Raw genomic sequence first — 72,089 nt, 5'->3', positions numbered from 1 at the left:
CTCTTCCTCGATATTACCCTGGTTACATAAAATACTTAATCTTTCATTTCTTGCGTTTTGAGTAAATCTACCATATTCAACATTTAATTGGTGTGAACACAGTCTAGACTAAGTCAAAAATCTAATACATTGTGGACTTACTTTTTTTGTCAATTAAACTGCAATTGAAAATTAGTGACAAGATGTTCATATTATATAGTACATTAAGATGATGAATCGACAAACATATTTCTTTCCTGAAGAATATCGTCAATAAGCTTTTGTTTGAATAAAATTAAAAATACTTCTTTGCATACAAATTATGTGCATACCAAAAATGCCAAAAACCTAAGCTAAGCAACATACAATTAACACTATTAACTCATGATGATTTATTTCCTGATTCACACTCATCATACATATCATTATATACAGCACTAAGAATACAATTTCTCGCTCGTAATAGACGAATCCAATATTTTAATATTCCTACTTTACGAGATATCAATAAAGAAATATTCCCAACTCAGAGTAAACCATTGTAATATCGGCAAGTTCGTCCTTTTAGCGTTATAGATGCATGATTGCTTTTTACTGATAAATAGTATTGATAGTAGGGTTTAAATGGTCGAATTACAAGAATTAACATGACCCTTATCGAGGGAAGTATGTTCTTACTATGTAACAATTTGTTTTCATGTATTATATTAGCAAATGTTGTTGTGTTGGCAAATGTGTGTGTGTTCTACATTATTGTACTGTTTTTTACTATTCCATTATTACATTTTTACCGTATATTGTTTAGTAATTTTAATAATCCACACTTCCTTAAAAGGATCGTTACAATGCATCTGTTTCTGAAGGTTTTACGCATCCATATCACCATTGTGTCGACATAATCAATGATATATAGCATATTTCGATGTTTTAGGGGTTTTTGTTGATGAAATATTTACACTTACCTTCCTCTGTAACTACTTGCATTTTACTTCTGTCTTGCAAGAACAGTCGTCGAGTTTTTATAGAAGTATATATCATAAAGTAATTATTTTATTTCTAGAGACTATAGAAAAGATTTCCCCAGAGGGATGGAGGCCGGATGAGGCAAATAATGTTAATGTGTCATGAACAACTTATTGTCAGTTTCGGATTTGTATTTACACGAGCATCACATCGGATGTCAAATGTTGAAAAAGTTCTACATACCCTTCTGGATCACCTTATATCACTCCCTGTTTTTTTGGGGGGTTCGTGTAGCTCGGTCTTTAGTTTTCTATGTTGTGTTCTGTATACTATTTATCTTTTGGTATTTATTTTTTGCAATAGGGTTGTTAATTGGGCCCTAATATCCCTTTTGTTATTTTTCTCGTCTCTTTTTTAATCTATAAGTCAGGTTATGAGGCAGAGATAAATGTTTCAGTGGTATTCATAACTATGTAAATGATGCGTTCAACAAACATGACAAAGTAACTCGAATTAAATTATTTAGTGAAAGAGAATAATGTTGTTAAGAAAAAAAAATGAAAATTATCATGATGTCAGTTTAAGAAAATTGTTTGTTCAAATCAAAGGATTGTGAATACACTATTCGAAAAATGATGTTTACGTTCTCTTGTTGACTTATTACAGGGGTCAATATTGATTTATTATATACTGTATTTTGTTCAACTTTCGGGAACTATATTTTCATTTCCTGTTTATAACAAGCAAATTAGTATGGCAGTTGTCTATTGCTTTCATTGTATATGCTATCAAGGATTACTTTGTGGGAATACAGTTTAGGTGAATCTTTACTTGAATGGTTTGGTTAACTTAAACTCTAGTGTTTTGTTTAATTAAGTAGTTAAGTTTCTATGTTATAAGGATCGAATGAACATCGATGCAAATATTTTCTCTTTTGTAAGATTAAGTGGTTGAGTTTATATGAAACCGACAGGTTTTTTTGTAATTTTCAGTCAAAAGAAAACAAATGTGTATGTCTGAGGTACTCGATACAAAATGTTGGCCCAAGTCAATGTGAAAGTCCAAATTCCTTTCACGTATATAAAGGTATGTTATTTGTGTTGTGTGATAAAATGCTTTAAATTATACTATATTAATGATTATGCCTTCGAGGTTTCAACTAAATTGATTGATTGATTTTGCTTGTTTTTATTCAGTTGCAAGTATTGCATTCATATTCTTGAGAGAGAAAAAAAAAGACGGATGACTAAAAAAAATCGGCAAAATCGTAACAACACAATTCTTCATGCATTAATAAATGAACGGTGTTATTTCAGCCGTGAATACCAAAAAAAAAAAGACAAGTATGGCAAGTATACCTCGTTCGCGTCAGCTAAAAAAAAATACGACATAAATTGTCTTTAATATTCTAAAATCGATGTTTAGAAGTTGCGGACACAATTCTGATATGTATCAAGCATACACATTATGGATATACAAACGCGTTTCACCTTCAGGGGAAAAAAAACCAAACACATTATATATCATATCAGTATAAGGCATTCGTAAGAGCTCCATTCTTAATTAAGATCGTTGTTTTCATAATGAATTACATTCGCTAATCATTAATGAAATTGATTGTTGTCAAAATTCGAACTTTATACAAATAAAGTAACATAATCTAAAAATAAATCACGTTAATATCAATATTTGTTTACCTTTATATATATGCCTTAAACATGCTATGTTAATTTCTAGAACAAATCAAAGTCTATAAAAAATATTAAGCATGTCGCAATTTTCAGAATATCACTTTCCAAAATATTTATCTGTTTAAGTGTTTGCAGTTTTCTATGTTAGTCGTATCTTTTTGTCATAAAATCGTCAGTCAATCAAGTTCACGTTATGTACCTCTAAATACACTACAGTAAGCGTAACGTGTACTTTTTTCATTCATATAAACTTATACATAGTGGACATTAATCCTACCCAGTTAAACATTTAATTAGAAAAAAGATCAGAAAAGGCCGATATTGGTTGAATTAATTTATAATAATAAATCTTCGATTTATCTTTTCTTAATTGATTATTGATTATTGGATGTAGATGATATGCATTCACAATTGAGCTTTTCAACTGGAATGATACATTACCATTTTGGTTATCCTGTACTTGTAATGGACAGACGAGATTGCAATAATCCTTTAGATTGGTATCTCTGTAAGAGCAGTACGTATGTATGAATGAAAAGCATATGAAATAACGTGATCAGTAATCAATATTACAAACACCTTTTTATATTTCATCATAATGATAGTACGTTTAACAAATTACACGTATGGAGGTCTAACTTTTCAATTCTAGGGCTTATTATTGTTTACTTTTTCTTCTGTCACTTTCATGGCATTTATGTTTCACAAGATGTAGACAGTTTAAGATATTCGATATTTCATTTCGAAGACTATGAAACTAAAATAATTTAACCGTACAGTTTTCTATGTTAAACCTATCTCCTCGAACACAATTTTCTTGTAATCATTTATCCTTTGCATCCGTGTAAGAAATAGATATATTCAAATATTTGTCAAAACTGCAGGATTATAAAATTGAGAATGGAAATGGGGAATGTGTCAAAGAGACAACAACCCGACCAAATAAAAAACAACAACAGAGGGTCACCAACAGGTCTTCAATGTAGCGAGAAATTCCCGCACCCGGAGGCGTTATCTCCATTTATAAAGAAACCCATCAAAACTGTGTCTTTTTCAATCAGTGTAAAGTAAAGTGTTTTGTTTAACTCTGTAAAACACACAAAACATAAACTGTGCAATTTACAAGTCAAATTCATTGTTAATTCTGCCTTATTTGCCCCGTAAAATGTCTTTTAACACAATTTGAAACAGGTGTTGAAATTCATATAGGTCAAACATATGGGAGGGACATGTGTATGTAGCTATATGATACCAGATAGTGATCCGTAGAAGTTGCGAACTATTATGTACTTTTTCTATGTTTGTTTTGTCATTTCGATTTGTTTTCCTTTGTTTTGTTCTTTTATAGGCGGATAAAAATTCGTGAGTCGATATTAAAGGTGTTCAAGAAAAGTTTATGGTTCTCTTCAGTATCAGTCTTTTTTATTGGAGTTTTGACTTATTTATTATTTACATGCAATAGCATAAGAACCAATAGTTATTGAAAACAAAAATTGTCGCAAACAACAGCTGTAAAATTACTAATTTTAGATATATAATTAAAATGAAGGACACAACAAACGATATAAAAAAGAGCACATAGTCAATTGAAAAAAAAATCCTTTTTAATAAAGATAAACGTATGTTTCTAGAAATTATTAGCTTTTGTGATATTTTGCAAACACTGATCAAATCTGTGATAATTTTTCAAAAACATTAATAATTAGTCAAATAATGTAAATTTTATATGCTTTGATCCCAGAAATAAAATTTGAAAAAAGAATAACCTGTTTGAGTTCTTTCGGGAAATGACAGTTATTTATTATTGAAGGTGATAAACTAGTATCTTCCACCAATGCAAATAGAATGAGTTTCAGTGAACACGTGTTAACTACCAAAAGTCAGAATGGATCATCGAACATACCGCACCATAACTCATTAGGTATATAGACGTTAACATGTGTCTCTCTAATAGTCCATCAAATTATGAATTGAAGAAAAATGCATGAACACTTAGAACAAATAAAGTGTTATTTCAATAATTAATGCTCTTGTTTCATTATCAATTAATACCTATAATGACTAAATGGTAGGATAAGGGTTATGGTTATGTGTAATTTGTAATTGGGAATGTGATGTTAATTTGAATAAGTTATGTCTTTATTTGTTACAAATCCATTCTATCAGTTTTGTCATTTCATTTGATGTTTTTAATTCTGTTTCCGAAACAACTGCGGTTACTCATACTGAAACAACAAAGAAGAACGAAGAAAAAGTACACCATGAACTGAACAGATTTCCTTTTGGTATATGCGTAATACAATATATTCCCCTTATCGGTTACTTTTTGTCTGCCAGTAAATCTGTACATTTTCTATATGCAACTCTCCTTGTTACATGTATGTATTCAGACATATGATTTGTGTTTTAAATAATAATGAAACATGTTTCATGTATATAATCAACTGGTTTGATGGGTCTTCTGTAATTGAAACGTGAGTTCATAATTTACATCCTGGTAGCTATGATAAGTTTACTATGAATATTAAATATTTAATTGTTTTTACATTTTAAAACAATTTAGTAATGACAATAGTTGACATAAAACCAAAATATCGTTTTCAGTGTCATTGTTATCATATCTATTTTAAATTTATTTGATCCTGTCTTACATACTCAAACAGTTTTTTTAATAGGTAATATTCAAGAGCATCAACATTTAGTTATTGTTTGGCACAGCAACATATTGAACAATATAATTAAACTAACGTTGGGGGAAAAAGAGGCTTGGTTTCCTTGAAGTCCTTGTTTATGCCTTGTTTATACATTATATGGGGTATGGTCATAACGACAAGTAAAAACCTCATAAAAATCAAACTCATTAAATATACAATTGTGGACAAATAAAGACTTCAAAAATAGGCATCAATACTTAATTGAGATGACAAAAAACTCGTATATATATATATGGATCTTTAAAAAACAAAAACAAGTGCTTTAAGGTGCGATATGTTCTGAAATAAATTACCGATTTATCGCAAAAAATTACTGATATATCGCAATATATGATGATAACGTTTATTATTATGCCATTGTATACGTCGATCATTAATGTGTGTCATTGATGACGTTCTTTGTGGACGACGTTTCATTGTTCCTATGTGATACTGTGATTGTTTAGTGTTGCATCCCTAGGCTTCTTATACACAACACGGAGTGTTTTTCCTTTGAATTCAAATTAATTTTTTTTCAAGGATACATCTATTACCTTTCATTATGAGTTTTGTAGATATTTAAGACGATAATATTCCTAACAATTGTTTAGCCATTTTGGTATTGCTTGTATTTTTATAGATTTAATGATCCATGTATGTAAACAAAAATCTCATCAAAGAAGGGTTATAATTTTGAATTTTAAAATTTGAATTACCATTTGTTACATTCAATAAGATAATTGATGTTTCCGATGAATAACATTGTGAGGGCTCGACTAATAAGCAGTTTCTACTCACAGATATTATTATATGGCCAACTCAGTACGTGTCTATTTATGGTCAATATGCAGGTAAAAGATGTAAAAAACATGCATTTGCCATATATAAATATCCAAAGATGTGGAGGATTGCATATGAGACAATTAACCACCAGATATAACATTAGGATGATGTAAGCAAATATATTGTACGGCCTATAAAAATGACCAACGCCCATACTGTATAGTGAGCTTTCCGCATAAAAGTTATACACGACCCCGAGGTAATAAAAAATCAAACAATTCAAATCCATCAAAAGAAACAAACAAACACACACATAAAAAGCAAATACGGTCTGATGTATGTTTCAAACAATGAACGAAATTATTCTTTTATTTTTATCTTTTAAAATCATCATTTATTCCAGTTCCTTCTTCATTTGAATGTTAAACCTATATTACAGGTGCATTAGTTGGCGGAGGATTAAGTTTGGTTGTTGCAATTGCGTTAGTTTTATCCGTTTGCAAAAAAAGGTAATACTGTTATAACTATCTAAATATGGATTTTCGATCACAGAAAAATCTAACATAAGCTGTATTGGGGAAAACTTTTCGGAATCAAAGGTCCTCAATGCTCTTCATATTCGTACTTTTTTTTGACCTTTTATATTTTTTGATTCGAGCATCACTGATAAATCTATTGTAGACAAAACGCGTGTCAGTCATACAAAATGTAATTCGTGGTATCTATGATACATGAGTTTATTGATGCTGGTGATGAAATAAAATCCGATTCATACAATATGAAGAATCTACCAAATACAAAATGTTAGCCTAATAAAGAAATTTGCAAATCAAATTTAGGATCTATAAGTTGTCATGCATAGGCACTGATTGGTATCGTCGACGATTACTATTAGCATCAACACAAACCAGTTAAAGTCTAAAATGTACTATATTTTTCGATCTGAACCATACTCGACTATACTGATTTTTACTCGAACAGTCCGATTTGGTCTAAATTTTACTCGACATTACTCGACCCAAGACTTGACAATACATGGCTATACTGGTTTGTACTTGACAGACAACAGCCGAAGGCCACCAATGGGTCTTCAATGTTGCGAGAAACTCCCGCTCCCGGAGGCGTCCTTCAATCCATTCTCGACGTTTTCTCAATCTAATTTTGCGATCTGACTATACTGATTTGAACTTGACCCTCATCGCTGACATTGAAAACAGTGAGAACTTTTAATTGACCAGTCTGAAACTGTAATAACCACTTCCCGACATGTACTCGACTTATAATTTTTAGTTTAAACTATAATCGACCAAAGGTTTGAACAATACTAGTTTCAACCATACTTGACTTGACCAAAGGTTTGAACAATACTCGACCAGTCTCAATTATAATTGACTAATTTAGCTGATGTAGAAAATTAAATACCGTGATTGTGCATATAACGTTCATCAGAGAACACAAACTGGCGAAATATATTTTACCCGAATGCTCGCTTGGTTGAATTTTACAATTAAAACTTTACAAAATCGTAGATTATATATCTACGTGTGTACTATGAAATATTTACATTATAAATCCGATGAAGCCTAATGTTTTAATATCGTGATTCCGAAACGGTTTTTGATACTTAAAATGCATACAATTAAAGGCCAGGATGTGTAAATACGTAGAAATATAAAATAGAAGCTCTTACTTTGGAATTGGAACCTTAGTTTCCACGTAATTTCGAAATGTACCCACGAGGAATTGAAAGATTAGATACTATATAAATAATGTCAATATTGAAGAAAAAATCATTGAAATATGAGTTTGTTCTCATTTAATAAAAATGATCAGAACTCTAGGCCTGTTGAAAAATAAAATGCTCAAAGCGGGCTTGTTGCAAGAAATAACAACTGCAAATACGAACTTGAAGTATGATTTATAAATAAATTAACTTCAATTTTGACTCGCATATATGGTAATTCTAAAGCTTTTCAACAAATGTTACGAAGATATGTAAGCGTAATTAATTGAAAGACAACGCGTATAAAACACTGCAAAGGACAAGCATATCCCAAATTATTTATTAGTAAATTAGGCCGTGTTCACACCAAACGCAATGTGAACGTAATTGTGTTTAGTTTACGCGTCAGTTACACTAACACAACACCGAGTTTAGGTCAATGTAAACACGGCCTTATTCTTTCTCCATTAATGGCACATCTTGATTAGTTATAAGTGAAATACCATTCTCTCTTAAGAAGTTAAAATAGTTGATTAAGTAACAAAGAAAGAAGGGAGATTCGGTGAATTTTTATTCAGACAAGTATATATAAAATATATAATTCCAAACATTTGTTTGCAGATCATGTGGTATATTTAAAGCTCTTAAGAAAGAACAGCATGATGTTTTCTCCTCAAATGTTACAAATGACGATTCCGGTATACCAGCAGATATCAATTCAGTAATAACTTCAAACCAAACTTATGGCATTGCAAATTCTTGTGAAAGCAATTCAAATACATATGCCACGGTGAATAAACTTAAGAAGATATGTTCAAGTTCAAATGCTAATGATGAAATTTACACTGATTCATCCTATGGCGAGTATAATCGGCTAAATGAAGTTCAGAAGCGAAAAATTCTGAACAAAGAGAATTTATACGACAGCAATGAAGGAACACGAAATGAAAATGATCCAACTTACAATAATGCAGACTTTTGTGAAAGGAAGACAAATAACCATGATAGTGATATAGATATGTATTCTATAATGTCTGCAAATAGCGGAGAGTACACGTTAAACTTAACATGAGAAAAAATACAACAGGATATAGATATACAACAAGACAGAAGAGCCAAAATATTTTTTTTCTATATTCCTTAATATGTCGAATTATTAATGGGTGTGTGTGTGTGTGTGTGCACTGTTTGTTTATTTCCTAAATCAGCAATCAAGATACATTTTATTTTGTTTAAGGGATAAATTCTCAATCAATCAATAAAATAAAATTTGTTTAAAAACTCTAAACATAATCTGATAAACAAACAGAATAATGTGAGAGTAAAAATATGTCTTGCACCTTACATTTTACACAGTGCTGGCAACTGAAAAACATACTTCACAGGGAGGGATATTGTGTGAGTAAACCTGAGTTTTGTATAATCTTCATTTATTTTATTTGTTGGAAATAAGTAAAACGCACTTTGCGTGCTAATACAAAGGGAGACGTACATTATCCGACGACGATTATTTACTTGTAATTTCGATATAGCATTCTTAGCGCAGCTTATAGTCGATTGCAAGCAACAGTTAATAAAAACAAAGGGGAAAAGAGTATTCATATGCTCATTTTTGTATTGATTGTCGAAATGCGCATCTGGTGCAGGAAAATTGGTACCGTTAATGTTGTTGTAGTAAGAAATAAAATATCTTAATAACTGGCAATCCCATGTTCCTTTCTCGGTTATTGATTGGGTTGCTTAACATGCAAATTATTAATGCAACACTGTTTTTCGTATGAGACTAATGTTGTTAATTGAAACAGAATACATATAACTGTCATATACAATAAAAAACAGTTTTTGTGCCTCAAATTGTATACCCGAAATATTTTATGTTCGTTTTCCTTTGCAAATTCAAATCTTCAATCGATGATGTTTTATAATTAGCATATTAAATTTATGAAAGGATGCTCTAATATCTGTCCTTGCAACGGTATCGTATCGCCGTAAGATATCACAATTCAATGATTGCTTGAAACCACTTTAAACTGATGAGATAACTTGAATCCAGTTTAAGAATTTATAAATGAGTCACCAAAGTATGAAGAAAGATGATTCTTTTAAATGGTGTTAATTTCATTATTACATAATTAAATATGATCTAATTAGTAACTAGGTTGTGATATACAGACCTGAATACAATTTTCTTCCTTGTTCTTCATAGCATTACAGAATGTTTGATATGTGCATGTGCAACACAGTTAGCCCTCAATAACTGTTTCTAAGAGTTTTATATTTGTTATTCCATTCTCTCATTCACCTGCAATGAGGTTTCTAACCTCAATTCATAAGAAACTACTTACATTAATTGAGTTTATCTGCCTTTTTTTTTAAATATGAGACAATATATTTATGCACTAAGTAGGCATACAGAGACACCAATCTAGGAGCTAATATCATTTAAAACTACATTTGTATAACAAACATGTAAGTGTCATATTTGAATACATAAGTATTTTCCTACTTGTACCTAATCAAACACATCATAATTCAACATGCAACATTGGGATACTTCAGGATAAAGCATTACAAATTAAGTTCGTTTTGACCAGTCAGAGAGCATTCCATTTCAGCTAATATCAATATAAAAAAATACCCTTTGCACCAACATTCGCATCTGTTACATTTATTGTCATTTGGTTTTCGTTGTCTACGAGTATAGTCCCTAGTGTGAACATTGTATAACTTGGATTTTCAATTTGTCACACTTTCCAAATTTATTTCTTGATATTTAATGCATGAAATATATATAGGGATGAAATTACATGTTTAAAAAGTTTGGGTGCTGAATCTTTATGTTAAGTAGTGATTTGGTCCAGTTCAAAAAGGTCAAATTTTATTACGTCTGAAGCTGTCAAACTGAATTTTGAACAACCTTAACACAGAAATGTCAAAAGTTTGAGTTAGAGCTAGTAGAAGTATCTATAATGTTTTTATTATTTCTCCCATTAGTAGTACACTACACTGTAAAAATCTTTTTGGGATTGAGCAGATTTGATTTTCTTAATTTAAAAGCAATGAACTACTTTGATATTTCCAAAACTCAAACCACCTAGTTAAACAAATCAAGAGTGATCTCAGAAACTTCGTTTAGCATTGTATTTATCATCTTTAGTATGGATTTTGTTCATTTAGTACATGACATACTATATTTTCGTTTTTCACATTCGCACATGCATGTGTACAAAACATACTTGAGAATTTGCAATACTTATCTCATCAATGTTCCGAAAAAACGCGTTAATATTAAATGCACGAATGTCTATGCCACAAAATCAGGTTCAACCCACCCTATTTTCATAAAATGCCCTGTATCAAGTCAGGAAAATGGCCATTGTTACATTATAGTTCATTTCTGTGTGTGTCAAATTTCGTGTTGTGTCTCTGATTCGTCGTAGTTCTCTTATATTTGATAAGTTTCCCTCAGTTTTAGTTTGTAACCCGGATTTGTTTTTTCTCTATCGATTTATGAATTTTGTACAGCGGTATACAAATGTTGCCTTTAACTACCATTGTTATTGCATCGTATCGCCCCCCCCCCCCCCACCCCCCAAAAAAAGAAAGAATAGTTATACAGGGTAAATAAAGGCAACAGTAGTATACCTCTGTTCAAAAGTCATTAATTGATAGAGAAGAAACAAATCCGGATAACAATCCAAGATTGAAGGAAACGCATTAACTATAATAGATAATCAACGGAACAACAGCACACTGAATTGCTCTTTGCAACATGCGTAACGCACATGAAAAACCAAGTATAAAAATACCAGCAATTAAATATCAAACCCAACAATTACTTAAGTTATATACACTTTTAAATGATATAGATATAACCCTTACACATTTCGACCGCTAGCAGAACATGTTACTTCAACAGTTAAATCGACCTCAATTTACCATATGCGTAATAAATAAAGGCAACAGTAGTATACCGATGTTCAAGTAAGACACTTCTAACGTGGTGTTAATAAATACCGTGGATATCTATGTCCTGCTTTAACACTTACATTTCATAACTGTCATTACAATCTACACATATGCAAGAGCGCTTGATTCATTCACTAGCAATTTGTGGACTTATTTGACAGTCACCTGGATTTTAATGGTTGTCCCTAATCACGTAACGCTCGTTAATGTTTGCTAGTCTGTTTTTATAAGTTTGAATAAAATATGCCCTAAAATAATATTTAGCCTTATATAAAAATAAATAACGAAAGACAGAATTGTTGATCACCGATGTCAATATATTATATTTCGTACTGATTGACCCTGTGTAGAGGTGTCTTTCTATTTTATAGATTTAATAAAAAGCCAAAGTGAATTGATGGTTGGGAGAGACAGGCAGGTTAATCAGATATAATTATCCTATCCGACAACATCTTAAACGAAGAAATATTTAGGGAAAAAACAATCTAATTAAGGAAAATTAATCTTTCTTCTTGGTTGATGTATACCGGGAAGTGTTTGCATGGGGATTGAACGGTATAAATATACACGTAATAACAAAAATACGTAATAGATAACTATCGTAACTTCCTGATAGTTGAAACTCTCACATAAAGTGACAATCAAAAATGACATTGAAATTTACATGTTTCGACCTACTTTTTATTATTAGGCTATTGCTGATAAAAGGTAAGCTTTTATTGAATATGTTAACTGAAAAATTGTATTTCTTTGTCCTTTTAAAATATCGATTATCTACCATCGTAGAAAAATGTAAATTGTTAACATTGTTCAGGACATACATAAGGAAGTATTTAAAAGGTAATGTAGTGTAAGCCTGTTATTTTGTAAATATGAGCAAATACATAAACCACTTGTAAACTTATGTGTAAAGCTTTGACAAAACAAGTTTCATTCCATAGTTGAATACAGTTTTGTCAAATAAGCTTTAACATGTATATAATGTTATTCAAAAACTAGTTATTAAGGCTGAGATGATATTTCTTCTAAAGAAGAAATTAAAAAAAATCTTCTACAATGTAATGACAAATCAGTCAGTAGACAGTCCTTTTATCAAGTTCAAAATATGAACCTAATAATAACCTCATTGCGTTGTATCACATTCAGGAAGGAACTGAAGCAAGGACACTTATCGATTACAAGTAGGACGAATTGTGGTGACATTGGGAGATAAAATGTTTTTATGACTTAAAAACGTTTTTTATCTGTTTACTCTCTTAACAACTCGTCTAAACATCAACCCAACAATGTTAGATCTGTAAATTTGCTTTCGCAAATTTTTTGTTCTTCCCTCGCCGGGATTCAAACTCATGCTACTGAGATATCATGACACCAAATCGACTACACTGTATCCGGCGCGCTAGACCACTCGACCACCTTGGCTTTATAAAATAAAGCTTTCGGTTGCCGGGTGTTACCTTTCCTCGTCAGTTTTAATCTAGCGTCGGAATACAGTACATGATAAATAAGGCATGAATCATATATAGTTACAGATAAGCTGAAATTTCTATAGTATATCCTACAATTTAATGTAAGATACAGTCACAGAAATATTGTATTTATAAGTACGTCTGAACCAGTGACAACTCTACAACAGATTTATCCATCGGATCATTCTATATATATTTATATAAGAAAATTACATATTTTTCTAGTTCTTCTTCAAGTTATCCTTTTCTGCACCCAATTTTTAAAAACATGTAATCAACGTGTTGTTAATTTGATCTCAGTTTTTCATTGGTTAAAATCCGATTATGACGTCAAATTTTCTTGCTTTTTTCTAAATTTCCTATTGCGACCGCATGACAAAAGGCAACCGTGCGTATTGTTATGCGTTTACTTTTCTACATTGGTTAGAGGTATAGGGGGAGGGTTGAGATCTCACAAACATGTTTAACCCCGCCGCATTTTTGCGCCTGTCCCAAGTCAGGAACCTCTGGCCTTTGTTAGTCTTGTATTATTTTAATTTTAGTTTCTTGTGTACAATTTGGAAATAAGTATGGCGTTCATTATCACTGGACTAGTATATATTTCTTTAGGGGCCAGCTGAAGGACGCCTCCGGGTGTGGGAATTTCTCGCTACATTGAAGACCTGTTGGTGACCCTCTGCTGTTGTTTTTTATTTGGTCGGGTTGTTGTCTCTTTGTCACATTCCCCATTTCCATTCTCAATTTTATAATGACGTCACAAAGAAAGAACACATCTTTTTGCAGATCATTCGAAAAGAAGGAATAAGTTAGCCTGCATATTGTTTGAAAATCATTAGAGAAACAGATTCCACCAGCAAATCTCGTGTAATACGATATTTATCCAATCTCGGCAGTTAAATTTTAAATATTCAAACTGCTCCGCGAGCTTCGCGTTTAAAATCAGAAAATTTAACTGTCTCTTCTTACACTCTCAAAATTAAGTACGCATAAGGTAGCAGAAATACAAAAATGCGGGGATCCCAGATGTGGAACGTACGAAATGCTAGAAGTGGGACAGGGTAAAACTCTGAAATCCGGCACAGTAATCAAACCAAATATAAGCATGCACTGTGAATCGGAAAATATCATTTATTGTGCAACCTGTCCAACTTGTAATCAACACTACATAGATCAAACCAATAGACACATTGATAGAGTGAAAGTTCATAAACAGCAGATAAAGGACCCGTCAAATAGAAATTCTCCCTGTTCTGAACACTTTGACCAATGTGGAAAGGGAAAATTCAAAATATATCCCTTTTTTTAAGATTTATAACGAAGATAAAAGTCCGCATGAAGCCAAGGAACACTATTTTATTGAACTGTATTAGCCCACATTAAATAGGAAGTTAAATTCGGTCCGTTAATAAGATTCCGTAAGATATATACAATTACTGCATGACGTTACTATAATGTAACGTCACAAGTCGTTACTGTTAACGATAACAATTATGTCTGATGAACCGCAGGAGATTCGATGAAAGCGCTATCAGAAACAATGTTCGATTTATGATGTGATTTTTTTGTGTTTTTTACTTTTAAACTATATTTTCTGTACCAAGGACTTTTTATCTATCAATATATATATATATATAAATATATGTCTAGAAAAAAAATGGAATTTTATTTTTTAAATCAAGGATGTTCTGCAGATACATAATCATTTAATAACAGACATGTTACATTTGTATTTTTTGACAGATTGATTGTGCACTTTCATTTGGTTAAAATTGAAAATGTAATGTAATTGACATTATTGAACCAATTCATAAAATTGAGAATGGAAATGGAGAATGTGTCAAACAGACAACAACCCGACCATAGAACAGACAACAGCAGAAGGTCACCATCAGGTCTTCAATGCAACGAGAAATTCCAGCACCCAGAGGCGTCCTTCAGCTGGCCCCTAAACAAATACGTATACTCGTTCAATGATAATAAACGCCATACTAAACTCCACATTGTACACAAGAAACTAAAATTAAAAATAATACAAGACCAACAAAGGCCAGAGGCTCCTGACTTGGGACAGGCACAAACATGCGGTGGACTTAAACATGTTTATTAGATCTCAAAACTCCCCCTATACCTGTAGCCAATGCAGAAAAGTAAACGCATAACAAGTAACAATACGAACATATAGGAGAAGAACATAACCCGGGTCATGCCAACAACAACAAGACCCTATAAGTGAATCAATATTAACGCCAAAATATGCAATCTTTAATGACCTCACAACAGTATTATAACTATATCCCTTCTTTATAAATCTACTTAAAGGTTTTGTTAGCTTCTGAGGTGAATACTGACATTTATGTGCTTTATAAAGAATATTTCAATAAAATATTGGATGTGAAATACCTGAAAGTATAAGAAGTCTGCATGTTGAGCTATATTAACGAATGATGTCCTTATACCGATGATAAAATTTAGTAAATTTTTTGACTAGTTTGTGATATCGAAAACCATGGTGTAATAATTTTTCAGTAATACATAAATTTCTCCCGTTAAAATCTTAAACTTTGTTACGTACACGAGCGAATCGTGCAAGTTGAGATATATAAACACCATAAGATGGTGACAAGGGAACGCCACCATCTAAAAATGGAAAATTGACGATAGGAAATGAGAAATCATCTTTTTATCATAAATTTTAGTATTAAGCTTTCCGTTAATGATATAGATATCAAGATCGAGGAAAGGGCAGTGGTCATTGTTAGTATTAGCTTTATTTAAAGTCAGTTCAACAGGATAAATTTCTTTAGTATACATACTGAAGTTGTCATTATTGAGAGCCAAAATATCATCCAAATATCTAAAAGTATCATTAAATTTGTGTATCAAATGTTGTTTTGATGGGTCTTTGCTGATTTTTGTCATAAATTGAACTCATAGCAATACAAAAACAGGTCTGCAATAAGTGGTGCACAGTTATTCCCCATTGGAATTCCGATAGCCGGACGATATACGGAATCTCCAAAGCGAACAAAAATGTTATCTAATAAACATTCAAGGGCAGATATAGTATCAAAGCACGTCCAATTGACATAGTTTCTTTTGTTTATTGCTACTAAAAAATAACATAAAAGAGTATATATATTCAAATTCAGACTTTTTAAATGACCATTTTATTAGGTGTGGGAATTTTTTCTTAATGAGAATTTGAGGCAATGTGGTATATAGGGTAAGTAAGTGTTCATATGAATGGTTTATCTTAGCTACTTTTACACGAAAAAATCATTGTGGTTGATATATTGCTTTTATTCATTTGAGCATCGTTTTATATGTGTTCATTTGTATAAACAAATGCATAGTATTTTATTATTTCATCAATGAATTTCAAATTTTTTGATTTGATATATGGTAGCATTTATTTTTTAAAGATAATGTTTGTCATGCACTAAAACTGAAGAGATCTCCAGATGGAGTAACAGCGATAGATGCAAGTGATCAGTGTGGAACTGCTGGTCTCGAAAATGATCCTTTAGTTTTGAATCAAATACCAGAATTAAATGGTAAAGAATTTTGGACAGGATTAGGTATATATACACCATTAACATCTTGGATAGAAACCGTTGGTAAGCTATCTTATTGAACCGTTACTATATGTCTGGCATTGTAAGCATTTATTTTATTAGCTGCATGAATTTTATATGTATATTCGTGGTTAAACTTGTGATTATACAAAATGACAAGACAATGAAATTGTGTTGATGCATAATAAGACAACTTTTCATTCTTTAACAAAAAGGACAATATCAGAACCAGATTTCCTTTCAAGAGCACCAGTGTTCAGCATCTAAGTTGACGAACGCTGATATTATCATATATACCATACACTGCAATTGGAAGTCTTCCATTTCAAGAAACAATTCAAAGATGACTGTCTAATTTCATTGATTTTGGTCAGTAGAGGGGCACAATGAGTATTCATTGGTGGTCTGTGTCTAATATTCTAAGTACAAATCAATATATGAAACAAACGTATTGTGTTAACTTATCACTCATACATGAATTATTGTCAAATGATACAACAAAACATACATGTATCTATGATTATGAATTTGATCTTAAAAAATAAATAACTGGGTATCTCTGACGATGATAACAAAACATATTAAAGTAATAATAGGAACTGATATCATTTATATTTTAGGTTGTTTTCTGCTGAGAATGCCATTAAGTACTGTAAGCGTCGTTCCTTCAGTCGGATTATGTCAGCACGAATGTTTAAAGGGATATTTTACTTATAATGTAAATATTTTATCTCATGATATTTGTAAAACATTACATTGTAAACAATAGCATCAGGTAAAATCATTGTTTCATAATAAGGTGTTGTTTAAGTATGGTGTTCTACAGTGCTGACACAATTGTTGCTAACAGTCAACAGAAATACAAGACATTTGATTACGTACACATTTCAAGCTTAAATTTTGCCTTAAATAATGACATTTTACTCAAAACAGTTCGAAAGTCGAATCAGTTACAAAGTCGAACAGAATACAGAAGACTACTTTGCCTAAGGTGAAAGTGCTGCAGTTTCCAACAGTCTGAAGGCTATGAAATGATACACAGGCTGTCTAGTGCTAGGTATATCATGTATAAGACATACAATAATTACTCATGCATGTTTAAAAATGTTCCTTCTGCCTAATATTATTACTATTGTTTTGCTTTTTAGAAAGCTGACAGTACCTGTTCGTGTTTAAACATCACCGACAAACAGTTGACCAATGGTACAAACCTTTCTGCGTGCCTTGTAGCATCTGCTAAAACAGTATTACTTTATAAAAGTAAGTATGATATTTATCTAGCTTACTTTTAAAAAGTAAGTTATACAAAACCAATATTGACATCTAGTGAGATATATTTTAACCAACATATGGATCCCTAATTTCTTAAATAGGTAGTATTCTTTAAAATTGGATATCTTACTGATAATTTCACAAAGTTATAATATCTTGACTGCCTTTTGAATTAGAAAAATAAGTAAAATCGTTAAATTTATAAGGAAATTTCAAAACGGAAAGTCCCTTATTATTTGGCAAACAAAAACTCAAACTCACTTGGTAAATGCATTTTTCTATGAAAAGAAAGAGATTGACAAAGCATAGTTTTATAGCTAGCTAAATAAATGCGAATTGTGGATAAATTTAAGACTGTTAGTTGAAGGTTTACTCGTTTCTTTTTATATAGGACTGTAATATATTTCAGAATAAGTATGCCTATATGTTTTTCCTTGATAAAAATACCATAATAGCACTTCAAAAATGTGTTGTCTCTTTTAACCAATTCAAACAATAGATTGAGGAGACGTAAATTGCACTGCAAGCACATTATTCAATGAAACCCAGAAAATGATAAAGACTGGCATAAATATTGACTCTAAACACGATATTTAAATTAGTAATTTTAATGTAATCCCTTTTATATTTATCTTTCAAATTATAAACCAATGGAATAAAAGGTCAGCTGACATATGGATTTGTTTGCATTCGTTTTTAGTACAACACAATTGATTCAACAACACCTGTCTGGAAAAGGTGAATCAGACTCATCATGATAAGAGTATTACTATGAGTGGCCGTTTGTGTCATTGGCGGTATAAACATACCATGTGAAATTTGTGTTTTTTTCCCATAATGCGTTGGTTTCCAGTATTCAGGCGTTGGTTATAAGATTTAACGCGTTGGTTGTTAAAACTAACGCGATGATTCGTAATTCTTGACTGTAAGTTTTCATTACATACCGTTAGGTCTTTTCAATCAGTTTAAAACCTTCTTACAAAATAGTACAATGTATATAAACATAGGTTACATCAATGTCTGGACCGATACTAGGACAAGTATAGGATCAAATAGGATATTTTGAAAAAAACAATATTTCTCAAAGAATTTATACCAGATTTTAAATATGGGTAGATTACATCATTTAAAACATAAATAGTGTAAATATAAGACAACAAAATTTTGCGAAGATGTCACCTTTCCAATGCTATCAACGATCTGATCAACATCGAAAATGACAGGACCAAATTCTTAAATTTCCAATTTTTAGTACTTTGTAACTTTATGAGTTACGAATCAACGCACTAGTTTTTATAACCAGCCCGTTGGAAATGAAATCCAACGCGTTGAAAGTGAAAACCAACGCATTGGAAGTGAACACCAACGTGTTCTAAGTGAAAACCAAAGCGTTGAAAGTAAAACCGAACGCGTTGAAAATTGCATACGGTATGTTATAACGGCCAATGACACGAACAGCCTCTAATATATTACAATCTGTTAGGATCTTGTATGCAAAATTTAATGTTTTTACCAGATCAATATTTCATCTCTTTGGGATTGCTCTCGATGGACTTTATAATATACATCTTCAAGATACCAAAATACCCTTATCTATTCAGATTAGTTATTTTGTGAGTATTTGTCATTAATAAATCTAAAATATCAAAAATTTAGACTCCATTCAATAGCATAAGGGATTTGGTTTTTGTTAAGAAGATAGCAAACGGCAATATAAATAAAAGCACTGCATGGAACTTTCAATAAACAGTTATGGACGGTTGGAAAAGGTGATATACGTAATTTTCAACCATCAATGACACAGCCTGATTTTAAAACCTTTGAGGTTGACAATATTTGATACCCATTGCTTCTATTAATCCAAAAATGTCTTATTATACCACACTAGTATGTAGAAAGGACTTTTGAACTTTTGAAGAAAAAAATTATACGGTAGTTAAAAATTGTCAAAACGGTGTCTGATGTAAGAATCTATTTTGTGTCTAGGAATTTCTAGTATGTACAACTACAATAAACTCTTTCTGTATAATATTGATTGCCCTGAAAAGGAACGTTTACGAGATTATCCTCGGCACTAGACGAATTTCAAATCCTTGCTTAATATTGTTATCTTGTTACTTGATGGGCTTCTTACCTGGTCGTCACTATTTTGTTTACATGTGCCAAACACATAACGTTTTGGGGTAGATAACTCGTGCAAACAACTAGACGCTGGTTATATAACGGTGAATAATAGGGTTCCTTCAATCTAAACGAAAATTAAATTTCTTCTTCTAAGTCATGACTGTCCCTTTGGTATCTTTCGTCCCTCTTCTATAATGTATTAGCCTGGTATTAACCAACAATATGGTTTATAATATACTCCAGGTATAATAATATACAATGAATACATTTAGACATCACAGTTGAATCATTCAGAGTTTGTCAGAAATGATAAAATGATTTTGCTTTGTTTAAGAACTTTACAGACTAAAGATTCATATGTAAACAATCTAGATTAACCATCTTAAAATTTCCCCCTCTATTAAATAGTATTTCATATGTCTTATGTTTGATCTGAACTCAATACACGTTTCAAGAATGTTAAATCGTTGCAATTAATATCACATAATGGTTGCTGATGATCGAGAATCAATAAAAGGATCGTACAGAAACAGCCATTTCATAACAGTTTTATTCAATGATTCTAAATATGCGTTTCAACCAACAAACTTACCGTGAAGAAGATACAGAAATTTATTTCTGAACTTGTCTTTTCGTATTTACGATGTCGATCTTTTGACAACATTCATTGTAAGATGTAACTTCTGATTGCTCGTCCAAATACTTAATTTCATGCTATTACAATTCGATAAGGCTTTGAAATACATTTTTTTCAAGACATGACAAAACACTGTTCATAATTCATTTTGTTTCATATTAAAGATATATAAAATATAAACCCAAATGCATTGTAGGCATAACGATGCGTCAAAAATTAACTTAAGCGTCAGAAAATGAAACCGGAGTTGAACATTCCGTATTAGTCAATAGGTCAATTCGTTTTATTCCGTATTGGCCCTTGTCCAAAAAGTGATATTAACTCCTGATTTATATCGACAGGACAACGCCGCCTGTATAGCAACTGATGATTTATCTGTATTAGAACTGATTTGCTAATATCATCTACTCTAATTGGACGTGCTTATTTCGCTATGTGAATAGACCCATCCTCTAAACCCAATAAAATGTGTTTGCACATGCGTTTATTGACTAATGCACAATAATAAATTTTATCAAATTGGTATGCATTTGATATATTTCATTAACTTAAAACACTTCCAAACTCTTAAATGATGCAGATGTTGTTACTAATTCATTTATCATGACTGTTATATGTTGTGTTGCAATTGGAAATTGACATATTTGACATAGATACGACATCTATTCATGCTGACTGTTGAAACTCATTTGCTTGTTTACAAACAAAAAAGGAAGTGTTATTTAGCCTTCATTATCGTTCGGGCAAAAATAAATCACGAATAAAATGCCTACCCATGTTAAAACTACAATAAAGTATAGCTTGCATCAATTATTTCTTAAATAACAGTGGATATCGATGGATTAACTCAGCATGTATTGCATTAATGCCAATACTGTGGATTCATTTATAATCGTTGGATACCAATTTTCGTGGGTTTCGTGGGATCAAGTGAAATACGAATTACAAATTTTTAATAGGTTTTGTATGCAAAGATTGGCAAAAACCACGAAAATTAATGAATTCAAAACAAATTAAGTGTGATTTTTCCGTAAAACATTTTATTTCAAATATAATATTTTAGCTTATACCGGTGCAGTAATGACATTTGAGGCCCCAGATGGACTTTGTACGACATTGACATGCACTCCTCCATATGCAGTATATCTGAAAGCAGCCCCGTGTAAAGGCGTTAGCACTATAAAAGGTGTATGTGGTAAGTCTAATGATACTATCTCTCCCTTGAGATATCGTATAATTTTGTGTACTCAAGCTACAGCATACTTGTTTTTATAACTATTTCTGGATCAATATTACTGTATGGTGCATATTAAGATTTGCGTTATCAAGGGTATTTTTAGTATCCAATACTTCAAAGTGTCTTGATTAATATGTTTGTATCACAAGTGGTATGTTATCACTTCCATATTTGATATTAATTAATTAAGTTATCTCTTACATACTGAAATTTGTGCTTCTGACATACACGGAAGTTCTGTTTCTGAAATTTTCAAAGGGTGATTTGATTGTGATGTAAACTCACATAAATCGGAAGATGTTGTATGAGTTCCAAAGGGACAACGTTCACCCGGAGACGAAATGACATAGAAGTTAACAACTAAAGGTCACCGGACAGACTTCAATAGTGAGCACAAGTAACCGTATCGTTAGCCAAAAAGGCCCCAAAATTAAAAGTGTTAAACACAACCAACAAGATAACTAACGCCAATCAATGACAAAAGTTGGATTGTTTTAAATTATGATGTAGCTTTCAAGTAGAGATGTAATGTACACTTGAATTACTTACTATTCAACTCAATTTGTATTTTAAAAAAAATATCCCTTACTGTACATTTTCCATGTGTTCACTTTAAAGACAAACGGACGTCGTGACACAAGACTTATTTCTCACATCAATATCTGAGCTAGTAGGTTTTATTTGCCTTGGCTTTTAAAAATAAAATAACAATGATGCAGTTTCAAATCAAAGTTATAGAAAAAACAGATTAGACCATGAACAAAGCGAATAAGTTGAGCAAACGAACTACACTTCTTGAAACACTACACCGAAATGTGTTAACACTTCCTTATATTTAAAACCGGTGGAAAATGCATAGTTAGAATATTCAATCTTCAACAAAATTTATTTTCAGTCATGTTAAACAGAACAACTAATAATATAGGTATTAATGAGATAATATTATAAAGAATCAGCCGGATTTGTTATTTAAAAAGTGCATTAGAATATTGAATGAGAATAAACTTTGTTTTTCGACATCGGAAACACATTTTTACTTTATATAGCTTGTTGATTCAATAGAGCACTTTCATTACCTCTATCAAAAGCTATTTATTCATTTTTTTCCGATATTTACTATATTATATCTTCTTTTTTATATATAAAGAAACGCAAAATGATCCATATTTGTTGATGGTGTTTTTATAGGGCAACTACACAAGTTTCATTAGAAGACTGTATCTTGACCTATATCATATTTACCACTGTATACAATGGTACAAAAATTTTCTCGGCCTATATAAACGAGAAGTTCATTAATATTTTGACATATAGATACTGAGACATTTAGCTTTAAGAATGTTTAGTGCAATTTTATCTTTTTGGAATTATTTAAAAAAAAATGCTATTTTATGTAAATATTACGAAATTAACATTCTAGTTTGCGTTTGGTTAGGAATTATGGTATTATGTTGTTTAAGGTTAGATAAAAAAAAATATCTTACAGGTAACAGAAAATGGCATTTTGTTTAACTCTAGCATAATTTTCTAATATTCACTTTTGAGCTTTAACCTTGATTTAACGAAAATTGCACCGTAGCAATTATTACCGACCGGGCAAAACAGAAAGTAAGCTTTCGAACGATACACAATAAATCCGTATGCTAGATGGGTGCATTAAAGTCGTAAACTAGCCGTCTTTTTGAAAAAAATACGCTCTCCTAATAACATATATGTGTTTTATAAAATTGAGAAAGGAAATGGGGAATGTGTCTAAGCGACAACAACCCGACCATAGAGTAGACAACAGCCGGAGGCCACCAATGGGTCTTCGATGTAGCGAGAATTCCCGCAAACATATGTATACTAGTACAGTGATAATGGACGTCATACTTAACTCCGAATTATACAAAAGAAACTTAAATTAAAGTTAATACAAACTAACAAAGACCAGATGCTCCTGACTTGGGACAGGCGCAAAATTGCGGCGGGTTAAACATGTTTATGAGATCTCAACCCTCCCCTATACCTCTAGCCAATGTAGAAAAAGTAAACGCATAACAATACGCACATTAATATTCAGTTCAAGTGACGTCCTAGTTATACAAATGAATTATTCTGATAAAGTTAAACTTCACCTAGAGTCATTTTGCAAAACGTCAAATACCTTAAAACCAATAGTTGAAAATGTCAATGACTATGCGCAAGACAGAGGTCAAAAGAAGTTACATGTATAGACATCATGACTTTTGATGTCGTGGGCCATGAATAATTATGGTAAGTGTCGAACACATTTTAGACGAATGATTTGTTTAGTGTTTTTTCGATTTTATAGAGACCCAACGCCTCACTGTAAAAATGTATTCAATGACACATGATCGTGCCTTCAACTTGTTTTATGAACACATCTATATATTGCACTTCAACTTTTTAATTATAATCAATACTTCTATATGTATGTAAACATTTTGAAATACGCGACTTATATTCTGAACTTGCTTTAATTATTTCTGTTTGTGAACTTGTGTATTCCTTTCTATACATAACATGTATTCTTTTTTCGAAATATGTCCATATAGAAGATGGAACACAATCAACGTCACACTTGTGGAGTCTTTCATATAATCAAACACGGGAAAACTGTTGGAATAAGAACAAATTATTGTTGCATTCAAATGCCTGTGAACATTTGGAACAAGATCTTACAGCACGTGCTTGGACAAATATTTTCAGAGAACAAATAGAAGTGGAACAACCATTAGGTAAACAAGGTCAAACTTTGACCTTAATAAAAGTATTTAATTTGATTGTAATAAGATTAATATATTTATAACATTTATATACAAAAAAGCAAAGTAACACAAATACCAAACTCCGATGAAAATTAAAAATTGAAAGACCCTGATCAATCGGCAAATCAAAAGCTCAAACAAATCAAACGAATAGGTAACAACTGTCATAGTCCTGCTAGTCTGACTTGGAACAAGCATTTTATTAATATTGTGAAAACGGAGAATTAAACCTGTTTTCATAGGAGGCTAAACCTCTCCCTTGTGGATATGTTAGTGGAATCAAATAAGAAAAAAAAATTGGATTTTAATGGAAAGAACCTCATCATTATATCTGAATGAGAAATTACATAATTTGGCTTCTTGAATCTCCTTGTTTTTGACAAGTGTCTTATGGAACTCCGACTCGTATGAAAATAAGAAGAGGAAGGTATGGTACTCGATAGACACACATGTTGTTCCCATAGAAATGCCGACAACTTGTTGAAATAGTCAACGTCCAAATTCAACAAATATGCTGTCGATAAGAAACTTTGTATTTAAAACAGTACTTAGACCTATAATTGTTTACTTTTAAAAAGTGTGACATGTATGGAGAGTTGTCTCATTGACACTCATGTCACATCGTTTTACATATATCCCGCATATTGATCACTTGTTCCTCTTTGTTACATGTTTTACCTTTTTGTTCACCATTTTTATGTTGAAAAAGATTTTTGATTAATTTTTTTTTACAATTGTTTCAATTTGACATGGGGAATTGTTGAACATAGGGTTGACAAAATCAAAAATTTTGATAGAACTAATTTTAGAGAAAGATCGAGATTTGAAATTATTATGAAGTTTATTAGAGATTCTACATATGGTTACTACCAATATGCGAGTAAACAGTTCCACAGTATTTCTGAATCTCGTCCTTGTATTTGTATGTGAGACTTCTATCGTCATAATTTATTTCTAACTCTTTTATAAAACACACTTAGTAGTACGATTTAAACACAAGGACAATATTATTTGAAGCTTTATCCGCATGAACAACATGCTTATCGTAGAGAGATGATAGATATTTCACAGCTTCATACTTGTGAAAATTTATATATGCATCTTTTGTCAAGTGCGTCATCTCTTGAACATTTAAAAAAAAATAAAAAAAGCAGTGAAAACAGAATAGATCTAATATAAATTAACCGTACCAGTTGGTGAAGAGGTGATAGAATGTCATCAAAGCTCCCAGAGGGCGAGCTGGATTAAGAAGACCTTTTTATCACATGACTACGCTGGTGTATTATAGTACATTAACATCACTGTAGTGTGAAGTGAACAAATGTCCTACTCCTCTTATGTTATCAATTCAACCATATGACATTTCAGTGATCTAGTTGCGTGGGTTTAATTGTCAACTGAGTGAGTCATTATACTGACTCAAACATTGATACTTGGTGTTTCTCATTTAGGAGTAAGACCAAATACTAGTTGTCTCAGGGTCAAACTAACGACTCTTGTTAGGATGATATATGTTCATTTGGATTGTTATCTTCTTAAGTAGCAATTGATAAGTCAACATTGACCGTCTGTTTGTGTGTCTAGTTCAAAATAATATATTAGTATATAGACATATAACGACATTATGCTGGTAAACAACAAGACTAGATCTGTGTTTCTGTGTGTCTATATTTTTTGTAACATGCATGTTTATGTATACTTGTCCTTATTACTGTCGATCAGCATTCTTCTTTTATCATAAACATATATTTATAATAAAATCAAATAATTTTTCAGGTGACAGAACTGCTGTACCCAAATTTTGCCTCTCTGCAAACATTACTGATAAAGGGGAAAATATCTTCAATGTACATCGACGAAATTGTCTGAAAAAACTAAAATGGTTTGTTTGCAAAAACGGTAAATATGTTTACTAATGATTCAATGTTTATCAAGTTATTTGCTAATTTTCTTTTTCTATATGTCGAATTCTTTTTTTTCGAGTATGAGTTATTAAATGTTATTATTTAATCATTCGCATTTTACAGGTACTTGAAGTTGTTGCTTGTTTTAGATGTTTTTCTATTCGTTCATACCTTTTTTATCATACATATACTTCATATTTCAACGGGGATCTTTTAAGCATATTCGGTACCGAAACATTTATAACAGAGCTAATGATTCTCTCGGGGGATTAACCAGTTAATACCGGTTGCATCGACCGAGTGGTTATATATGAACTTAAAGTTATATACATTCCTTATATGTGAAGTACTTTCTCGACAATGTCATCAGGAAGGTGCAAAAAAACAACATTTCAAAGCCAAGGATGTGTAAATACAATCATAATCATCATTAATATTATCAAGCAGTTACTAAACTTGATATGAAATCATGCCGTCCTACACTCTTCATTGTATATACAGTTTCATCAAAAACATCATAAGCAGTACAACTTAAACAATGTCCAGGACAAATAATATAGACGCAATTAAAGATCATCTCAAATTGAATTGGTACTGTGAGATTTAGTATATAACTAAACCATGTTGAATGAAAAATCGCTACAATTTCGTTTTGATCTGTTTTGAATTTATTAATATGCATGAAAGGGAAGTTTGAACAGAAATGTATATTCGTAATTATGGTAGATTGGGTATGTTCCCTCACTTTGGACAGTTCAATAGCAGAACGTCATCGGTCTAAACAATCGATAATACTATTGAAAATTTGAAAAAAAGGAATTGTATTTGTTTGTTAACGCATCAGACTATTTCAAGAAATTGTGGATTTTATCTTACTATCCATTGTAAAGGAGATGTAACTCACATATATACTTTAGTAAGTAGACTGTTAAAAAAGTGTATATCTTCGTTATTTCCTTCAGATTCAACTAAAGTTGGAAACACATACCACACATATGTTGCAACAGATTCAAATTACGGTAACATTTATTTTGATATGGTTTTTTCGGATTCAAAAAACAATGATTAGCTTTACTGATCAGAATACAAGTATGTCCAAGTATGAATGCATGGAAATTATCTGTTTTAACATGCTTCAAAAATTATCATATTTACGTTTATGCATATGTTGTTTAGATGAATCAGTATTTCTATAAAGATATCAAGGGGCCTCTGTGGCCAAGTGGTCTGAGTAGTTTTTCTTCTGTAATCACTGGCCAGTAAATACTAAAGTTGTGAGCTCAAAGCCCGCTCGTTCGGGTGCTGCGATCTGTATTGACTCGGATTGTCAGTTTAATCAATGAAGGTAGGGGGTTTTCGTCGGGCTTCCTCAAACCAATAAAAACTGGCCGCCTAGAACCATTCCAAATGTAGCGCTTCAACGTGATGTTAAAACACCAACACTCAATGTAGGAATAAAAGAAAGTGAGATGATTACCAGCTTCAGAGACCAACAGTCGTTATAAATATCTACTATAAACCACAGCATGGTATTCAACAATTGACAAAACATTGCCTTAAAAGCAACCTTTAAAAACCGGGATTAAAAAAATACATACATGACAAAAAAAGACCAGGTTGATGTTCAAAGCAATTTACGACAAACAAAAACCATAAATTACAACAACGATTCTTTAAATTAGAGGGGGTTTCTTAATCAAAATCCATAAATGTTATATCATTTTTTTAATGATAATAAAAACTGTTGGTCACCGATCTTTTTTTTACTCTACTAAGTATGCAAAATTGTCAGATTTTGTATACATGAAGGTCGTGCATGGGAAACTCTATTGTGCGATAAAAAAACAACTACACCATAACATTTTCAGATAATACATGCGAAGATAGCTTTAACAATATGCTTTCAGGTAAGAAAAAGAAAAATGGGTCACCTGACTCCTTTTCTTGCAACATATTAAGATAGGTAAATTGACAACACATGTATTTGTCAAGTTACTTATTTGAGTTATCTCTATTTACAACTGAGTTATCTCCCCTTATGTAATTTACACATGGCATGAGCCTTGATTCGAATTTATCTTGAGCGTTACCACTTCTTGGTTTACATTTTTTTCTCTTAAGCCACCGTTAGAACCACAGTAAATACTGCCATTTCGTTACTGAGGAGCCGCTATATTTACTTGACAAAATCAGTAATAGTTCGAATAATGCAATAGAAAAGAACAAAACATAAAACAAAACATACCTCAACTCCATCTAATAAATATTATCCGAATTTGGATGGTTCCCGTACCGGAAAAAAACTTCAGCTTCAGCGTTTTCACTCGTACGTCATGGTCTGAAATTACTTTAATGCGTCAAAAGCAATAATGGAATTTTGTGGAATTTTATTTTCAGTTAATTTGTACAACTTTCTGGGCTCTAACATGTCTTATGCATTGATTTCTTTCGTTATGCATCAGTAGGTTTTTTTTTAAATTGCGACTTTTAACAAAAAAAACCTGCATAACGTTTGCACATATAGATTTACGTGGGAGGTATATTATAAAAACTTTTGTTTATGTACATCTGATTTTACGCTTAGTATAGATATTTCGCGAGTTTTAGTACGGTAATGTTTACTAAGCGTAAAACGCACGTCATAATAGAACACATAACTTTCTATAGCAACATGAAAAGTCTTACACATGAATTTAGAAAGTTACTCCCGAATTATGCATATTTCATAAAAGATCTAGACTGATTGTTATTTTCTATTTATCAAAGTCTATATAAACTATAGATACAAGTCTAGCTTCCTTCATAATAATACAAAAACAGATTTTGAGAGGGGAATTCTAATTATATGTAAACGTTTCAGACTAATTCAAAAAAAATATAGGTGCTCACTTAAACGTCGTTTGGTTCTCTGTTGATCAGTTGTGCATCGACGATCTTGTTAGTAGTAATGCTTTCAATGATCACTTTTTTTAACCAAATTCTGTTGTAGACAAAACGAGCGTCTCGTGTATATATACAATTTCAATCCTGGTACATGTATCTATGATAATTTTATTTCCACATGCGAATTATTTCCCCCATAATTTTTTTTATTTATCATAACTCTTCAGCGATTGTAAACGATATCGATATCTCCAAAATATTCGTAATTTTCTCAGCACAATTTACTCAGTTTGAAGATGTTCCTAATAAAACTTTATGTAGTTTTATGTTATAATAAAAACAAAATACTTCCCCCCTTCATGAATTACCGGGGTACGTTTATGGGAACATATCGACTTCTGTCCCATAAATGAAACAGCACAACTACTACTACTGGCGTTGTCAGTTTGTTTTAGATTGATGAGTTTGACTGTCCCTTTGGTATCTTTTGTCCCTCTTCTATTAAGAGTATGGACATACATAAAACATCCATGAAAGAATTGCAATTTATGTATTATCTTAAAATGATCGCTAATACTTTTATGAATTACAACATATATAACTTAAATAAGAACAACAATTTTTGGCATTAAATACATTAAACCTCGAGCTCGTGTTCATCAATTATACATAGTTTACCCTTAATTGTTAAACGCATTTAAGTGATATCCTACAGTAAAATTTCTTATTATACATTAAATACAAACACGTGGTACTGTACCACTTGTTGAACTATGTACATTTTCCGAAGATAATGAAATAATGTTCTGCTAAATTCTAAATATATACTAAACGTAAACAATGCTCAAGATTGTTAATCAAACATCAATTACCTGACGAAAACAAACATGATACTAAGGTTGGAACTTACAAATGAATATCAGTTATACCGACCTAGTGCTAGTATATAGAATTTCAGTGTTATACATTCCTTGTGTTTGAAGTGCTTTTATTGATATAAATTTACAAGAAACGTGAAACGCAACATTTGAAAGACAAGGATATGTAAATACTATTAGAACATTAATCATATTGAACCTTATGAATATCTTCGCATCTACTGAAACATAATTGAAAAGTAATGTCGTCCTACACTCTAATTGCCTTTAATTTTCTTTATACAAAAGATAACACAGCTAAGTCATAATCAGTACAAATTTGCTTAATGCCCAGAACAATCTCTACAGGAATAAAGCTTTATTTTTCATACAATTTAACCTTATTGAATTGAAAAAACGGAAACAATTACCCAGTATTTCTTTCTTTTAATTAAGATATCTTTGTGATAGAATATATATCGTTATTTCTTTCAGATTTGACTTCAGTTAAAAGCAATTACCGCATAGATGCAGAAAAACATTCAAATTATGGTAAATACTTTATTTTATGTAAACGTAGTTTTATATTATCTAAGGGATCTTTATAAATTATAAAGCCCAGTTTAAATTCGTTTGTTAGTATGCGTGCAATAGAACTATTAGAGATCAATTACGCATTATGTATCCAAATTCGCGTTTTATTTTTTTATTTTTTTAGTTCTTCTCAAACAGATTTATATTATAAACACTAGCGGTCACCCCTTTTGCATTTTTACAGAATAGTTTTAGGTGTCAACTTTTTCTTCTAACGTTTGACTTGAAAATCAGCATTGACGAATACATTTAAAGTGGAAAATCTCCGACACTAAACTTTATTCGTTAAATTTGAAGGTTATGTTTGTTTTTGTTCTGAAATGGGTACTATAAAAACTTTTTAGTGACGTACATGTTTAAAGTCTCTACACTTTCATTTAAACGATGCTCAGGAAAGTATAATGTTACTAAGAGGAATATATTCAAAAGTGAGAAAAACCTCTGACTGTAGGTTTTGTTCTTTGAATCAATAGGTAGTATCTAAACATTTAATTTAAGATGAGTCCTGCGTTCCCAGAAGTAAAACACGATGCTATTTTTATAAATATTCAATTCGCAGTGTCTTTTAAAAACTATTATTATTTTTTTTATTATTGTGTGTTTATTTCCTACAGCTTAGATTCAAAATTGATACGAAGAATTAAAAAATGCAGCAAATTGTTGTTTTATTTTGTTCGAAAAAAGGACAAATTTTGTCGAAAAATAATGTTCATGTTAGTTAGCGATTAAAAAAAAATGAAAGTGGCAAGTCATATATTGTTATGTCAAAAGAGGTGGCTAAAAAGAAAAGAAACCCTGTTTATTGTCCTGCATTAAACAATGAGAAAAGCAATACGGCATATAAGGGTGTCAAAGGTACCAAATGACAAAGGTAAAACCATTCAAACTAGAAAACTAACAACCTGGTATAAAAACAAACAATATAACAACTGTAGATAAACTGATCATAGATACCAGGATTACAAAAAAATGTTTACGCCAGACGCGCGTTTCGTCTACAAAATACTCATCAGAGACGCTCGTATCAAAATATGTTAAAAAGGCCAAATAAAGAACGAAGTTGAAGAGCATTGACCTGAACCTGAAAGTTTTGCCAAATAAAGCTTAGGTAATCTATTCCTGAGGTAGAAAAGGCTTAGTATTTCAAAAGTTTTGTTAACAGTTAATTTATTATTATGAACATATCAATAATAACTCAGATCAACACAGAAGTGCCGACTACTGGGCTAGTGATACCCTCGGGGAAATAAATATCCACCAGCAGTGGCATCGACCCAGTGGTTGTAAATAAAGTCATCATAGATACCAGGATTTAAAAAGTTATGTTTATGCCAGACGCGCGTTTCGTCTACAAAAGACTCATCAGTGACGCTGTATATCAGGTCACTCGACATAAAACCAAAGTTTGAAAGCGGTCTATAAAAGGCTCAGACATGATGAAATAAAAAAAAATGTAACAGGAAAAACAAACGACCTGATTTGTGTACAAATCAACAAGAAAGAAACAAGTATGCTATACCACTGTAGTATAATATACAGCAACGATAACCACTGAAGTACATGTATGATATTCAGCAACTAACACTGCTGAATAACAGACTCCTGACTTGAGATGCGCATACACAGCATGTGTTCCGATGAAATTTGTTTGTAGACGCCTCGTATCAAAATATTTCTTTGTTAATTGTGTCAATAGATATATATTCAAACGACTTTTGATGAAACTTGTTTGCTCCACAGATTATAATGTCAAACTTCACATAAGGCAATTTAACAAACTTATGTTTTTTTCTTTTCCTGAAAGCTTAAGACAGTTTGTGTCTAATTATCATTTATGTTTAGTATATTCAACATTTTTTTCCATTTAAATATGCATAACTATTACTTATTTGTTCCAGGAGCTATAGTAGGTGGATTTATTGTTGTTGTCCTTGTTTTAATGACCGGTGTCACTGTTTTTCTGTGCAAAATCAGGTACAATCTACACGATATAGATACTAATGTAAATTATGTAGCCCTCGATGCGGAAGAATTATTTTATTACAAATATTTCGAATAAATTAAATCGGATATATCATATCAATGTTGTTGTCCTCACTAGTAAAAGAGGGACGAACGATACCAAAGGGACAGTCAAACTCATAAATCGAAAATAAACTAACAACGCCTGGATAAAAATAAAAGAGACAAACAGACAAATATTAGAACACATGACAACACATAGAAAACTAAAGAATAAGCAACACGAACCCCACCAAAAACTAGGGGTGAAAGTAACCTGGTGATGTCCCCAACATGCTGAAATAGAAGAAAAAACTGTTCTTTGTTGTAAATAAAAATCTTTCAAAAAACAAATTTACGTTATGGATAAGTAACACAGGTTTTACAAATATTTGTCAGACTCTTAGTTAATTTATTTAAGTTCAAAATTAAATTTTGTTGTGTTTTAAATACAGAGATACTATATATTGTTTTGTAGGCGAGTCGGAGTTTTCAAGAATATTGATTCAACGACATCGACAAATGTAGCATTTACGAAATCGAGTGGTAAAAACACCAGTCTTGAAGTACATACTCAACAACACGACAATCAAGGTTATGGTTTGGCATATCAAGGGACAGAAAACGGTATCAAAACAAACAATGCATATGCACAAGTGCAGAAGGTCAAACGTGTAGAGGATACTTATATAGCGAGTTCAAATGGAGAGTATGATCATTTACATACAATTGATGGACGAAGACCAAAAGCTGGTGAAAATACCTACGACAGCAATGAAAGAGTTCGCAATCTTAATGATCCCACCTATGATACTGCTACAAGTTCTACTGGAGTAGATATGGATACTACGTATGATCATTCCTTTCCAAATATGAAAACATACTCTGAATATGACGTTTCAGGTTCAGGTTTGCACATCGATAGAACAGACCATGACGTATATGATCAGGCTTGTTAACAAGATTTGGACCAGTAATATTCACCAGAAACCATGAAAATCTTATTTTAGTTTCATGTCTATAAATACGTACATAAACATTCGCAATAAAATAAATAAATGACAATGTAAATTTCCATTTATAATATAAAGAAATTGTCTTCGTCTTGTTACCTCACTGAGTGCTACCTATCTACATTTATGTGTTTGTAAATAACAAAACGTTATATTTCCAATAAGTGGAATACAAGCTGTTTTCCCTTTTAGATTATTTGAGTCTAAATATATATTTCGAATTTAGTTATGTGGTATTAAGTTCAGAATTGAATTTCTTAATACTTTATAGTTGTGTGTTTTGTCTAGGTTTGTTCACAATAGTTTTTTTCTCTTTCGAAACCTATTTTTAATTTACTTCAAACTCCCATTTTTTTCTACTTTATGTTAATAGATTACTCTTCATGTTTGGTGATTTTGTTAGAACTATGACCTCAAACAGAGTAATCATATCATTATTTGATGTCTTGTCTCAGAGTCACCTTTAGAGTATTTTGACAGGACTTCACAACGAATGTTCGTTTCAGAAAAGAAGAATGGAAAAACCTTTCATATGAAGACATTTAAGATATATATATAATCCAAAGGCTCATCAGTCGAACATTAACTGACAGCTATTTATTATGTATTCCAGGCAAGCAGAGTGTATTCAATGCAGTTGCGATGGCTCAAAAGAACAGACCACAAAAAAAACCAACGTAACATAAAAACAAAATAGAAAACTAAATACTGAGCAACACCAGCAACTGGGGTTTATCAGATTCTTTAAAATTTTAGCAGATTCTGTTCAATATGAGGCACTCGGAATGTTAATCAGATAACAGGCGTATAAGTACAAATCAGGATGATAAGTCCAATTTCATAGGCTACATTCCGGGGAAAAAGGATGAAATTGAACTGACTAAGCCTTCTGTGTCGATTTTAGTTTACTGTTGTGTGTCCTGTCGTTCGATCTGTTTGTGATTGTCTTTCTTCTACATATCGGACTTTTTTTAAAATTCTGTTGCCAGTTATCAAGGTGTTAAAAGTACCACATACAGTTGTTTTTAATCTAAAGAAATAAAGTCGGAATCGCAAAAATAACCGACAACAGTTTGAACTATCGTTAATTAACACATACATGTACGTGTTTTTAGAATATTGAACAGGTGGTTTTGATGTTACAGAAGCAATTAAAAGTCTATTGCAGCTAGTGTCTTAGACATTTTTGATTTCCTGCATCCTTGATAAATAAAAAAATGTCTCCTTTGTAATGAATCATGTCTAAACGGGTACTGTTATATGTACCTTTTAGTCTGATACATGTACACTACCTTAATTTATTTTTGTGTGTATATGTGTAATGCTTATGGGTGAAGGTATAGGGCAGGGCAATAAGCGTCAGACATTGGTAGAAACACACGAATTTGTAAATTAAAGTGACTTAAAGGCGTATCTAGTATAGCGACTTGATAAAAGCAATGTATGATTACAAAAGAAATGATTTCAGCTTTCCAATTGAGACTTTCCATTTTTCAGTAGCAACATTCCATCAGCACCCGCGTACGGGGTGTATATCTTCCAAATGATACGATATTCCCGTGCTTGCATTTCCTATCATTTTCTTGATAAAGAGTTGCTGCTTACAAGGAAGCTAAATAACCAAATGTCTCAAATGGTGAATTTTATGGAAACCATCACGAGATGGTTGACAGTTATGAAATAACCGTTTCACAAATGATATCGGATATATTCCTTACGTCGTAACTACAATCCCCTTCCCTTTTATGAATGTGACCTACCATATAATACTATTTATAGGATTTGGTATACATGTAACATAAGCAACACGACTGGTGCTACATGTGGAGCAGGATTTGCCTCACATCCGGAACATCTCAGATCACCCCTAGTTTTGGTGGGGTTCGTGTTGCTTATTCTTTAGTTTTCTATGTTGTGTCGTGTGTTCTATTGGTTTTCTGTTTGTCTTCTTTCATTTTTGGCCAGGCGTTGTCATTTTATTTTCGATTTATGAGTTTGGCGGTCCCACTGGTGTTTTTGTCCCTCTTTTATATGTGTTAGAAGGAAAAAGTTAATGTTGAAATATATTTCAACATTGATTACATTAACGGACGCCATCACGATAATATCGGATATGTTCGTTATATCGTAACTTCAATCCCTTCAATTTTTACGAATTTGACCTACTGAAGTACACTGTTACCGGGTTTGTAATAACATGAGCAACACGAATATCGCCACATGTGGAGCATGATCTGCTTCTCCTCGCGGAGCACATAAGAAAGATCATCCCAGTTTTTGGTGGGGTTCGTGCTGCTTAGTCTTTAATTTTGTGTCTTATGTGCTAGTATGTGTCTGTTCGTCTATTTCTGTGTTATCCATGGTGTTGTCAGTTTAAGCTCGATCTACGAGTTTGACTCTCCCTCTGATTTATTTCGTCACTCTTTTAAACCATAAGGATTGCCGAAATAATGTGTAGGCTACCACGCAGTCACACACCATGCACATGTTACATAATAAACTCATATTCTGTGTTTTGTAACTTTATGACTTATAATAATCGTGTTGAGCCGTAAACGTCATTTTGGTCTGAAGAACATCTATAAATACTGAACCTTTAACGTCACGTCACGTCTTATTAAAGCTTAAAGTTTTTTTCCGATATTTTTTTTCTGACATTATGCTACTAACACATAGTTTTAATACATTCAATATTTTGTATTTTGATATTTCTGTCAAGTAAATATCAACAACAGGACAGTCTAAACGTCGAATTAACTAACCTTTTTTCATGCCGGTAGACATATAAGGCTGACACCAAAGGTCAACTTAACAGATCTAAATTGGTTGCAATTAATTTTTCTTATCAATACTGTATTTATCGGAAGAGATAAAATTGAAAGGTAACAGTTAGACCGAACATGAGTTTAAGAACATCAGTTGTTCGACCTGTTAGTCAAATGCGTTTTGTTTAAATATACTTTTTCACTTTTTTGGTCTTTTGGAAAATGTTGTTTGTGCTGTATTTAGACCCTTCTACAACGAAATTTGTTTTACATGCACACGTATAAAAATTGCGGTTTTTATCCAACGCAATCGTAGGTTTGAACGTAATTTTGCAATTTGGACTCGTTTATATTTTTTCGCTTGGGCTTGTATCATATTTTCCCTCCGGTTTATATGATCCGTTCATCCTACATTGACTCTTAAAATTCAAGAGTCTATCTGAAATTGAGGGTAAATTATATGGCCTTCCAAATACCGTTTCGATCCTTAACATCACTGAAGAGATATATATTGTCGAAATCTAGATCTGGTGTACAAAAAAAATATTGACACCTTGTGTTTGTGGCATAACATCTTGGCCACAAGTTTATCGTTTTCTGTTTAGTATTAAATTTATATTAATATCCATTTTGTAACATCTCGTGATCAATTTTATTTGGCAATCGCCAACGGCATTCAGCAGGGTTTAAGAACATCAGTTGTTCTACCTGTTAGTCAAATGCGTTTTGTTTAAATATACTTTTTCACTTTTTTGGTCTTTTGGAAAATGTTGTTTGTGCTGTATTTAGACCCTTCTACAACGACATTTGTTTTACATGCACACGTATAAAAATTAAGGTTTGTATCCAACGCAATCATAGGTTTGAACGTAGTTTTCAATTTAGTCTCGTTTATATATATATATATATAAAATAACTGAATAAATAGTCAACGATCAATCTTACTGGGCGATGGATCATGTAATATGATTCTGTACACTACAAAATATAATATATAACAAGTCAAAAAGGGTACAACATCATCATTAAATAACTATAAAATGAACAAATATTAGATATTTCGGATAACAGATATCCTTCTTCAATAATAGCACGATGATAAATGATTCATGTCAATATATTCAAACTGAGAAACTTTTTCAAAATCTTGAATTTATACAATTTAAGCGAACACCAGACGCTGATACAATTTTAAAATTTTCAAACACGGCGCAAAGATTACAAAGATATGCCAAATGAAAATATTTATTATCGATGTTAACTGGTACAACTCTAAATTTCCAAAGGTTGTAACAGTTTAGATGTTATAACTGCATTGAGGGCGAAAACTTAAAATCAAAAATGTCCTAACCGATCCAAGTTGGTATAATATTTCAAATTTGACAACGGTAGGGCAATTGCAACAGAAACAACATATTTAAGCCTCCCAAACGAATAGCAGTCTAATAATGATAAGAAAAAAAATATATATAGTGAAGCCCAGGTGGTCTAGCGGGACGGCTATAGTGCAGGCGATTAGGTGTCACGATATCTCAGTAGCATTGGTTCGAATCCCGGCGAGGGAAGAACCAAAAAATTGCGAAAGCAAATTTACAGATCTAACATTGTTTGGTTGATGTTTAGACGAGTTATATATACATATATACTGACTCAGACGTACTTATAAATATAATTATTTTCTGTGACTGTATCTTACATTAATTTGTAGGATCCTTTACTATAGATAATTTAGCTGATCTGTAACAATAACATCTTCATGCCTTATATATCATGTACTGCAGTACGCCGCTAGATTAAAACTGACGTGGAAAGGTAACACACGGCCAGCGAAAGCTCTTTTTATAAGAGCCCAGGTGGTCGTGTGGTCTAGCGGGACGGCTGCAGTGCAGGAGATTTGGTGTCACGATATCACAATAGCATGGGTTCGAATCCCGGCGAGGGAAGAACCAAACATTTGCGAAAGCAAATTTACAGATCTAACATTGTTGGGTTGATGTTTAGACGAGTTGTATATACATTATATACACAGCCATGTATCACCATCATTGATGGCAATCCGATGGATACATCTGTTGTAGGGTTGTCACTGACTCAGACGTACTTATAAATATAATTATTTTCTGTGACTGTATCTTACATTAATTTGTAGGATCCTTTACTATAGATAATTTAGCTGATCTGTAACAATAACATCTTCATGCCTTATATATCATGTACTGCAGTACGCCGCTAGATTAAAACTGACGTGGAAAGGTAACACACGACCAGCGAAAGCTCTTTTTATGAGAGCCCAGGTGGTCGTGTGGTCTAGCGGGACAGCTGCAGTGCAGGCGATTTGGTGTCACGATATCACAGTAGCATGGGTTCGAATCCCGGCGAGGGAAGAACCAAAAATTTGCGAAAGCAAATTTACAGATCTAACATTGTTGGGTTGATGTTTAGACGAGTTGTATATACATTATGTACACAGCCATGTATCACCATCATTGATGGCGATCCAATGGATACATCTGTTGTAGGGTTGTCACTGACTCAGACGTACTTATGAATATAATTATTTTCTGTGACTGTATCTTAAATTAATTTGTAGGATCCTTTACTATAGATAATTTAGCTGATCTGTAACAATAACATCTTCATGCCTTATATATCATGTACTGCAGTACGCCGCTAGATTAAAACTGACGTGGAAAGGTAACACACGGCCAGCGAAAGCTCTTTTTTTGAGAGCCCAGGTGGTCGTGTGGTCTAGCGGGACGACTGCAGTGCAGGCGATTTGGTGTCACGATATCACAGTAGCATGGGTTCGAATCCCGGCGAGGGAAGAACCAACAATTTGCGAAAGCAAATTAACAGATCTAACATTGTTGGGTTGATGTTTAGACCAGTTGTATATATATATTGATTTTTGAACCACTTAGAATATCTAAGACAAGTTTTATGAACACGTTAAAGTTTCTCTGTAAATGACCTGAAATTAAATCAAGCTATATTCATGATATTTACATACCTTTAACTGTCATGCTGCTGATCGTTTAAATTATTTTCCTGTTTTTAATAACTATTAAACTGTATTAACACTTATGTGTGATATACATAGAACCTAATTCATGACTTTTAACACCGACAATAATAATTGAGGTTTATCTTCTAGTCAGAAAATTGAAGCTGTCTAACCTTTTGTGTACCGTTTTCGAGAAGATAAAAACAGTAAGCTGTAATATTCTTTTTACAGATGAAAACAATGAACATATTATGACAACTGTGTGACTCTTATTTAAAGAAAATTCTGAAAAGTAAAAAAGTAATGGCAGTTAAAATACACGCATTTGGCAACAAAATGAATTAAAACATTCATTTACAATGATTGAGAGACAGGACACATATCAGCTCGTCAATGAATGGTTCAATGATTGATGTAGACTCATGCTAACACTCTCAAAATTTAAGGTCTTTTAAAAAATCACACGGAGGTTACAATTCCACATTTAACAAGATTGTATCCTTTTCATAAGAGGATTGATGCCAAAGATGCTGAAATAAATCTCAGAAATTGCAGTGCTTTAAAATATAATTGTGAAGTACATTTCCGGCAAAACAAATAAAAGATGACTATTGTAGGTCTGATTTTGATATGAATGACCAGTGAGGCATCGATCCAATGGTAAAGATCATACAATAACATTTTTCTCGGCAATGATACATGCTATTTTGCTAAAAAAAGAATAATTTCACATCTTGAATCACAATATATTTAACAATTAAACAAAAATACTGAGGAGAGTTTACAGAGGCATTAATTCTAAGTACATTTTTTTACACTGTAACAAGAGAGATTGATAAATTAATGATTATTGTAAATTGTCTATGTTCAATAGATATGTTACGAAAAGGTATATACTCGACGCTGAGGTTGGCAAATTATACTTTAAACGTCGGGATTGTGTCAAAATAATAATTATCGATTGCAAAAGGTAATTAAATTTGAGTGATGTTAACCAGGTAGCATACACAATAATTCGTTCATTAAAAACTATACACAAATTTGGAGTAACTATTTTCTGATAGCAATGCATCGGATGGGAAAGGTATATTTGTTTGTAGAAGAAGGGGACGATGCTTCTATTTAGTATGAACTTCTAGATTTGTACAACATCAATTAATAAGCAGTTTTATTTTTTATTTTATTAATTACGATATCAATCTTATCACTCTATAACTGAACCTCGTCTTGAAAATGTCTTAAATATTTGTCACTGGACGAAAAACAAACAACATTCAGTCAATCTCTACAAATCCACACACAGCTCTTCAGTTTTGTTGTTTTTTAAACCCCACCTACGATATTAGATGGGCATTATGTTTTTCGGTGTGCGCGTCCGTTCGTCAGTCTGTCTGTCTGTCCCGAATCAGGTTAAACATGTTGGTCAAGTCAGTATTTGATGACGTTGAAGTACAATCAACTTTAAATTAAATTAGTTGGTTCCCTATGATAAGATCTTAAGGATTTGAATGCCATATTAGAGTTTTCAACCCCAATTCAAAGGTCCACTGAACATAGCAAATGATAGTGTGAGTGGTGCTACCAAGTACTATGAACACATTCTTGTTTGTTAGTTGTCTCCATAAACTTTTGCTTCCACTGACTTTTTTATGCGCCCTATAGCATGTTCCATATAAATCTGATATCCGAACGATTATTTTTACATTAAATCTTTATAAATGTGTTCTACACGTACACATCGAGTACTTTTTGGAATGTTTGAAAGGCAGTTAAATGAGTACAACGCAAGACAATTAAAAAATGATTAAAGACCTCAGAAATTTCAATCCGACATGTTTTGGAAATTAGCATGGATATGTTTTAGGTGTCATATCACCATTGATTTTCCCGTATAAGTCTTTGTTAAATTTGTACTTTTCAAAAAAATCTGTAGAATTTATCATTGTTTCAAATAAAGAAATACTTGGTATGAGTAAAGTTTTATCCTGTCCAGTACTATAAAAAAAAATTCACATAACATTTCATTGCATATAAGAAAATAACCATCACTTGAAATTAACAAATCAAATGTCTCCCCTTATTTTATCTGTGTACAAGGTTTAGTCACCATGTAACCTCAAGATTATATAATATTCTATAGAAATCCCAAATAAAAAAATAGTGGTGCTTTGAAATACCCAAGACATATGTTTATGACACAGAAATATTTTACTGCAATAAAATGTAGGCTTAGTTACCTACAACTGTCAAATTCAAGGGAATATTTCTTTTCTACCTATTTTCGTATACAACCGGATGTTACGTACCATGATTTGGTTGTATTACACCTAGAGAAGACATTATTGTTTAATAAACTGATTGTGACTTTTTTCCTTTGTAATACTGGTTATTTCAAGCATTTCTGTCAAGTTTTGTCATAATCAGTTCAATAGTTTGAGAAAAATCTAGTATAATGAAAGACGACATCTACAGCGATTCGAGCAAAATTTCTTCGCCAAATCTAAAACCAAGCCGCATCAAGATAGAATATAGTGTGGACCAATAAATGATCTAATATTTATCTTATCTGCCTCACAACAGTTGAATATGATACTCTAGATGATTTTAGAAAGATAAAAACAACTTATGAACCTCTTTGTCTTCTTTATAAGGTCTCTTTTGTTTTGGTCAATTTGTACCTCTCATTTCCTCAAAATTTCAACTTTTCAGGCCAATAAGTAAAAACAACGGGGTAACTTTCACTAATTTATGATAGAATGTTTTCAGAAATGAGTAATTGAAGTATTTTAGCAGAATGAACAATCCATATATAAGTTTACTGTCTCCTAGGAAGTTTCAATAAGTCCTTACGTCAAAATTAAATTTACGCCGCGTTCCAGAGAGGGACACAAAAGGCTTCTCTTTTAGTGAATAATTTGTCGTTACAGCATTAAAAATAATTTCATTAACTTATAAATATATATCTATTTGTGTATTTCCTAGGAAAAGGTTCTATCATAGCAGAATATAAGAAATAAGGAGAAAAAGCCCCCCCCCCTCCAAAAAAAACAACAAAAAAACTTAATATGCATGGAATAGTCCTACATGTCCTATTTCAAGTAGAAATTCTCATAAAATGTGTTTTGGAGACTCAATCCACTCAGAATATTTCATTTTTTGTAATATTTCATTTAAAAAACAAAAAAAATTAACACATTAGATTACTCACAAGGTCAAAGGTGAATGTACAGCTTCCCATATTAGATGTCATACCACCATTGATTTTCCCCTATTAGTCTTTGTTAAATTTGCACTTTTAAAAAAAATCTATAGAATTTATCTTTGTTTCAAATAAAGAAATACTTGGCATGAGTAAAGTTTTATCCTGTCCAGTACTATAAAAAAAATTCAAACACATTTCATTGCATATAAGAAAATAACCAACACTGGAAGTTAACCAATCAAATGTCTCCCCTTATTTTATCTATGTACAAGGTTTAGTCACCATGTAACCTCAAGATTATATAATATTCTATAGAAATCCCAAAATAAAAAAATAGTGGTGCTTTGAAATACCCAAGACATATGTTTATGACACAGAAATCTTTTACTGCAATAAAATGTAGGCTTAATTACCTACAACTGTCAAATTCAAGGGAATATTTCTTTTCGACCTATTTTCGTATACAACCGGATGTTAAGTACCATGATTTGGTGGTATTACACCTTTAGATGTCTTTTCCCAAAGATCCTCTAAGTTATTTCGTTGGGTCGAACCAGTCACATTTTTACATGAAAATAATATAAGGGAAACATATCTTTCCAAGATAAGGTATTATCAGATAATTATATATAAAATCATTTACCAAGTCTAGTAAGGACTAGTGAGACACGAAAATAAAGAGTTTATTACTCAAAATTGATACCCTCTTATCCTTCTTGCCTTTAAGCTCAAAATGGGTACCCTGTTCTTCTTCATGCCCGCAAGCTGAATTTTGTATTGTTATTGTTTGATCAGTCGGTTCTGCATTGATTTCAACCCGGCCTTAAGTTTTGACCACGGATACACATACCTTTAACAAGTGAACCTGCGAAATACTGCTCACTGATGATGCCCCCACCTAAATACCTGATGGTAATCTGGAAGTTGTAATCAGAGTGATGACTCTGAAAACGCATCACACGGTAAAACTGACTAATATAAACCCTGAACCCAAATTTCAGAAATCCTTGTAATGTAGTTCATGAGAAAGATGAAGCGAAAAATATTCGGACGAACTGACCGACGGACTGGTGGGTGGACAGCCAGAGGTTAAACAGTATACCCCACTTTTTCAAGCAGGGGTATAATTATATGTACTTCACTATTGAGTTCGAACAGAACACAAAAAAAAAACAAGTTGCTTTAATTTGTAGTTGGTTGACGAGAGCTTTTTTCTCTTATTACTCCTTTTGCTCTCTTGGCTTTCCCTATGGGTTTCATATCTTTTCTGTTATACCCTCGCCCCCTATGAGTGTTCCAAAATATTAATAGGACAAAATATTATGGGTACTATTCTTTTTTATTCTTCACGGAATAAATTTTATGAAATATTGGTTTAACAACGAATATTTATAATGAAATTATCTATCATGATTAAGATTTCGACTGGACATTTGTTCTAAGAAATAAATATATATACGCGGACATCATTATTTGATACACAGATAATTTAAATTTTTAAATAACTTTTGTGTTTTGATACGATACCCGCATTTAAAGTGTAATTTGTCAACCTCAGCGTCGAGTATATACCTTTTTCGTAACATGTATATTAGCAAATTTATTAAACCGTATTGAAGAAAAGCAGCGTCTAAAAAAAAGATTCTTATGTTCAGGGTATTTGTTCTGATAGACATGAAGAATACAATACAGATTTTAAACAAATCCTGAATTATGATTATTCTTCTGCCAGTAAGAATTGTCAACAACTTGCTGTTTCTATTCAATCACCAAGCATCACACAACCAACAACTGCATGTCGATTATCTGTCCCACTACTTAGGACTCGGGCTGAACAAACGTCAACAGGTGGAACATCAGAACAGGTTTATAATGTGCTGCAAACCTTCACGATGTATTACCTCGAAGTATTTTGTTATACCATGTTCGGAATATATAAAAAAAAACAAGCTCATTGATTAAAAGCATAATAAAAAGCGGACGCTTACTCTTAACTACACACAGAGAACCTTTACAGAAATATACTGAAGTCGGTTAAGAAGACGTAGTAATTATTACACATTTTCCCGGAATTTCTTCTTACGTACAAATTTTAAAAAAAAATGTCATTTTACCCACAAGGACAAACATTGTAGGAGCTACATAATTTGGATTCATCTATTTTCGTTGGAACAAATTATCGTGGATTTAGAAAACAAAATATATTCGTGGATATTTAATTTCGGGGTTTTGCCGAAGTCTTAAAAGAAACCTACAGATAATTTGACATTTGATTTTGCTGCTCACCTGTACTAACGAGATCGACAAAAAAAATTATCCGACACATATTAATGAATAAACATTAGAATAGACATGACGAGAACTTTAAAATTTCATCCGTTTACATAAACAGCAGATTTGAGAAAATTAAAATAAGACACAATACTAAAAGCGAACATTTAGGAGTAGATTTTCAACGTAAATAACAACAAACGCTTTTCTTTAAGTGTCTAAATGTTACAATTTCTAAATAAAAGAGATAGAAAACGGTTTTAAAAGGATCCGATCTCAAAACTGACAAGAGAACAACAACATGACATCACAGACCCTCTAGGTGAAGTCGCTTAGGGGTCATCCATAATTGTCAACCATTTTCCAAAGTGTACAAAACGTACACTTTTTCAGACCCCCCACCCTCCCTCAAAAAGTGTACATCAAACATTTTCAGATTTCAAGAGAGGAATCAATCATTCTTAATGAAAAGAAGATCCCGTTTATTATATTTCAGTTTAATATAGAAATTTGCATTGAAAATAAACTAAAACATATCTGACTGTTTTATTTGATGACATCTATCTGTGATGCTTGTGTTTTGTTAGAATAAAGAGTTCAAAGATTAGTGTTTCCCCTATCACACAGTGGGAACTCCAATGAAAAAGGGCACCTAGAGCATGCAAAATATTAACAAAAGGGCACATAAACTATGCTAAGAATCAAAGAAAGGGAAATGCATGGTTATATTGCATTGGTAAAGTATGAACTGACAGTTGTTGATGGAATCAGAGCCCAAGACAGCAATCAATAAAAGTGTAATGTTTTAAAACATTTTAAGTTTTTAAATTTCCCGCCTGTATTTCTATTTAAAAGGTCCCCTTAAATATGCCATTCATGGCACTATTATCGTTTATGTATATACTGTAACGTGTACATATATCGAATAATTTTTAAGGTTAAGGTTAAACTTCATATGGAGGTGCTCCTAATTAAAGGAGGCTTATACTAAGAAAAATAAGTTTACTTCCGGTTTACTGGTTTACTGTTTTGGAATACATTACAAGAAAATTAATCGAAGGACCAGTTTAAAATCTTTTCACAAAATGGCGTCTTGTCAAAATCAAAACATTCAAAGAATTTAGTGTTTCTATCAGTTTTGTTTATTAAACAGTGAAACGATAACGATCTATAATAAAGCAGGTGAAATTGACAATCGGGGGTACTGAGAAATGCTTGCAAATTTTTTGTTTAAATTTTTTTACAAGTTTTCATTTTTGAAAAGATTTAGTTTCAATCCGGATTGAGGAGAATTATGATATCGAAATAAATTATCATCAAGTGAAAATATAAATAATAAAGAAGAAATTAGAAGAGAAACACACCCAAGCCAATTCACGATTTTATACATCGACCTTCCCTACGGAAACGAAATAAATTCTGGAAATAAGAAAAAAAGCGTACGGTAAAAATGTTGATTTTTTTAAACCCCTCCCCCCCAAGTGTACGTTTTGTACACTTTGGAAAATGGTTGACAATTATGGATGACCCCTTAGCAACATTACATTTAATGTCTTTATTAATGTTATTATGAACCTAACATGTACTAGACTAGTTATAATGGTTTTTGTTATGAATTACCGAGTATTTCACGAGCAAAAACAGGAAGATATACTGTAAACGTTATATCTATATATATCTAAATATATGTCATTCGACGTTTGCCTTCGGACAGTTCAGTCTGGTAATTTCTCTCCAATATGGCCAAACATATAGAAGAAAGTATACTTCTTTAGGACGACTCGTTGCCTGATATAAGCGGTGATGATGCAACTATTTATGATGTACATGGACAGGAAAATGAATAATCTTGAATGAAAGATGGTACGCGAAGAAGACGCGATGTTCAAGAAGATAAAAGATGAAGTTTCCATTAAGTTCCAACACGAAAGAAACATAATTCAGTTCAAGTTTAACGAATAAATGGGGAATGAACTCAATAAGTTTAACAAGTTAGTTTCGCCAACAGAGGGTCAGACAGAGTTATCGAGTTGTTTTTGATTTGATAAAAAAAGTTAAAAGCCATAACTAGCTAATACGAATTGTAGATTCTTCGCCTGCAAGATGATCGACAGTACTGGAGTGCAAGTATAAAGATATTGCTTCCGATAGTGACGATGAAAGGATCTTCGCCAGGCGGAGAGCCGAGCCATGCGAAAGATGAAAGACAAGACTTAAGGGGATCTCGATCTGTATTCAAATAAACCCTGCCCAAACTTATGTTAATCCCACCTACAATCAACAGTTTTCGATGCAGCCCTTTCATAACATCGTCGCAAGGGATAAATGGTGCCAGTGAGACATGTGCTTCTATTGTAAGCAGGTCGGACACTGGAGCTCTCAAATCTTGATCAGTTGCTGTTAGAGTTGCCGATCAGAATTAAATCTGCAGATGCATCCAGAAATGTAAAATGATAGGTATAATGTTAATGTTTTTGATTGTTATGAATCTTAATATGGGTCACAGTATGAATTAGATGTTATCTTAACTTAGTATTTTTTGTAAGTCGGTGTTTGTACAAATCATTTAAATTTTGAAAAGAACATTTGGAAAATCCGCTACTCAAAGGTATTGAAAATGATTTTTTGCAATCAATAAAAGTTAATATTTCGAATTAAAAGTGTGCATTCAATTGTTTTGGTTTAAACACATATAAATAAAATTTTGATATAAAAGTTGTTTAAACAAAATTGAATAAATATACGAATGTACACGAAGTTTATTTCATAATTTACACAATCAGTTACAGCGAAAAGTAAACGCGCGTTTACTTTCAAGTGCATGTTAAAATATATGAGTGAAATATGAAGTAGTAAACGCTTGTTTTTGTGATTTTTCTTTATACTTTTAAATGCAGGTAAAACTAAACTAGTGAAATCTTAAGTAAACGCGCGTTTACTATTGACTAAGCGGACAAATGGTAAACGCGCGCGTTTACTCGAGTAGACATTGTAAATTTCTATTCGTATTATGGTAAACGAAAAAATTGAGTTCAACGAAATTTGTGCACGCAGAGTTAGCGTGCGTTTCCTTGATATGATGCTTGGTCTGCACCCAAATGTAGCTGTTAAAATGCCAATTGAGAACATATAACACATCTTCCGAACTATTTAATTTTAAAATACAACCTACATGACATAATCATTATTACATATATATCATCCAACCTGATTGAGTGTCAATAAATGATTTTCTCTTTAATAACGACAATTAAGAGCAATAAGGAGCAACAATTTGTCTATTCGCGCTTTGTAAATATTGATATATTTTGAAAGTGTTCATGACGCAAAATCATTATTCACATAAAAAAGCAATACCATCTAATTCCATACATTTTATTTCTTTATTCTTCTTCATCTCAACCTTTTAAATGAACCCTAGAATATCTCTCATTTCAAGGCTAGTGCAAGAGGAACCTTTCCACCGGTTTGAGATATTTTATTTGATAGATATCGATCACAAAGCAAAAACACATTGTTGATATATCAAACATATAGATTTGCAGGTACTATCATTACAAATTTTTTTTATATTCAAAGAATTATTCACAAATCGTTTATAATTGTATGCATGCTACAGTTTATATTGAGCAAAATATATTTTTTGTTCAATCATTAAATAACATCAAAAACCAAAACTGATTTCCCCCATTCGTTGACAATATACAGTTTACTGTAATCTTGGTTAAAGCTCAAGGAGACAGGTTCCTTGATTCCTTGACGTGAATCCAATGGTATGTCTAATACTTTCCAATCAGTAACCTCTTCACCAGTTACGTATGAATATTTCGTCTCCTCTACTAGTCTGTGTATGTTGTTCGATCCCTGTCCACTGACGTAAATGTGTCCGTTGTCGTCAGAACATATGTCAGTGGGTGTATGCATTGTGGCAATTTTATAAATCTTATGAGATGATTGGTATCTGGTGTTATACTTGATATAATTTTGACCACCTATGCAAGACAACCAAGAATAGTCTTTGACTGTGTGGAACTTTACAACACGTGAACCAATGTTTTGTCCTTTGTCATATGTGCCGGTGATAATTCTTGAACTTAGAAAACAATAAATTAATCTAAAAACTGATATGTACAACTAGTAAAGTCAAAAATGATTAAAATACGTTCTTCGTTCTATGATGGAAAGCATAGCTTGTTTTGAAGTTCGATTGTGTTTGCTGTAGCGAAAGATCAAATCCTGATGTTTACGATGATGTTGCGTTAAGTCTTGATACGTCCTATTAGAGATTTCCAATGACATGATATACGCACGTAACCTGACGTACGGGCCTAATTGGACTAGTTGTTACCACTGATTTTGAAAAATAGGTCGCTAAATTAAAACAAAGTATTCCAAGACTTTCAAAATGGCACATTGGAATGTTTGCTCATATACATTTTTTTATCAGGAGGAAAAATGATACAAATCTTGCACTTGGATATCATGGGATTTTGCAGATTTCTGCATTTATTCAGAATGACATAAGATCACGTTTAAACACACGTATCTAGTACCTTTTATCTTTCAATCTGTCCTTTGCAGATGAACGCCTAATATTCTTATTATTTTGTCTTTCCGCATAGAGTATCTATTTATATTTGAATGTGTTACTTCAAAAACATTGGCCAGTGAGTATCGTTTTTTGAATTTGAGAATTTCCAATCAAATAACTCAACAATAACTCCCATCTTTCGAGGGTTTAAAAAAAGAATGCAATGTGCTCAACTAGACGGAATATCAATTTATTCTTTTTTTTCTGTCTTTCCGCATAGAGTATCTATTTATATTTGAATGTGTTACTTCAAAAACATTGGCCAGTGAGTATCGTTTTTTGAATTTAAGAATTTCCAATCAAATAACTCAACAATAACTTCGATCTTTCGAGGGTTTAAAAAAAGAATGCAATGTGCTCAACTAGACAGAATATCATTTTAAAAATAAACATGGTGCACTCAATGACTCGAAAGGTTTTATGCTATTTTTCCATATAAAGTTAGAATGCAGTCATTGTACGTTTTGTAAAAAAAAGAAAACCAATGGTCAGGGTTAAAACTATGTTTTTTTTTAAAAAACGTACAATGACTGCATCCTAACTTAATTTGGAAAAATAGAAATGTTCTATAAAAATAAAGTATTACAGTAAACAATTGAGTTATTTGATTGGAAATTCTTAAATATGACATTCTGTATATGTATTTAAACTTTTTGTAGATAAAAACTTACATTTGTTCGTAATTTACCTCACCTATGTGCAAACCACCATCTTTGTTCACGCCAATAAAACATGGAATTTTATCCGTTACATCCCTTCCAGTATCTGGGACTGCTGAAACACAAAACACGGTAGTGTTTAGTTCGTTGCAAGTTGCTTTAAAGAGTACAATCATTCTTTCAGGGTCAATTTGGAGGAAAGTTCTGGAGTTAGGTTGTGTAATATAGCCTATATTTTGACTCGTGATAGCCACATCATATGGTTCACTGTTTACGTCAAGCTTCTTTAGATAATTTCCAAGATGATCAACTAATATCAGATTCTTTTTATCATAATCACATAACAAAATATTCCCCTTAATTGAAGCAGCTATCCCAGTAATTCGACCAAAGTCATGGCTGAATTGGCCTATGTACGAAAATCCATGTCTTACATCTCCCGGGACTGCCAACACCTGTGCCATCTAAAATATTTAGAAAGAAATATCAGTTTTATAACTTTGTTATATTTTGATATTTATCTTATTTTTTTTTTTTTTTATTATTATTTTTTTTTTTTTTTATCTCAAAACGATTTGTATCACAAGATAATGTTATCACTAGATTTAATCGTGGCTCATATATTTTTCGGTAAATGTTAAGTTCAATTAAGATTGGAAGAATTGATTGCAACAATTAAACAAATATGCAATTATATTAGTTTTTGAATGCATATTTTTTTCAAATTGTAGTTGTTTTAGGTGGTTTTCGGTAATTATACTATCTATTCGTGTTAAGAGTCCACATTCCCAATAAAGGAGCCTTTGAAATGCATGTCATTACTGCCTTAATAATCTTATTTCTTTTGTTAGTAATATGAATTAAAGTATATCTATGTTATAAATAGAAATGATCAGAGAAATTGACAGTAAATTCAACTGACAAACTAGCTTCGGCCACTGTAAAAAAAATATATATTGTTTATATATAACACTTGGCCTTCCTAAATGAATCCATAATTCTCCTCTTTCTTGTATTAATGGAGAACTTTTGAAAGGAACTTCTCAGCAAACAAAAGTTGAGTATTTGCTTTGCTGCCGCTTTTTCGATATTCAGTATACTGTGGATTCATTATTTTTCGTTGGATACCAATTTTCGTGAATTTCTTGGGTACAGGTAAACCACGAAATTTAATATTTAAGAACATGCAAGATTTCCTTTATCAATTAAAATTGATACCCACGTAAATAAATGAATTCACAGTATTTATTTTTTTTGAGAAATTTGGTCTTAATTAAAATATTTTTTCCTCAAGGTAAACGTGTATTTCTACCACATAAAGTGTCAGATTATTCATAGAAAAATAAAATGTGTAATTAATTTTTCTTAATTTTTGGGTTGTATGCAAATCTGTTATGAAGAGTTCAGTAATTGGTTGGTGGGATCCGTCTGTTGCACTGGTAGTTCTGCTTATTACTGTTGTCATGGTTATCACTGTTCATTTATTAAGACTACATAATTATGTCAAAATAGTAACATATTGTGCTAGTAGCTGTATATGAGATAAGACAATTCAGAATCTATATGATCTTTATAATTTAATAAGTACCGAATCACTGTTCAAAGTTCAGGGTATTTTTGAAAGACCACAATCATGTTTATATCAGATTGTATTCAGTACTCAAACAATGCATAAATATCAATATAATTATAAATATTCTCATTAACTGTGAAACATTCTGTCTTGGGCTAGAACTAATATCTTTGCACGAAACAAATGGACATTTCAGATTAGGTTGTATTACAAACATACCTTATTTTGCTGCGTCACAAATCGTGTAAATTATTTCCTTGTTTATTTATAGCTATTGATTTTATGTGATATGGATAACATTCAAATGTACGACTGAAAAGAAATGCCAAAATGATATCACGGTCTAGGTACATCGTAACATGTTTACTAATATTTACACAACAAATTTTACTCTGAGTACAGACGTAACCCTATGCACCTCCACATGTTGTAAGTGATGCCAGGAACAACATAATTGAATTTTAAATGCATTATTTGTTTCAGAAAATTTATTTTTCAGGATTTTGATATTCATTTTTTTTAATGCCTGCAGAAGATGCCAAAATGAACTCGGGAAAGAGGTTTGAGAAGCTCACCTCATATAATACATGTTGTGAGTAGAATTGATTTAAATGGACAGTAGATTGACAATGGACATCGGCAAACAATAGGCGATTTAAACTGTGTAACTGAGAGGACCGTTTCAAAGGAAACTCGTGTGTTTGTTTATTTTGATTTCTTCTGCAGACTGGAAAAAAATGCATGTAAGATTTTAATTTTCGGAAACGTAGACTACAGATAATTTGTATATTCTTGTATCTAGTTCTTGTCTTGTCTTAAAACTTTCCTAGATATATCAGTTTGACTGTTCTCATGTTAGATTATGTGGTGTAAACACGGTCATATTGTTCAATTCCTTATGTTGAACCTTAGTTAAACAATCCATCCAGGCACGATTTGCCTATATATGTTGCATGTAAGAATTAAAGGAATAACTGTTTGAATTTTAACACTTACCACAGTTTATGTATATCAAACAGTCGAAAATATTCGTTTATTTTTACCCCTGAAATCCCAAATAATAACAACAAAATCAAATAGTAACGCCCACGACAAAACACTGATTTTAAATATGTCGTCGTTGATCTGAAAGCATCACAGTTTGTGATTACCACTAGTAATCATAGCTCTGAATATTTAAATCTTCTCTTTTCCTGAAATTTGTTTGTTTTTTGTAAGAAACATGACCACTAATGATTTTTGTCTTACAAATGAATACACATGATAAAAGTAATACAAATTTTCTGATGAGCATGCAAATAAATTATCACCGATATCGGTACTTTTTGTTGTGTTCTGATTTATACGGGTTTGTTTCTACTTTATCACAAAGGGGCGATTGAACGTTTGCAATTCATCTTTAACCCCGACATATTTTTGATGTGCTCGTCCCAAGTCAGGAGCATGCAATTCATTGGTTATTGTTGGTTGGTGTGTAATATTTGATAATTGTATATCTATTTTTGTTATAAATTTGGTCACAGATCTTATCGCTGGAACAGTTTAATGTTTTCTTATGTCAATGAAAAAAGATGCAAATGTATTGCAATGTTTAGCAGAAGTTGTGTCTAATAAAGGTGACTTTGTGTTTGTTTTATATAAAGGAGTAGTCGATACAAAAAGTAGTGATTTTTTCAGAAATAATGACATCGTAGTTCAGTGTCCATGTCAACTGGACAAACCAAAATCAAAATATTTGTCGGAATCTTTTTAAGATTCAATAACGAATAATGTTCTTTGTTTTAATTTTTCAAGTCTCCAGTCCCATCGATTCTATATACAGTAACTTTTTTTTGTTTTTCGCGAATTCATGTCCCATTGTATACGGGTTCACCGATTTTATGTTCTTGCTACATATCAAAATAAGTAAATTCATAACACTTTCTATTATAAAGTTTACCTTATCTGAGTTATCTCCCCTTATATGGCAAAGTTGAAAATATTGAATCAAACACAAAATGGGTGTATTTGAGATATTGCAACAATTTACTGTAATTATGATAAAACACACAATTTTCTATATTTATATGAAAAGTCTTTTACATGAATTACATACATCTCTCAAAATTTGCACATTTCATCAAATATCTAGACCAAAGCTATCTGTTTCTTCAAAATCCAAGATGGAGGAAGACACCCGAGCTACCTTAATAGTGGCTTTAATCAAGTGGTTTGGTTAAAAAATAAGTGTTTATCTTTTTGAAATGCTGTAACTGGTGCATTCGAGTATATAACATTTAGGCACATGATTTTCTCTGTTCTTAGAAAATTACTCTTAGCAACCAGGAAATACAAAACAGATTTATACTTTTGCTATCTTTCAACACATAATATGTGGTGCTGGGAGCATCTGTTAACAACTTTTTGCTTGCTATTAAAACATGGTAAAATATGTGGTTTGTCAGTTCTTCTTATATCTGTGAAAATGGCAAATAGATATGAATATGATCACCAAATCTTAACAATAATTCCAAGTACATCAGACTATTCAGACATTATGAAATAAGAAGATGTAGTATGATTTTCAAACACTAAAAAATGTAAACGTTATCAATTATAGGACGTTACTCAACAAAAAGAAAAACTTATGGCGAGACATATTTTTAAAGCCCCGTCATGATAAAATATAGAAGAATTCACCAGAAAAAAAAACACTATTGCAACGAGTTAACAGTAAGACGATTATCCTGGCCTTGATAAGATATAGTTTTATCTAAATCACAAAGGTCTCGATCAACATTGATAACTATAGTTATCAAGGCAGTCACGCGATCAGTAACACGACAACAAAGGTATGTTAATATTACTTGAAATCATTTTTTGTCGATGTAAATTCATGTAATTTACTATAGAGAGTATCACAAGTGCTGAATGTAATATATGGTATTGGATCAGTGTCTAATTAAATGTTATTTAAAGAAGGTGTTAATACGACATCTCTAAGACAATGATCAGGGATTAAAAAAAACGTGTAAATATATTGTAAGGCAGGGATATTTCCGTATGTTTTTGTTATGTCAAGATTCGGCATCTTTTATAATTACTTTCACATCAGCATAATCTGTTTATTCCAAATCTATAACACCTGTTGTATACTTTACAATAATGATTTCAGTAAATGGGGCATCAATTACCTTGTAGACAGGTAAACCCCTATATAGGCTAAGTCTACTTCTTTCGTCTTTTTTCTATTTAATATGTAATCACGATTTACTCTAATTCGTCATGGCTTGTCAGTTTTGAATTCGATCTATAAGTTTGAATGGCCCTATGGTATCTTTTTTCCCTCTTCAAAATAACAAAAAAAAAATGTACAAAATACTGGTTCTGTAAAACTTTTGGTAGTGTCAAAACTGCTGAGTACATGTAGAAGGATTTGTTTATATATCTGATTCAATATATTTTACATCAATTACATAACATTCACTTGCAAACAGCATTTGTCTTGGTTTTTTTTTCGACAACCATTGTGTGAAGAAAAAGAGCATGTAATAGTCAATCATTTAAAGTTCATCCTACTTATTATTTTTTTTTTGCAAAAATTTCCGCTCGTGTCGCACGTATTGTTTCCATCTCCAAGAATGACTGTTTATTGTTTTTTCTTCAGATTTTTTTTTCTTTCTCCAAAACAGTTCGCATGTCAGATGCAAATTTAAATTTTTATTGACTTGTTTTTACTCATTTCAGAATAATATGAATAACACAGCTGATTCCTACATGTTTATGAATACCGATTGATTGTTGTATGTCATCAAATAAGATATTTATGTTTACAGTGGCAACAAAACTTCAAACGGGATGTTTGAAGTTTTTGTTGTATTCACTCATTGATATCATTTATGAATAAATAATTCGATTTTATTGACACGACACTAACAAAAAAATATATACTAAAGGAGTACAACAATAAATTACAAAGGCTCCCATGAAAAAAGGGTATATACATCGTTTTTAAGAATTTAGGGTGGCATAACGTCCAAAGTAAAATACTGCAGCTCCGACCATCAAAATCTCATCGATATCAGCAAATCTTCAAAATTATTTTATTCTCTTTCTAACACTATTAAAAAGAACAAAATATGATAAATATTCGATTATAAGTAGTGCTATCATCAGTTAACCGTCGGAAGGACCAAAAATCGAATACCAAAAACGCTAACAGGTTAACCGGACTTTTTTTAATTTTTAACTTTTAATAGATTTGATATAAATGTGTGTTCAAATCATTGAATAATTTTGTTCTATCTAAAAAAAATATCGTCGTGGTAATAAAATTCATAGATAAATTGTCCAGTATATTTGTTGTTTTTGCTAATAAAAAAAATTGATTAGAATTTCGACAACTTTTCTCTCACCTCGGGGCAAGATCTTAATTATACATAATTAGTATACATGTTTTCAGTTATCCGATTTAATGTTACGACTTGAATACTTAATTAGGTCTTTCCACTTTCTATGGAAAGATCTGTTGTTTTTCTTCTGATTATTTGTTTTCTTCCGCCTAATTTTGTTCTTGCGATAAATATATGTTTCGCAATATGTCGCTTAGTTATTTGGTATATGATATCGAACAGTTTATACGCCTTTGACATTTACCCTGCGTACCCAAATAATTTTATTTGTAGGAGTAATCTCTCCGAACACTGTTTTTCCTGTGCCCCATCTCTTCCGTAACTGTAAAAGAAAGCGACACATTTATTTTACAAAATTGCTTGTTATATCCTTTGCATGATTTGTTCTATTTTGACCGAAGCGAAATGAATTCTCCATATGAGAATTATTATCCCTTATGTATTTGATATAAGTGATATAAATAAGGTAAACCATCAGTGATAGAGACCTAGAATCTTTTGATTTGATATCCTTGGCCCCAAAAAAGGAAAATTAGGTTAAGATCAAAGGTCAAGGTCATATTCTAAAATTTGAATTTTGCTTCTTTTCACTTATTTCCAAAACAATATAAGCTATCGACAATTTTGTTTTATCTAAAATGATAGTTGTGACATGTCGTAACACGTAAATTTTGATTGCAAGTAGTCAGCACTTCGTTGTTAACATAAAAATCAATTATATCGTATATATATATGACATTCTAGAGAAGTAACCAACTATGAATATGTGTAGTAGTTTTAAAGTTTCTAGTAGTCAAAAGCTTTGGTATTTAATTTTTCTGTAGATTTGGAGCATTGTTTCGGTGTTTTCAATATCTTTTTTTAAAGTTATTTGGGGTTTTTTATGTTTTGTTTTGCTTTGTTTGCTTTAACGGATTTTTGTTGTTGTTGTTGTTTTCTTTTCTTGGGGGTACAGTACTTGCAACCTTAGGCGTTACTATTTCAGCGATCAGTCAGCGGTCATCGATCAGTCACCGATCAGTCAAGTTCGCGTCAAACTCACGTCAGCAATCCGTCAGACTTATAGTAAAAGTAATTGACTGATCGGACTGATCGGACGGATAGTACCGATCGACCTTGATGACGGTTTGAACTTTAATACGTCACATGATAAACTAATACAAATTACGGAATCTTAGTTTCGTTTAATCTAATAAAAATGGCGACTATTGAAAATCGAACGTTCAATTATACATTTTGTTTATTAATTATTAAGCAAAGTTTTATGAATTTAAATGAAAAGAAATGTACAGATAAAACCTAAATTAAAATATCATCATTAAAGAATGGTCTTTTTCGTTTTATTTAGGTTATATATTTTCAAAACCGGCGAGTTCTAAAACGGTGTCTACATCGCGGTTTTTATTTTATTATTTTCCAACCATTCTCGGGAAAAACAAAATGAAAGAATCAGTTATTGAAAAATGTAGTCAACATGCAAAATTTTAGTATGTTTTTTCTGATATTATTTTAATTTTATGAAAAAAAACTATTCTCAACTATAAAAAGTACAAAAATCCAATGGCGGTCAATAATTTTCAGTAAAATGAAACAATATTTGCATTTTAGGAAACGCGTACAAAAATTTTATATATTTTTCCTTAAATTAAGCATATTTTATGAAGAACACCCAATCCTGATGTACAAAAAGTACTGAAATCATGTGACGTTATTATTTGTATCAAAATAAATCAATAACTACATTGAATTTCTTATTCCACAAAAACAAAAGTTTAAGTATTTTAATTCTCAATATATCTGAATTCTGATTAGAAGACTTGTCTCAAAATGGTAAAAATAACTGATTTCAAATAAAATAGTATCATTTTTGATAAAAAGAAGAATAATTTTGATTATTTTAAACAATGCGAACAAAATTTTAGTAGGATTTTTCTGATATTCTTTCAATTTTATGAAAAAAAAACTATTCTAAACTATAAATAGTACAAAAATCCAATGGCGGTCAATAATTTTCAGTAAAATGAAGAAATATTTGCATTTAAGGCAACGCGTACAAAAATTTAATATCTTTTTCCTTAAAGTAAGCATGTTTTATGAGGAAAAGCCAATCCTGATTTACAAAAAGTAATGAAATCATATGACGGTTAATAATTAGTATCAAAATAAATCAATAACTACATTGAATTTCTTATTCCACAAAAACAAAAGTTAAAGTATTTTAATTCTCATTATATCTCAATTCTGATTAGAAGACTTGTCTCAAAATGGTAAAAATAACTGATTTCAAATAAAATAGTATCATTTTTGATAAAAAGAAGAATAATTTTGATTATTTTAAACAATGCGAACAAAATTTTAGTAGGATTTTTCTGATATTCTTTCAATTTTATGGAAAAAAAAACTATTCTAAACTATAAAAAGTACAAAAATCCAATGGCGGTCAATAATTTTCAGTAAAATGAAAAAATATTTGCCTTTTAGGCAACGCGTACAAAAATTTAATATCTTTTTCCTTAAAGTAAGCATGTTTTATGAGGAACAGCCAATCCTGATGTACAAAAAGTAATGAAATCATATGACGGTTAATAATTTGTAGCAAAATAAATCAATAACTGCATTCTTATTCCACAAAAATAAAAGTTTAAGTATTTTAATTCTCATTATATCTCAATTCTAATTAGAAGACTTGTCTCAAGATGGTAAAAATAACTGATTTCAAATAAAATAGTATCATTTTTGATAAAAAGAAGAATAATTTTGATTATTTTAAACAATGCGAACAAAATTTTAGTATGATTTTTCTGATATTATTTTAATTTTATTAAAAAAAAACTATTCTAAGCTATAAAAAGTACAAAATTCCAATGGCGGTCAATAATTTTCAGTAAAATGAAAAAATATTTGCCTTTTAGGCAATGCGTACAAAAATTTAATATCTTTTTCCTTAAAGTAAGCATGTTTTATGAAGAACAGTCAATCTTGATGTACAAAAAGTACTGAAATCATGTGACGGTTATTATTAGTATCAAAATAAATCAATAACTACATTGAATTTCTTATTCCACAAAAACAAAAGTTAAAGTATAGAGGGTTATTATAATAGAGGGGTAATGGTCTGAATTAGAATTTGTATTAATCCATCAAACAGATCAATTTTTTTAAATATATATTCCAAGTTAATTGCTATTTGTGTTGATGAGGCAATGTGTCCGCCAAAACTTTGTAAAAAAAGAATTTCTGCAGTAAATATACAAACATTATGTATGTATGTGCCTATCCTGAGTAAGGAGTCTGCAATTCATTGGTTTTGGTTTGATTTACATTGGTCAATTCCTTGCCTTTATATCTTACTTTGATTCCTGTATGGTCTTTGCACATTTTTATAGGCCGTATGGTGACCTATAATTGTTAATGTCTGTGTAAATTTGTCTCCGGTGAAGATTTTTATTGGCAATTATACCACATCTTTATATACATGTGGCAATATTAAATCCAATGACGTAATTTTCTGGTGATATATATTATTCTTCAAAAATAATGACAATGTAACAAACATTTTCTTCCTTTCCAAATCATTTTCAGAGATGGCACAGGTATTGGCAGTACCAGGTGATGTTAGGCATGGATTTTCGTACATATGTCAATTCAACCATGACTTCGGCCGGATTACTGGTATTGCAGCTACAACAAAGGGAAACATTTTATTGTGTGATTATGTTAAAAAGAACTTGATGTTAGTTGATCCTAGTGGACATTACTTAAACAATCTTGACGTGGATAGTGAACCATATGATTTGTCTGTAACGAATCAAAATATAGGGTTTATTACACTACCGAACTCCAGATGTGTACTACAAATTGATCCTGACAGAATGGTTGTACTGTTTAAGGCAACTTGCAAAAAACTGAACACTACCGTGTTTTGCGTTTCAGCACTTGAAAATACGAGAAAGGGTTTATCAGAGATATTTCTTGGCGTGAACAATGATGGTTGTTTGTATGCAGGTGCTGTAACATACGACAAAATGTACGTTTAAGTGTGCAATAAGTTTTCAACATAAAGACCTTGTTCTTCTCAAACAAAACTACATATAAAAATAGCAAGTTATTGAATTTCTTATTAATAAACTCAACACTCTTTTTTATTCTAAGTCTGTAATTTCAAGAACACAATGTGCTCAAATAGCTGTTTTGTCTATCTATCAATAATGTAAAAAGCATTCTAATTTTTATATAACGAAATCCTTTGCTGAAAACTTGATCAGTCATACAAATCAGTTTTAAACAATCTCGTTTGGTCTTTTTTAGTTCCAGCAGCATCACAGACATTTCACAAAATGGACAAAGCATTGGTTCCTGTGTTGTAAAGTTTCATACAGTATATTAAGATTCGTTCTTATCCTGTAAAGGCGGTCAGAATGATATTACATATTCCTTCCAATCGGAACCTCCAAAGATTTATAATTTTCCCACCATGGACATACCAACCGACATATGTTCTGACAACAATGGACACATCTACGTTAGTGGTCAGGGATCAAATAATATACACAGATTGATATGGGAATCAAAACACACTGAGATCAAATGTGTCGGAAGAGGTAGAGCGTTTAATCTAAAAGAGGATTATGAAGTATTAGACATTCCATTGGACACAAATCATGGAATCAAGAAACCTGTCTCCTTGTGCTTCAGCAAATACTATAGTAAATTGTATATTGTTAACGAATGGGGGGAATCAGTATTAGTGTTTGATGTTGTTTGATAATTGAATACACATACACTTGTTTTGTTCAAAATAAACTATTCGAAAGCTGCATCAGATGGAATTCGAAGTCGACACGTTTATATATACATGTATAGGCTTTTATTTGTTACGGTGTATTTGATAATCGAATACAAATACAAATTTTCCGTTCAATATAATATTATATGATCTATGTAAATTGTACTTCGAATTATTCTTTTCTTTTTTTGCCATTTGCAAATTCAAGCTATATGTGTTATGTATAACCAATGAACCTGTGATGTGTAATCGACATCTAGCAAATACTTTCCTTTAAAACCGATTGAAAGAGTTTGAGATGAAGAAAGACACATTCAAATATGAACTGAATAGCAATTTTGTGTTATGAAATGGTTACCCATACCCTTTTTCACAATGTTCATCAATTTTTAAAAGTACAAAATGACACACTATTTATTCCGATTGCTTCCAATTGTGCATAAATCATTGATGGATTTCTCATAGATGATCCTTCTTTATTCCGATACATAAATATTGTATGTGTTCTCTCGGTCCTTATTCTTCACGTTCTCTCTTTTCTGAAACAATAGTATATCATCACAACATAAAATGCACTATATATATCGGTTTTTGTTTATAATCTAAATTAATTTGTTTATAACAATGGAGCTGTTTTTAGTTAGATTCATTTGAACTAAATTGATATGATTTATAGTGTGATTTTTTACTACATGTGATGTATATACAAAAAAAATGTGGTATGATGTCCAATGAGATAACTGTCCACTAGAGACCAAAATGACACAAACATTTTAAAAAAAATAGGTCACTGTACGGCAATCAACAATGAGCAAAACCAATACCACAAAATCAGCTACAAAAGGCCCCGAAATGACAATGTCAAACAATTCAAACGGGTAAACTAACAATCTAATTAATGTACACAAAAAGAACGAAAATTAGTATTTTCATTGGCTAGAAGTATTCGGGGAGGGGGGAAATCTCATAAACATGTTAAACCCCGCCGCATGTTTGCGCCTGTCCCAAGTCAGGAGCCTCTGGCCTTTGATAGTCTTGTATAATTTCAATTTTAGTTTCTTGTGTACAATTTGGAGTTTAGTATGGCGTTCCTTATCACTGAACTAGTATATTTGTTTAGGGGCAAGTTGAAGGACGCCTCCGGGTGCGGGAATTTCTCGCTACATTGAAGACCTGTTGGTGACCTTCTGTTCTTTTTTTTTCGATGGTCGGGTTGTTGTCTCTTTGACACATTCTCCATTTCCATTCTCAATTTTATGCATAGGATCATTTTTTATGAGCTGGTTGCTTGAAGTTATTTATAATTTTTATACATTTGATGATTTCCCATATCTGATCAAGATTTTTTATAACTTTAATCTATGATCAAATAACTTCTAGCAATACTTATCATTTTCCAATGGCTTAAATTTCAGATACTATCTTTGATTTTTCCAATTTAAGCATCCAGTAAAAAGTATGATAAAATTTGAGCAAACAAGTAAGTTCTAGTGTGTGTTTCCGTAACAACAACAATATATGGAACACATATGAAGTAAAAATTAAAGTAATAAGTCTTTTATGTTACTTTTTTATAACTTCGTTAATTGTTATTATCTATGCCTATAAGAATAGTATTATTTGATTATATATTTTTTAGTTTAATGTCAAATATGTTCTACCATTGCTCATTACGGTTTCATTATAACAATAATAAATCAATGACTATAGCTTCTCTAAAATCAAGAGTATATTCAACAATTCCAAGAAACAACGGAAGTCTACTGTATTTGTTTGTATTTTAATTGGTGTATTTCTTTTAAAATAATAATATTTAGTATCACAACAGTAATACCAGTTTTTAACATTCGGGTATTTTGATGTGCCGTCTACTTATAGTTACCATATGGTCTAAGTTGTTTACTATTTACAATTGTATAATTTAATTCAGTTATATGTTCAGTTGATGTTCAAATACTTTCTTGTATTACTCCTTATTGTCAAATGTTTAAAATTGATAATTTCTATGATACTTAATAATTCTACTAAATAAAACATCTACAATTAGAAAAAAAACTTGTGTTTCATGGTAACACGACAGTCTATCTTTGTTCTAGAATATATAGTTCTGAGAGACAACATGCATAAGAAATCCAAGTGATAAAGGGCTTGATATTTTTTGTGTTTGGAATAATTTCATATTGGTATTTTATATCAAATGACCCTATATATCCTATTGTCATCACTTTACATCTGTTTTCTTTCTATAATTTTGCATGGAGTCTCTTTGTGAATCTTTCGTCAGTCTATGAGTAGACAATAAACAAAGTACCAAAGATTTTTGCATGGTCAATAACACAGTATTAAGTCGAAGTCCAATTAAAACCGCCAGCAACATTACAAGGTATAACAAGGAATAAATAAATTTGGTGTATTTAATGTCTTCTGATTGGTTAAAATTATTAGTTTTATTTTCAATGTTGTCAATTTTGATGGCGACACGCCCACTCTGACGTTGTGTATTCATACGCCAGCATGTGTGTACGTTGTTATTGTTAATATATATAATATAAAAAGTTCTTTGAGCCTTATTTTTGATAGAAATTTATTTATAATGAATGGCAATAATTTATTTTGATTTTATTGAACCATAAAACTAATTTTTGACTCTTCACATTTTACATAATCCGTTTCGCGGATTATTCAATGTGAAGAGTCAAAAATTAGTTTTATGGTTCAATAAATTCAAAATAAATAATAGCCATTCATTAAATAAAAACAGACCAACACACAAATAACAATAACAAAACATAAGTCCAATTAAAAATAGTCAACAGCTGAACACTATAGATCATATAACAAGGACAGAGTTGCATCAAAAATACAAAATAGACTACTTATTTATTGATATTTGAACTGTTTATTCATTCCAGTGTTTAGATGATGCCATTTCCAAAAAATATTTCAAAGTCTGTTGACAACATTGGACGCAATTAATCATTAGAAATAGAAATTAAAGAATATAACAGACACAGTCAAGTCGGGCCTCACAATGATTTTAAGAAATTTAGGGTCGGTTTAGAACAAAATACTACTACAACAGAGATGATTTCAGTATACCAATTAATAACTTTTCCTTGTAAATTACATCATCCGGCAGCACAGGAACATGGAGTATATAATTGCAAGCTTGATGAGTTTATCTGGTACTATTTCGAAGAGCTTGCATTTTCATCAAGATTTCCTTGATATATGGTAGCTGCTTCAAGGAAGCTTTTTTTCTCACATGACAATGAACATGTTCCAACCAACAACAAAAAAACAGCACTCCGAGGACGATTCAAAACAAAACGTCACTTATTAAATGGGAAAATCAAAAGCTCAAGCAAATCCAACAAAAAGAACATATTGTCATATTTCGTACTTAGTACACGTATTTCATTGCTACTTTGATCCAAATCTAGAAAGATGATGATAAAAGTATTTGTAAATAAAAGCGAAAGGATGAAGCTATTTCATCAAGGGTTCCTAGTAGTAAAAGAGTTATTCCTTTTAGGGTTCATGTGGACCCTTTGTCTACAATGGCCGTATTTTCACCTCATAATTTACTCTGACAAACCTGCGCATCTGTAAAATTTTTAAGACATAGCATGCCATAGATAAATAAATTTCAAATATGTTTTATGTTTTAGAAAAATAAAAACTTACCAGGATTTTGCAGTTCATTTTTTTTTCATTCCTCCAGAATCTGGCAAAAAAAAACTAAGTTGTGAAACAGGGATGAGAACTTCTCCACAGGTAACAATTGAAATGAGCTGTATTGATTGACATGGACAGTAGATGTCTCCACAGGTAACAATTGAAATGAGCTGTATTGATTGACATGGACAGTAGATGTCTCCACAGGTAACAATTGAAGTGAGCTGTATTGATTGACATGGACAGTAGATGTTTCCACAGGTAACAATTGAAGTGAGCTGTATTGATTGACATGGACAGTAGATGAACAATAGAAACCTGACAATAATTGGTGATTCAAACTGTGTACATGAGTGGACCATATCAAGGAAAACTCAACTGTGTGTTTTTCATCTTCTGCAGGAACGAAAAAAGTCAGTTAATTTATGAATTTTCTAAATCAAACAATGCATTTGAATTCTATTTAACTTGGGCATGCTATGCCTGAAAACGTTTCCAGATGCACAGATTTGTCTGTACTCAGAGTAAATTTTGAGGTGAAAATACGGCCATTTTAGCCATAGGGTCCACATGAACCTTAACTGTTTTATTTATTATCAGCTACATGCACAATGGTAAGAGGAAGAACGACTAACATCGAAAAAGCATAAACGTTACGGTCAACTCCACGCATATTTTGACTGATACAGTTTGTCTTAAAGCACTAGCGTTTTCACCATCTTAAATCTTAAATTCCCGTATGCCTGTCTGATCGTTAATTTTCCTTTTCTGTCATATTCCCTAATGATACATGTTGACGGAGTATGAATACGTACGCAGGATAATATCTGATGATTGAACTATCACAGCAGGCGCAAACAGTCTCGATAGCTGAGAGTCATTTGATTTTTGCGGTATTTCCTTTTAACCATGCTTTTTCTTTACCTTTTCAATTTGCGATATCTATTTGACCATTGGTAAACTAAGGTTGCCTTAATTTACAGATGCAATTATTATTTGGTTGACAGTAATTTTTATCTGTGATAACGGGTATATTTCACTTGCTATTATCATAATCTTGTCCTCTTTATCTTGATTGTAATTTATGGCCGGATGTATACCGGCATAAAACCCAAGATAGTGGCCACATATGAAGAAAAAAGAAACTTGTTAGCCAAGTCCAATCGTGGTTTTTGTAGTGATTCGTGTTGTTAAGTTTATAAATTTTGTAAAAGGTTTTGTTGTTTTTGTTTGTTCTTTTGTGGTGTTGTTTATCTCTATTGTATTTCATCTGCATATGATCTCAATTTTTTAAAACAATTTTGAAAGGTCTTTACTGAAGTGGTATATTCATAATAACAAAATTGAAAACAAAAGAAGCAAAGGAGGAATACAAAAGGGTCATACAAACTCATAAGTCGAATCTAAATTGACAACGGCCACCAAAGAAAAAGACAATCAAACAAACGAGATTGTTTAAGCGAGTTTAACAAACAAACAAAAAACTGACTAATCCTATTGATGTCACGAACATGCAGCGATAAATTCTATTTGTTCGGGGCTTGATTATGTGAAAGTTGTTCTTTATTTATGTTGATCCAGTGTTTTTGGCTGTACGTAGCTAGATCAAAGCAATTGAACAAATTAAACAATTTGGAAGTGAAACAAGGTTGGGTATTATAATGAGAATAGACAGAAACAGGTTAAAGAATTTAATAAAAAAAAACCACACCTACATGACCTAAACATAAGAAAGGAACATATACATGATATGTATATGTATGCTTTGTCTCTAACACCTCATTAGGGCCATTAGCTTCGAATAACACAATAAATTTAATACATGTGCTTATTTATATTTCAAACATTTATAGCCGAAAAAATAAATAAAATTTAGCTATTAATTTATCATTTAATTGTGTTCAGTGTCTTTACGATATGCTAAAAAACATGGCTGAAATTGTCTTGGCTTACAAATGAAAAATTCACCTCATTTGAATCAGTATTAATGTAAGCTTTACAGTGACCGTTAGTAGAGGACTCAAGTTTTACTAAGAACGTCCTCTTCATTACATGAAAAATAATAAATAACCGAACACAATAAAGTACATAATAATATCATCATAAACAATAAAAATATGAAGACATAAAATGAAATGAACAAGAGTTTAACCGACATGGCTCATCGATTTCTTAAAGTCGAGTTAATTGACCGTCCATTCATTTATTCATAGACTTATAGTAGTCTGTTTTAATCTGGGAATACATATTCAACCTAAAAGTAAATTTGTATTCTAAAGTAATTAAATCAAATTGCTGTTGTCAATTTGAATATACCGTTTAGAAGTGGAGCAATGGCCTGAAGATGAAATTAAAAAATATTCATGACATATCTTTAAATAAGTTTTGTGCAGCTTTGAAAGCCAGTATCTAGAACTGTTATAGTATTGATTTGCTTTTATGTCGTATTTCACAATTCAGCCCCATTCAGCCGCTTAGCCAGACGCTATCCTAATATATCTTGTTGATTGTTTTGGTATCTGGTTAGGAAGTTTACGTATTTTGTTAATTTCACTAAATGACGGATAGCGTTTGACATATTTAGACGAACAGTTTTATCCTTCTAGTTATTCAATACCTGTGTGCTGGTTCATATTGTATACACCAGCCTTCGCTCCTTTCAATAGGAAATAAGAATTAAAAAAAAAACAACTTAAAAACGGACAGAGAGAGGGACATTCAAACTCATAGATCAAAATTAGACTGACAACAACTTGGCTTACAAAGAAAAAGACAAACAGACAGACAGACAAAGTTCACAAGACACAACTTAGAAAACTAAATACTAAACAACACAAACCCCTACAAAGACTCAGGTGCTCTGGAAGAGTAAACATGCTCCACATGTGACACCCGTCGTGTTGCTCATGTTATTTCAAACCCGATAAAAAGTCAAACTCGGTAGGTCACATTCGCGAAAAGGGAATGGTATTGTAGTTACGATATAAGGAACATATTTGAAATCATCTGTGAATCGGTTATTCCATAACGTTTAAAAAACTTGTGATGACGTCCGTAACATTTACAAAAAATCACTCTTTTTCATTTTTACATGAGTTTACAATATCAGTTGCAACACAACGAATGACACATGCGAGTAGGAGTTACTTACGATTCCGAAGTGAATCAATTTCTTCACAAATAACTGTGCACTGACGTGAGACTCAAAGAAACACTACAATCAGTTGATTCTTCGATCAGAAATGACAATGCTAGGGGCTTTGTTTAACTAGCAGTAAATTTGTTTTCTGTACCTATTGAAAGAATCGCTGTATCTAACAACAAGTACACTGTTTCCTTGGCTTTTCGTGATTTCACCTTTGCATGCAATAGTTTTGTGTCATGGATTAAAACCATTTTTTTAAATCCAAACGTTTTCCTATAAATATATAGAAAAACAGGACACAATCCAATTTTTATAACTTCTCAATCTCTTATGAAATTAGAATATAATTCTTTTGTTCATTTATATTGATATTGAATTCATATTTATTAATTTATGTATTTAGGAGACACTGCACGATATGTTTAATTATTAAAGGCGGGATTAGGGAATGGAATGACATGTTTTCATTAAAAAAAAAACATATTTCACATAATTACAAAAATAACAGTAGCTTGCTTACCTCTGAAATCTTGTCATACATTACTTACTCCTAAAGTTGCATATATTCAAATCTCAATATGTGTACGCTATTCATCTTTTACTTGATTTTTTATTCAAATATTAGGTTCTTTCATTTCTTGAGGAAAACTATAGACTGAAAGGAAGTGTAAATAAGTTTGTTTAAACTGTAACTTACATTAACCAGTACATGGTCATTATAATCTGTTTAATTTTGCTACTTCTTCTTAATGAAAAAATTACCACTTCAAATTCGTTCTTGAAACGGCGTACAAGTTAGATACAAAACAAAGGTAACACAAAAACAGACCGGAACTAATTGCCGTATAGTTTGTCTGCATTCCTTGTCAGTTCAAAGTCCTCGGCTATCGTCTCGGAACTAACCTAACTATTACTGCAGAAAAACTTTCCGGCAAGCGTTGTTATCAGCGTGTTTCTTTGATACATGTTCTTTTGTATTTGATCTAATACATTATCAATAAAGTTAACTTCATGCAGGAAATACAATCATTTAACCATGAAACAGTCACTTGTTTGTAAATTTTTAATTTTTTTTTTAATGCAATCATTTTTTTTGTCCGACAGAATACTTACTTGGGATTAAAAAAAATCAGACAAAATATTTGTTTGCACGTTAATCGCCAAAATCTTACACCTGCTGAACAGTACTAGGGCAAGCTAACTTCAAAATAGTATTTCACTTCTTTAATTTTTTCACCCATAACTCTAGCTACTGTTTAATAGCAAAGAACAATTTATTTTGAATTGTACAAATATATAAAACTTTTTTTTTTAATTCAAAAATAATGTCCGAATAATACACACGAAATAATCAAGTATTCACATGATATTGGATATTAGAATTTTTTCTCCTTTTTGAAAGACTACTTTGCAAGCCCAGGATGCATTGGTATGTTGTTTAAATATGTATTTAAATAAATCATTTGTTATGATGATATATCTGACTATTAAATTACTCGTTTGCAGAGATTTTCAACAAAAGCTTAGTATGATAAAATGTTAATAAATGTTTTATAAATGCTTTTAGATCGACTAAGCAATAATAAGTTATCAGATTTTATTAACATGACTAAATACTGTTACCGAATTTTACTTAATTATTTAAGTATTCACTGCTTTCGTCATTAAGTTAAGTGCAATAGTAACCATATACCTTAGCTATGGAACGCGAAAGCTGTTTTATGTGGTACTCTAATAATGCGTTTATTACATTGATGGATTACTCGACAAGTTTTTGTTTAAAGCGTGAATAGAAGCAGAGTTATTGTAAAAAAATCGTCAGGAGCTTCCTAACACTGCTAGTCTCCTGCTGTCAGTGTATTTTTAACTGTAAAAATGACGGTCCAGGCATCACTAATTTAATTGTGGATGTAACGCGTCTTCTGATAAGTTGACAGTTTTTATACATAGTTTTGACATGTGATCGTGATGTCGTTAACATATTTTCATGATTTATTCCGGTTTAAAATGAATAAGAATTAAATTATAAGAAATGACTGTAATTTGTGTTCTGTCTATTCAAAATCAAATTCATTTGTAGCGCACTCTTTAAAATAATCCGCTACAGCCCTCAACAATGTGCGAAATCCAATGTATGTATGTAATAAGCAATATGAGGCCAACACAAGACAAATGTAAAACAATTCAAACAAGAAAACTAAAAGAGGAAAGATACCAGATGGACAGTCAAACTCATAAACTGACAACACCATGGCTAAAAATGAAAAGGACAAACAGACAAACAATAGTACACATAACACTACATAGAAAACTAAAGAATAAATAACACAAACCCCACCAAACATCTGAGGTGATCGCAGGTTTATTTTCAAAACAATAAATGGAAAACGCATTTAATATACTGTAATTAACTCCAATCACTGAATAACAGTAGCTTCGCTTGTGTCCAAGTTCATCACCTACATTTGAAGCTAAATACTAAACATGCTAAAACAAAAAAAGAAAAAACAATATGCTTCAGATATTATGTCTTTAGTGTGAAATCTTCTGCAACAGTTTCCTATAGGTTGACAAAAACATAGGACATGTTTGATTTACAACATACTTTAAACTTCGATTTCGTCTAATTGTTGTTTGAACAAAAAGTCATTTTATCTGTCAAATACGAAAAATTACATATAAATCGGCCTAAGGGACATAACATTAATTGTATAAAATAAGAATTCTCCTATTTTATAATCATATACTTATATTTCTCTTTTGTTTTGATAAATTTCGTTCTTTGATATAGTTAAAAGACACAAAACAGGCCATATTCTTTCATCAACTTACCCCAAATTTGAGTTAAGCCTGGAAATTTGACATTGTGTATTATTTTGTCCGTTTTCCGTTTTGAAATATTACCACAATGTCCTGTTAAGGATCCGACTAAATACCCATATCACAATATTGTCAGGTAAATAAGCTACACTTTATTTTATTCCGAAATAAAAATGCAAAAACTGTTTCTACACATACAATATGCTTCACGATTGATTCTGTCGGCTTGTTCAAGTCGGTTTTAAGTTTGTAAATGTGGTATGTCACAGTTCAGTTATGAAAGAGAGAAAGTGATTGTGGTTTCGATAATTGGAACATATCCGTCAGTATCGATGAAAAGGATGTTCATAATATCTTAACTATTTGGAATACCGACTACACAAGTTTTGCAAGGGTCATCACGGTCGATCGTAATCCCCTCACTCACAAGATAGTTTGTTTAGTTTAACAATTGACCGTAACAGTTCATTTTCCTTAGAACAATTAACTGTCTATTTTTAATATGGGGTGAAACATTCCGGTGAACAACATACGTGTTAATAAACACCTGTAGTCATTCTGCTGTCAAGAATTCACTGTTTTAAATTGTGTCAATATTATCTCACCTGCAACAACATTGGTCCTGCTACTTGTAAAATGCATTTATTGTTTTAATATAGGATATATAAGTATGTCAGAATTCAAATGCAGCATACAACTTGTCTTTATATAGTTGCTTTACTTGATTCCTTAAAGACAAATACATGTATGCTGTGACACCGCTAACACTTATACTAACACCAAAAAAAAACCACGTAAGCACAAAATCAAAAAAGGAACACCATAAACACCACTTTTTCCAATGCCAAAAACTTTACTCGTAATTTAGGATTAGAACCCACATAAAACATTTGAACTTTTATGAAAAGACTATTTAATTATGAAATAGTGAGAACATTTACTAGAGTTATCTTACATTAATCACAAAGAGGGACTTGCAAACAAATAGTTTAAACATGTTAACACTCAAAATAAATGTTACTGTTTTCAAAAATACGGACTTAGGTACCCGTATCTACTAATTGAA

The 72,089-nt window shown here is 31.6% G+C and overlaps 3 protein-coding genes and 1 long non-coding RNA gene across 4 annotated transcripts in view; 3 read left to right on the top strand and 1 right to left on the bottom strand.

Annotated features, from left to right (window-relative positions):
• LOC143054237 (uncharacterized) overlaps positions 1-9,848 on the top strand; it is a 13,524-nt gene extending 3,676 nt beyond the window's left edge. The window contains exons 4-8 of the long non-coding RNA XR_012971608.1: positions 1,935-2,028; positions 3,028-3,150; positions 4,444-4,918; positions 6,549-6,618; positions 8,454-9,848. This is a non-coding gene — a long non-coding RNA (uncharacterized LOC143054237). The remainder of the gene's footprint in view (positions 1-1,934; positions 2,029-3,027; positions 3,151-4,443; positions 4,919-6,548; positions 6,619-8,453) is intronic.
• A 2,541-nt stretch (positions 9,849-12,389) lies between these two features.
• LOC143053604 (uncharacterized) lies at positions 12,390-34,196 on the top strand. Its single transcript, XM_076226397.1, has 11 exons — positions 12,390-12,509; positions 16,693-16,887; positions 17,466-17,563; positions 17,994-18,105; positions 21,942-22,073; positions 24,674-24,856; positions 26,663-26,785; positions 27,753-27,809; positions 31,026-31,082; positions 33,023-33,098; positions 33,604-34,196. Exons 1-11 carry the CDS (start codon positions 12,449-12,451, stop codon positions 34,082-34,084), a joined length of 1,575 nt encoding a protein of 524 aa, XP_076082512.1. The 5' UTR covers positions 12,390-12,448; the 3' UTR covers positions 34,085-34,196.
• Positions 34,197-49,030: 14,834 nt separating this feature from the next.
• On the bottom strand, positions 49,031-52,465 carry LOC143054620 (uncharacterized). Its single transcript, XM_076227633.1, has 3 exons — positions 52,423-52,465; positions 50,643-51,094; positions 49,031-49,473 (listed from the first exon to the last, which is right to left on the bottom strand). Exons 2-3 carry the CDS (start codon positions 51,092-51,094, stop codon positions 49,035-49,037), a joined length of 891 nt encoding a protein of 296 aa, XP_076083748.1. The 5' UTR covers positions 52,423-52,465; the 3' UTR covers positions 49,031-49,034.
• A 2,534-nt stretch (positions 52,466-54,999) lies between these two features.
• Positions 55,000-61,484, top strand: LOC143054787 (uncharacterized). Its single transcript, XM_076227837.1, has 3 exons — positions 55,000-55,034; positions 60,177-60,621; positions 60,903-61,484. Exons 2-3 carry the CDS (start codon positions 60,179-60,181, stop codon positions 60,979-60,981), a joined length of 522 nt encoding a protein of 173 aa, XP_076083952.1. The 5' UTR covers positions 55,000-55,034; positions 60,177-60,178; the 3' UTR covers positions 60,982-61,484.
• Positions 61,485-72,089: the final 10,605 nt, after the last annotated feature.

The sequence above is a fragment of the Mytilus galloprovincialis genome, chromosome 12 (assembly GCF_965363235.1).
Source record: "Mytilus galloprovincialis chromosome 12, xbMytGall1.hap1.1, whole genome shotgun sequence".
NCBI classification, from domain to species: Eukaryota; Metazoa; Mollusca; class Bivalvia; order Mytilida; family Mytilidae; genus Mytilus; species Mytilus galloprovincialis.
Note: the sequence above shows the minus strand (reverse complement) of the source record. Positions and strands in the feature narration are given on the sequence as shown.

What these genes read in the sequence shown, in the direction of transcription:
- LOC143053604 (XM_076226397.1), top strand. Translation starts at nt 12,449, where the DNA reads ATGACATTGAAATTTACATGTTTCGACCTACTTTTTATTATTAGGCTA. An exon ending in ATGGTTTGTTTGCAAAAACG is followed by an intron (nt 26,786 to 27,752) that starts GTAAATATGTTT and finishes TATTTCCTTCAG; the next exon opens with ATTCAACTAAAGTTGGAAAC. An exon ending in GTTTTTCTGTGCAAAATCAG is followed by an intron (nt 33,099 to 33,603) that starts GTACAATCTACA and finishes ATTGTTTTGTAG; the next exon opens with GCGAGTCGGAGTTTTCAAGA.
- LOC143054620 (XM_076227633.1), bottom strand. Translation starts at nt 51,094, where the DNA reads ATGGCACAGGTGTTGGCAGTCCCGGGAGATGTAAGACATGGATTTTCG. An exon ending in GAGGTAAATTACGAACAAAT is followed by an intron (nt 49,474 to 50,642) that starts GTAAGTTTTTAT and finishes TTGTTTTCTAAG; the next exon opens with TTCAAGAATTATCACCGGCA.
- LOC143054787 (XM_076227837.1), top strand. Translation starts at nt 60,179, where the DNA reads ATGGCACAGGTATTGGCAGTACCAGGTGATGTTAGGCATGGATTTTCG. An exon ending in GCTGTAACATACGACAAAAT is followed by an intron (nt 60,622 to 60,902) that starts GTACGTTTAAGT and finishes GGTCTTTTTTAG; the next exon opens with TTCCAGCAGCATCACAGACA.